Here is a 70,662-nt window from a genome sequence, read left to right as displayed (position 1 = left end):
GGGAAGAAAAGCCCTTCTCCCCCGCCAGCCTTCAGAAGAGTTCCCGCCTAGGTTGCGGATAGCAGCCTGCTGCCCCGTGCGAGGGGCGCTCTTAAGCAGAGCGCCCCACGCGCGGGGCAGACATTTGCCGCTTGGGGAGCCCTGCAGGGGAAGTCCTGCAGGGTTCCCCAAGCTGCGAATGTCTGCCCCGCGCGAGGGGCGCTCTGCTTAAGAGCGCCCCTCGCACGGGGCAGCAGGCTGCTATCCGCAGCTTGGAGAGCCCTCTGGACCTCTTCTGAAGGCGGGCGGGGGGCAAAAGTCTTTGCTCCCCCCCGCCTGCCTTCAAAAGCCGTCCGGGAGCATTTTAAAATCGCCCCGGGACAGCGGATGATTTAAAAGCCCCCGGGAAGGCAGGCAGGGGGGACAAAGGCTTCACTGCCGCCCGCCAGCATTTTAAGATCGCCCCTGGACAGCGGATAAGTCTCCGCTGTCCCGGGAAGGCAGGCGGGGGGAAGCAAAGACTTTCGCCTCCCCGCCGGCCTTCAGAAGAGGTCGGGGACAGACTGTCCCCGGACCTGGTCTGAAGGCGGTTTCCATAGGAACGCATTGATTGATTTTCAATGCATTCCTATGGGAAACCGTGCTTCGCAAGACGAAAAACTCGCAAGACGAAAAGACTTGCGGAACGAATTAATTTCGTCTTGCAAGGCACCACTATACATTGCATTCAAACAGCAGAATGTATCGTTGGATGTAATAAATCAGAAATGGTAGTTGAGGGAAGTCAATAGAGAGGGAGGGGGAATGGAAAAGGTAAGTTTAGTAATGATATTTGATATTTATTTTGAGAAAATAAATTTAATAAAAAAAAAATTCTTTGAAAATTGATCCACTCTCCCTCAGACCTTGTGTGGGGCTGGACTATATTTTGAAAAGAAAAAGAAAGAAAGAACAAATTCCTGTGCCCCACAAATAACCCAGAGATGCACTTTAAATAAAAGCACACATTCTACTCAATCCGGCCAGATTGAGAAGGCAATGGGGCCGGATCTGGCTTCTGGGCCTTACTTTGCCTACCCATGCTTTATTCCTATACTGTCTTAGATGCACTTGAAGCCAATTTAAAAAGAAGAAGTACTGTGTGACGTTGCACAATTGTTTGCAATTCTTGCTAATTTGACAGCATCTAAGCAAGAAATTCAGCAAGGTGTTGAACGGTTGATGGAAGCATACCCAGAAGATAACGACCTGAAACTTTTGCACTTTCACCTGTATGTGAGACAAAGCCATAGGCTTACAGCAGAGCCCTCTCTGTTTCATTCAGACATTTATCAAATTTATCAAATTATATACAAGGGAAAAAATAAGATGGCCCTTTCTAATGTGGAAGCAATATTGCAGCTATTTTTTAGCCTTGTGGTTACTAACTGCTCAGGAGAGAGGAGTTTTTCAAGACTCAAAATAATGAATTAAGGGCCACAATATAATTTGTAAACTCAAGGTTGTTGTTTTTTTTAAATAACATTACAGTGGTACCTCAGGTTACATTGTTGGAGACTTCAGAATGCAGACCAGAATGGAAAAAAAATCCAGGCAGCAATATTTTAAAACAAAAGTTTTATTGACTTTGGTTTATTTGTCAGACAAGCAAAGCAAAGTGGGTACATTCAGCAAAAATGAGAGAATGCCCCCGAACACCAGGGGCAGACAGTTTTTATCCCCTTAGGCAAAGCAAAGTTCAGCCCCTTCACCCACCCCCCTTAAACATTCCCCTTTATGCATATTCATTGAAGCTCAACCAATTAAAGAATTGATGGTGGCCCTTCGGTTCCAAGCTGCATTATCCACTAGGTGGCGCTGCGAGCTTATAATCCTCTTGATCTATTTGCAATTCCTTGTAAAACCACATTGACCATCCGTGTTCTCACCTTATTTTTGTGGTGGGCTACATCTTCCTGTTGTTGCTCTCTTCTCGGTCTGTTTACGGAAATTGGGTCAATAGCTAGAGCAGGTGTGAAGCGCTCTGACCACACTTGCAGCATTTACAAAAATGCTGTGTGCAGGCAGAGGAGAGAAATAGTTTTTAGCTTTTCGCTTGCTTCTTATAAAATGGCTTCAGTCTGGCTCTCCAAAGTGGACCCAGGTGGACCCTTGGTCCTCACTCCTTCATTCCCCCCTTTCCATCACGAAAATGCTGACCGGTTACGGTCTCCATTTTCGATTGATGGACCTATAGGTCATAGAGAGCCAGGATATGGGAGAAGTGGTAGTCCACTCGTGGCATCTGTTGGGGCCAAGGTGCATACCAGACATTCTGACTTATTGGCAGAATGGGCTACCATTTCAGCCATTTGTAACTACCTCTTGTAGGGGTTATGGACGCCCCACTCAGTCATTAGACGGAATAAAAAAAAGTTGACATGGGAGGCCAGGGGACTCTTTCCCGCTTTGGCCAATACACAGGTAGGTTCTCTAACCAGATACGATATTGTTCATGCCAGCAAGAATACAGGAGCATCCAAAGAAATAGGGCAGTACGTACCACTCCTACCCACCAACCCCAATATTTCCATAGTTCCTCCCACCAATACTCGGGGGCCATTCCTAATATTCTTTTACTGCTGAAGGGCCCACTGATATTCGTATTCAATTATTCGCTGGGCCTCAGGGGTGACTCTCCACCTTATTTCTGAAGCTCCTACCACTTGGATCAACTTCCCAACTATTCCCGGTGGGTGGGGACCCCTGTGGTTTCCTGGGAGAGTACTATATCCAAAAGGGGCCCCTTCTTCCACGTAAATGATGTTGCACCCACAAGAATATATCCACCCCTGCAACGGCCTGACACACGGGGTGACTATATCAAGGGGTTCTGGTCCCAATACCAAAAGTCCTAGTGGTGCCTCTAAATTTGCTGGAGAGCAGGTTTCTACATTGGGGACGCTGCCAGCTGGCGCCCCTCCCATCCAATTCTTCCGGAACTAGGTGCCCTGTCTGTCTACTGGGTGGCAACTCTTATGCAGCCACAGGAATACCCTGCCACATTCAAGGGTATTAGGTGTGGAGTTACCAGGCCCAGCAGTTCAGGTAGTATTCTGGGATTTTGGGAGGCTCGAGCCACCACGACAACCACAGGTGGGGCTGCAAAATTTACTGGCACTTGTTCAGCAATTTCAATGCACACCTGGTTCAGGCTCCCTCCCCTGCAACACTTGCATTAAGATAGGTTCCGTCTCATTTAACGCCTGGATTAAGATTAGAACCTGAAGGTTGGTACAGTGCTCTACCCTGCAACCAGCAGGCTATTCTCCCACAACCACAAGAGCGGTCTAGAACTTGATAGATTTCGACCGATCCTGCAGCTCCCCGGAGGAGCCACATCCAAGTGCGCTGGGCAATGCAGTGAATAAAGAGCCACAGTGGGAGAGTGGGATGCTGTACTGCGGCCGCCCTATTGAACCCTCGTTCCCAAGAGCCAACGAGTATGCCGTCTCTTACCACCGGCAAGACAAACCAGTCATAGCAGAGGTCAGCAGGCCAATAGGGTTGGTATGGCTCGGTAGGGTCAGGGCAATAAGACATAGAGCAAGTCAATAAAGAAAATAAGAGAGAAAGGAGAAAGTCTTTGTGACTGTCCTTGTGATGATTAGTCGCAGGATCTCGTTGCCCGTGGCCCAACGCTTTTCCCTGGTAGTGTCAGACACAAGGTGATGATCAGCTTCAGAGGGTCAGCAGGATTTCTTTTGCAAGTCCAGACACCCTCCGACTTCTTGATGTACCCAGGGGATCACCTCGGCTACTTTCACCACAGTTGGGGATGAGGGGGTCGCCAGACGTGCCGCGGGACTGCACGGTGTACGCTCGAGGGAATACCTGGAAGGGAAGCAAACACACACGACAAACACAGGGATTGCACTTGTCTCGGACGAAAGGCGGTGGCCTGCCATACAAAAGTTCAAAGGGTGATAGTCTCAGTCTCTTGGTTGGCGCACAGGACACAGTTTTGGGATGTAGCAGCAGTTAATTATAGCAGCAGTTAGTTAAGATAGGTTGGGGATGTAAAGTATTCTCCCAAGGTGTGCTTTAGCAGTTGGGCCTCCCAAATGGGTGGATTCGTGGTAATTCTTCACAATGACACTGGCCAGATGCTGGGGCACCAAAAACACGGCTGTCTGTTCCTTCTTGGAGCGTTGCTCCTTCTTGGCTGGCCCACTGCTGTTCATCAAGGGTGTAACGCGGTTCCACCCGGAGTGAGTTCTGGGATTATTCTTTTGGCATAGCAGGCATTTCCTGGAAATCTGGGCTGCCAGTTTATAAAGGTTGGCTATATAGACATACTTCTCCAGCTGCTTGGTTGTGGCATCTGGCCTCATGTGGGTGGACTCATAGTATCTGGTTTGTTAGCAGTGCTTAAAATCCCTTCTGGGACCACTGCTCCAATAACTGAGGCGGGGGCCGGTTCCCGGGCTGCTTCCTTGGCCACTCTGTCTGCCAATCGATTTCCTCTGGCCACTTCTCCTGGTCCAGTCTTGTGTCCATAACCTCAATGCAATCGTGCGTCTGCTCCTCACCTTCTCCTACCGGCAACAGGGTAGCTGGGTTGAGGGCGGTGGTGCCCACTGGTGGAGGTTTCAGAGCTGCCTCACAAGCTGCATTATCTGCTTTCTGGTTGCCTCTAGTGACCATGTCCCGACCTCTGCCATGGCCTTTGCAGTGCATTACAGCAATTTCTTCGGGGGCCCATACAGCTTCCAGTAACGTCTCAACTTCTGGACCGTATTTCAGAGCTTTCCCGGCTCTTTCCATAGGGCGCCATGCGCATGCAGGGTTAAGAAGGCATATTTAGAATCAATATAGATGTTAGCCTTGCATCCAGCTGCCAATTGCAGGGCAATGCCTTTCGCTGTTGGACTTCACCTCAGAGGACAAATAACTCTTGGAGACTTTGGCCTTCTCAGAACTCTTGGAACGGCTTGCCTGGCCTCAGCCTTTCTCCAACACACAGTCCATCATACAGATGCGGTGAACCGTAGAAACAACTTCCCAAAGCAGCCTCAGCCCCCTCTGGGCTTGGTACTCAGCCCCCTCTGGGCTTGGTACTCTTTCTGGGCATCCTCTAGGTCCCTCTGGGCTTTCTGGGCTTCCAAGTCCCTCTGGTCTGGCTTCTACTGCGGCCTGACATGCCGTCTCTTCAGTGCCTGCCACGCAACCCAGGGCTTTCTCTAGAGCACCAACCACGTCTGCTTCACAAGCCTCCACTGCGCCTGCAGACTTCTCAATGGGCTGGGCAAAGCCTGTTTCAGCCTGTGTACTTTCCCATAGCTGCTTTTCTGCCAGCCAATAGTACATGCGTTTTGACCAGGCTTCCCAATTGGCTCCATGCAGCCTTTCACAGGGGTAACTCTCATGGCCTTACTGTTGCTGAGCAGGCATCTTCCTCCCCCTTGGCCGCGGGTCTCTGAATGGCTACGGCGGACCCCTCGGATCCCTGGGCTGTGAGCCATTGCCGTGGCTATCACTGCTGCCTTTTCTTTCCTCCACTGCTTTTTCTCCCTCTTCTCAGCCTCTCCTCTTTGTTCAAACACCTTCTGGGCGATGGCCATGATCTGAGATCTAGACATGCCCTGGAACCCAGGCTGTTTCTGGATTTTGGTTCTAATGTCCTTTGCACACTGTCCTATGAAGGAGGCATTTACCATTAACTCATATGCAGGGAGTTCAGGGTCAAAGGGGGTCCAAATTCTGTATGCCTCCATCAGGCGTTCCAAGAAATCGCCCGGAGATTCATCAGACCTCTGCATGATGGCAATCACCCTAGACAGGTCAGTGGGCTTCCTAGCTGCCCTGCGAACTCCATGCAAAAGGATTTCGCGATAGGTACTTAGAGCATTGCGATTGTCCACATTATTTGGGTCCCACTGTGGGTTGGTTAAGGGATACCGCTGAGGCCACTCTGCCTCCTGCACCTGCTGGTCTCTTAGGTGTTCTAAAGCCTGTGTATTAATTCTCCTCCTTTCCTCTGAGGTAAAGAGAGTGTTCAGCAATTGCTGACAGTCTGACCAGGTGGGCTCATGTGCTGCAAATATAGAGGACAGCAAGTCTACCATCGCCTGGGGCTTCTCAGCAAACGCAGGGGTGTGGGTCTTCCAATTCATCAAATCGGTGGTGATGAAAGGGACATATTGAAGGGTGAATGTCCTAGGCTGCGGTGGCGGGGCAGGTGGGGCAGGGACATTTTGAGCACCGTCTTGCCCTGCCGGAGGTGCAGGGGGTGGAGGTGGTGGATTGTCAAAACCCACGCGAAGGGGGGTCAGGACTGCTGTTTCTGCCTCTGCGCTGGATGGGGCTTGATTGGATCTGTACTGTTTTATATATTTTCCAATGGCTTTTTCTCGACCCCTACGATAGGCATCTACAGCGTCTTGATACATCGTGGTCGTGCTCCTATATTTGCTCACCCTTTCCCTCAATTCTTTAAGACTGGGGTATATTTCCTCCAGGACTTGGTCACTGGGTTCTGCCTTGTGCCCTCCTGGGCTGTCTGGGAACTCCCCTCCTACTGCTCCGGTTCCTGGAGCCTCATTCTGGGGCAGCGGTGGAGCGTTGGGGCCAGGGGCTGCTTGGGGTTGTTCCTGTCCTCCCAAGGGGGCCACCACGGCCTGTGGAACATATGGGGGTGGTGGAATCAGGACTTCTGCCTCAGGTCCCTGGTAGATGGGCTTTTTGAGGCGATTTTGTGCTTGTGCTCCTTTAATCTCAGACCTATGGGTCATAATTTTGCATTGCTCAGTTTTGCACTTCTTCAGCCAGGGGGGATTTTCTTGTACCACGTTCAGCCAACTGTCTATATAAGGAATCTGGTCAGGATGGACTTTGACAATGTTGGACCACAATCTTCCAACCAGGGACGTATCATAACTGCCCTCGGAGGGCCAGCCAGTTCCTTGCTGTGTCCAGTCCAATTCACACAGAGTGCGCAAGCGTTCTGGCGTCATCACAACGCCATAGTCTCCGCTGAATCCCTTCTTGAAATTGTTCAGCATGCACTGTAGGGGAGTTACTGGACTTTTTGAGCCACTCCCTCCCATATTTAATATGGCCCTTGTGCAGCGCCCCCAAACACCAAACACACGCACATACAGTTCCCAATTTTCCTCGCCCAGTCGAGCTCGCGCTGCTGGGAAACGGAGTACTTATTGGTTCTACTCCAGGGGAATACCCTGGGGTTGCACACACACACGCACCAAGTGCCTCTTTCACTGGACGCTGTACCACACACTAGCCTCCCGGTACCCCCCCCTTTTTCCTTCTGCCTTCCTTTAAAATCCTTAAGCGTGGGTGGCTATCAGGGGCCAATCCTTCCCTTAATGCCACCAAGCACGCTTGGACATGTGATCAAGATGTCCCGTCCCCTTTTAATTACAAGGGGGTCTTGCCTTCCTCTGTCCCCAGGGCCCTTTTCCCATGTACTCACCAGCCGGCTGGACTCTGTCCTGTCCTGTCAACCTCGGTCCTTCAATCCGTTGTCTCCTCTTGAGGGTACAGCAGAGGGTCAAATTGGCCTCGCCCTCCTCCGAAGAAAGGTTTCGGCGAGCGCTCTGGAGCAGCAGCGGCCTTGGCCCTCGGCTGCCCCCTGTCCAGAGAAGGACAAGGGAGCTGCCTTCTGGTCCTTTGAGGACTTAAGGTCCTCGATCCGAGTCACCTGTGGCACCAGAAATGTTGGAGACTTCAGAATGCAGACCAGAATGGAAAAAAATCCAGGCAGCAATATTTTAAAACAAAAGTTTTATTGACTTTGGTTTATTTGTCAGACAAGCAAAGCAAAGTGGGTACATTCAGCAAAAATGAGAGAATGCCCCCGAACACCAGGGGCAGACAGTTTTTATCCCCTTAGGCAAAGCAAAGTTCAGCCCCTTCACCCACCCCCCTTAAACATTCCCCTTTATGCATATTCATTGAAGCTCAACCAATTAAAGAATTGATGGTGGCCCTTCGGTTCCAAGCTGCATTATCCACTAGGTGGCGCTGCGAGCTTATAATCCTCTTGATCTATTTGCAATTCCTTGTAAAACCACATTGACCATCCGTGTTCTCACCTTATTTTTGTGGTGGGCTACATCTTCCTGTTGTTGCTCTCTTCTCGGTCTGTTTACGGGAATTGGGTCAATAGCTAGAGCAGGTGTGAAGCGCTCTGACCACACTTGCAGCATTTACAAAAATGCTGTGTGCAGGCAGAGGAGAGAAATAGTTTTTAGCTTTTAGCTTGCTTCTTATAAAATGGCTTCAGTCTGGCTCTCCAAAGTGGACCCAGGTGGACCCTTGGTCCTCACTCCTTCAACATACGCTTCAAGTTACAGACTCCGCTAACTCTGCTTCAGGTTAAGAACTTTGCTTCAGGATGAGAACAGAAATCAGACGGTTTTCTGCGTCATGTCCAGCAGGACTAAATTGCGTCAGGCACAACGGGAGACTGTGATAGAAACCAGAGCAGCGCACGAAAACGCCATTTACCCTCCTGCCGGAGCGGTTCCTATTTATCTACTTGCACTTTGACGTGCTTTCGAGCTGCTAGGTTGGCGGGAGCAGGGACCGAGCAACGGGAGCTCACCCCATCGTGGGGATTCGAACCACCAACCTTCTGATCAGCAAGCCCAAGAGCAGGCTTCCTCAACCTTGTCCCTCCAGATATTTTGAGACTACAGTTCCCATCATTCCTGACCACTGGTCCTGCTAGCTATGGATTGTGGGAGTTGTAGGCCAAAACATCTGGAGGGCCGAGGTTGAGAAAGCCTGCCCAAGAGGCTCAGGGGTTGAGACAATGTCACCACCCGAATCCTTCTGCTGTAGCTTATGCATGGGTAGGCAAACTAAAGCCTGAGAAACCTTAGAACTGGTTTCTTAAGGGCTTTACTTGTTATGTACTGAAGTTTTCCCCCTGGCCACCAGGAGTATTGTGTATATGGTTTTCACTCAGGTCCACGTCAGTTAATTTAGGCGGGAAACCCTGGGCTGTTGTTGTTACAGTGTTGACAGCCGGCTGCCTATAAAAGCAGGCCAGCTGAGCTGTTTGCAGTTCAGTTGTGTTCTGGCCTGTGAATAAACAAGAGCTGCTTTGGATAAATTGCTGTGTCATCTGCTATGTCCACCCACAACTTAATACTGCTGAATGTGTGAAAATGACCTAGTGCATGGGTAGGCAAACTAAGGCCCTGGGGCTGGATGTGGCCCCATCACCTTCTCAATCTGGCCTGTGGACGGTTTTGACGTGAGTAGAATGTGTGCTTCTATTGAAAATGCATCTCTGGGTGATTTGTGGGACACAGAAATTTGTTCATTTTTATTTTTATTTTTCAAAATCTGGCCCCCCATAAGGTCTGAGGGCCCCACAGTAAAGATGGCTGGTGGAGGAGCGGCCCCGCCAGCGGAAAACACTGGCGGAGGGCGCGGGTCTCTTCCTCAGCTGCTGCCTCCTCCACTCAGATGGGTCAATGGTGTGCGTGCCATAGGTTTGCCACTCACTGGTGGAGGAAGAGGTATGCCGGGGTGCGCACCATCCTTGGCAGCGCGATCCCGGTGGGGTGCCACACTCCCACAGGTGCCGCACCATACCCCTGGGACGTGCACCAGCCCCACCCCGCATGCTCTCTGCACCCCGGTGCTGGAGCCTGAAGCTCCGCTACTATCGCCCCCACTGCCTTAAGGCCAAATTGGGCCCCGTGGGCTGCTCCGAAGGAGGCCCCCCCACCAGGGCAATCTAGATGGATTTTATTTGTATCTCGTAAGATTCCACCTTGGGCCTCAGAGCTTCAAATTGGGCCCCACTGGCTAGCCCTGAGTCCCATAGTGGCTGGGCCCAAGTCGCCCTTGCCCTTGCCTGAAGTCTTGGGTTTGCAATTTGGGGAGAGGGGAGACTGCGGTGTTGGGGAGCAGGCAGACTGGCAAGGCCCCCTAGATTTAGTGGCCCTAGGCTTCAGCCTAATTAGCCTATACATCAATCTGGCCCTGGGAGCGTGCCTGGCCTGGCCTGGCAGCGGCGGACACCAAAGAACAGCTGGACCGGCAGCAGTGGCGGCGGCAGCAGCAGCTCAGACATGGGCATTGCCTGATCCTTATGGGCAGATTGATAGATATTTAGATAGACAGATAGATAGATAGACAGATAGATAGATAGATAGATAGATAGATAGATGATAGATAGATAGATTAGATAGATATAGATAGATAGATAGATAGATAGATAGATAGATAGATATAGATAGATATAGATAGATAGATAGATATAGATAGATAGATAGATAGATGATAGATAGATAAATAGATAGATGATAGATTAGATAGATATAGATGATAGATATAGATAGATAGATAGATAGATAGATGATAGATAGATGATAGATAGATATAGATAGATAGATGATAGATAGATAGATAGATAGATATAGATAGATGATAGATAGATAGAGGATAGATAGATGACAGATGATTGATTGAGAGATAGATTAGATAGATGGATGATAGATTAGATAAATAGACAGATGATTGATAGATCAGGCATGTCCGATGTCTGTTTCGGGGGCCTAATCTAATAGGGAGGGAGATGTCTTCGCGCTATTCCTTGGTGTGTGGAGTGCCGCAGGGCGCAATCCTCTCCCCAATCCTTTTTAACATCTTTATGTGCCCCCTTGCCCAGATTATCCGGAGCTTTGGGCTGGGTTGTCACTAATATACTGATGACACTCAGCTCTATCTGCTGATGGATGGCCACACTGACTCGGCCCCGAACACATTGACCAGATGCTTGGAAGCTGTGGCTGGATGGTTTCGTGGGAGCCGATTGAAACTAAATCCTTCGAAGACAGAGGTCCTCTGGCTGGGTCGGGATGGCATGGGGATGAGGGACCAACTCCCTTCTCTTGCGGGGGCCCAATTAGTGCCATTGCCTTCCGTTAAGAGTTTGGGTGTAATCCTTGATGCCTCCCTTTCCATGGAGGCGCAAGTTACAGCAACAGCCAAGGCGACATTTTTCCACCTTTGCCGCATCAAGCAGTAGGTCCCTTACCTTTCCCGCCCCGACCTGGCCACAGTGATCCATGCGACGGTCACCTCCAGGCTTGACTACTGTAATTCGCTCTACGCGGGGCTGCCCTTGAAGCTGTCTCAGAAACTCCAGCGGGTGCAGAATGCTGCAGCGAGGCTCCTCACGGGGTCCCTGCCATGGGATCATATTCACCCAGTGCTTTTCCAGCTGCACTGGCTCCCGGTGGAGTACAGGGTCCGGTTCAAGGTGCTGCTTTTGACCTTTAAAGCCCTTCACGGCCTAGGACCCTCGAACCTACGGGACCGCCTCTCCTGGTATGCCCCACGGAGGACCCTAATGTCCATAAATAGCAACACCCTAGAGGTCCCAGGCCCTAAGGAAGTCAGATTAGCCTCAACCAGAGCCAACACTGGCCCCGGCTGGTGGAACGCTCTTCCTCATGAGACCAGGGCCCTGCAGGATCTGATTTCTTTCCACAGGGCCTGTAAGACAGAGTTGTTCCACTTGGCCTTAGAATCAGTTTTATTCCCTCTCCGTCTTTCTTTTTCCTTTCTCCTCCTGTGAAGAGGCTGCATCCTAATGTTTTAATGTTGTATTTTAATCTTGTTTTTAAGTTGTATTCAATCAACTTGTTTTTATTATTGGTTGTTAGCTGCCCTGAGCCTGAGTTTAATCCAACCCCTGTGGCAGTTTAATCCTAAAAAAAGATTAACAACTTTGGTGGGCCCTCACGGCCTTTCACTTCATCAAATATGGCCCTCTTTGAAAAAAAGTTTGGATTAGATAGATGATGATAGATAGATAATAGATTTAAGATAGATAGACAGAGGCCTGGATTTAGGTTTGAAGAGGCCCTCAGCAACCAATTGTTGCTATTTCTTTGTGTTGAGTATATGCTATATGGTCATTGATGGACCAAATAGGTATCTAAAGCCATTTGCACATAACAAAATAGGAGCCTACACAACACAAAACATGGTTGATGTATGTCAGTTTTATTTTATTTGTTTTTTTATCTTATATTTTGGAAATGTACATCCAGGGCATTGGCACCTTCTAGGTCTGGGATCCCATGTCCTGCTCTTACCTGGAAACCCAACGCCCTACCAGAGTTGTGAGGCAAACTCGGCCCTCCAGCTGTTTTGGGACTACAGCTCCCATCATCCCTGACCACTGGTCCTGTTAGCTAGGGATGATGGGCGTTATGGTCCCAAAAGAGCTGGGGGGTCGAGTTGGACCATGTTGGCCCTAATGCTGCCGTCTCCTCCGCCTTCGCCCATCAATCATCCCTCCCAGCTCCGCCCCCTGATGCCTGCCCGCAACGCATAAGCCAATCGCATCCCGAGAGAAGTGGCGAGGGTGGAGAGAGGGGAGCGAGGGCCGAGGCGGTCGCAGTCCCCGCCCCTCATGCATATGCAGACAACGGCCTCGTCGGCGGCCAATGGCGCTCCGGCGTTCGGGTCACGAGCCGCCCCCGAGCGGCGGCTCGGCCGGGAGGAGCCGAGAGCCTGTCAGTCCGTCCGCGCGGCTTGAGGGAGGCGGTCGTACATTCAGCGGCAGCAGCAGTAGCAGCAGCAGCGCCCCGGCGCGGGCGAGTGGGCTGCGGCCTCCCTTCGTCGTCTTGCCCCCCGGCCGGGCCTCCCTCGGAGGACCATGCCGATCCTGCTCTTCCTCATCGACACGTCCGCCTCCATGAACCAGCGGGCCTACCTGGGCACCAGCTACCTGGACGTGGCCAAGGGCGCCGTCGAGCTCTTCATGAAGGTGCGCGCGCGCCCTCCCCCGCCCCGCCGCCTGACGTGGCCGTCCGAGTCCGCGCGCGCGCGCGCGCGCACACACACACACACACACACACACACTCAGAGACCGCGCTCCCTAGCGCGAGCGCCCGCTCGCACGTTCGGAAGACGCGTGTCGAGAGTCCCCCCCGCCTCGCTCCCCCTCAGACGCGCCTTTAACGCGCTCCTTTCTTCCGTTTTCTCCCCTTCAGCTGCGCGCCCGAGACCCGGCCAGCCGCGGCGACAGGTACATGCTGGTCACCTTCGACGAGGCGCCCTATTGCATCAAGGTAAGCCGCCCGCCTCCCCTCGCCGGGCGCGCCGCGGGCGAAGATGGCGGACATTTTGCTTTTGTATGGAGGCTGAGGGCGCTGATTAGATGGAGGAGGAGGAGGGAGCGAGGGAGGAGGAAGAAGAGGAAGGCGGAGGAGAAGAAGAAGGCCCCGCCGACACCACGCGGCACCTCCCGCCCCGAGGAAGGCAGCGGGAAGGCGGTGCGCCTGGCGGGCGAGCCGTTTGGGGACTACAACTCCCAGCATCCTTAGCTCGCGGGACCGGGTTTGCCAGCCCGTGATGGACTATGCCATGCTTCCTCAAACTCCTATGGTCCCTAGCTTAAGCAGTGTTTCCCAACCTTGTGCCTCCAGCTGTTTTTGGACTACAATTCCCATCATCCCTTGCCACTGGTCTTGCTAGTCAGGGATGATGGGAGTTGTAGTTCAAAAACAGCTGGAGGCACAAGGTTGGGAAACACTGGCTTAAAGGACCAGTGGTCAGGGATGGTGGGAATTGTAGTGCCAAAGCACCTGGAGGGCCGAGTTTGCCTTTGCCTGGAAGGAGTGGGGGAGTTCGGGGACAGGTGAATGGGCTTCCCTCCCACAAGCCCCCCCCCCCCGTCTCCCAAGAGCAGGAAACTCAGCCAGATGGGTGGGGTGTAAATAAATTGTTGTTGATATAGCTCAGCTTCTGGAATGCAGGTAGGAGGATTCCAATTAGCAATGGCCAAAGGTTAAATCAGACATAGGCAAACGGGGCCCTCCAGCTGTTTCGGGACTACAACTCCCATCATCCCTAGCTCGCAGGACCAGTGGTCAGGGATGATGGGAATCGTAGTCCGAAAATAGCTGGAGGGCCAAGTTTGGCCATGCCTGCCCAAGAGGCCGAAAGATGGTGGTGGCGAGGAGTTGGGGGGGTCCAGGAAGCGGCCTCCTTTTCGTGTGTGTGGGGGGGTTGTTTGAACTTAAGATAAAACGAATCACCGTTTGCAGGGACATTCAAAGATGAAGGTGCACCCTCCCCCCGCGTGTGAATGCTTGTCTGTCACCACTGTGTCTTTGTGTGTGTGTAAATATGTGTGTTGCATGCATGCCATGCATTTATATCATTCCGGCAGGCCTTTGGTTGGGGCCCAGTCTGACCCCTCTCCTCCTACAAGATCCTATGTATAAGAGGCCTCTCTAACTCCTCTCACCAGCTCATATATATATATATATATATATATATATATATATATACACATATACACACACACACACACACACACACACACACATATATGTAAGCCTGGTGAGTACCTAAGGTTCCCAAACCCTATAATCATAATTTGCCAGTTGCCTTCTGATCTTATTGGATTTTAATCCCATTTTAAGATGTATTTGTATTTTGATGTCAGCCACCCTGAGCCTGGTTATGGCTGGGGAGGGCAGAATATAAATTTATTTTTATTATTCTTATTATTATCTGTAAAGCATCCCCACCTTGCACCCACGTGCCTCCAGGCAGGCATGGCCAAACTTGGCCCTCCACCTGTTTTGGGACTACAATTCCCGTCATCTCTGACCACTGGTCCTGTGAGCTAGGGATGGAGTCCCAAAACAGCTGGAGGGGCCAAGTTGGGTCATGCTGAAATCTGCAGTGAGAGAGAACTGCAGCGGTGTCCTACTGTCCTAGACTACAATTCCCATCATCCCTGACCACTGGTCCTGTTAGCTAGGGATGATGGGCATTGTAATTCCAAAACAGCTGGAGGGGCAAGTTGGGCCATGCCTGAGCTAGGTGCTCCTTTGTCAAAAGAAGTTCAGCAAATGTTCATTCTGATGCAATGCCTCATTTCTTGGGATACCAGCTGAACTAGAGCAGGCATGACCCAACTTGGCCCTCCAGCTGTTTGGGAAATACAGTTCCCATAATCCCTGACCCACTGGTCCTGTGAGCTAGGGATGATGGGTGCTGTAGTCCCAAAATAGCTGGAGGGCCGAATTTAAATGTTCTGGATTAGATGGTAGAGCAGGCATGTCAACTGTGTCATGGAAATCTGGTTTATTCCAACAAGGAGTTAATAGTAGCTTTAAAGCAGGCTTCCTCAACCTTGGCCCTCCAGATGTTTTTGGCCTACAACTCCGATGATCCCTATCTAGTAGGACCAGTGGTCAGGGATTATGAGAATTGTAGTCTCAGGGGTTAAAAAAAATCCCCCCTTTTTTTTTTGTTTCTGTTGTACTGTTCTAGCAATTACTAGAATAGGCATCGGAAAAATCGGCCCTCCAGATGTTTTCGGACTACAACTTCCACCATCCCTGACCACTGGTCCTGCTAGCTAGGGATCATGGGAGTTGTAGGCCAAAAACATTGTGAGGGCTGAGGGTGAGGAAACCTGTACCAGAACAAACTTAGTTGGTCTATGCAGGGGTAGCCAGGGATCTAGGTCTTTTGTTGAGCTTTTTTTTAGGGAGGTGGCCCTTGGATCATCATTTGATTTGCTCAACCTCAACAGATTGGTGTCTGGAATAGACAACTATGGACAGGTAATGGATTTAATTTAATTTAATTTCCTCACTGCCTTGCCTGAAAAACCTTAGCATCTAATCTTTAGGATGTGAATATTTGCTGGCGCGTTTAAAATAAAGCAAACGGGCCACTTGGGGAACTCACTGCTACTTGCTCCTGCAACTACCAGAGCCTGAGAAAATTGCCTATTTAGTACCTTGTATTGTGTACCGAGATAGGTTTCATTTTTGGAGTCATAAATTTTCAGAGTAGTTTTTACAGTTACATCAAAAATGACCGATTTGGTTCTACTATCAGAAAGACATAGACCGTTCATTATGGAATTATCGTTTCTATTTGGACAACTTTTCTGCGGGAAGCACATTCGCAACCCCCAGTGCCGCATCTGTGCACGCGCAGGTCATGATTCGGCGCTTATGCGCAAGTGCAATTTGATGTTTCGGCGCAGTGCGCAACCCGAAAACGCATAACCTGAAGCATCTGTAACCCGAGGTACCCCTGTATTCGATTGGAAGAAGAAAAATAACTATTTCCTTCATGGCAATTTAAACAATTTATTTAACTACAGAAATAACATTATAGCATATGTATCCATGTTTGTTTACTGATGTGGTTAAACTTTTTATTTTTTAAAAAGCCCTTAGACTGAATTTTAGCACACATGAATAAATTTAAACAAATCCTTATTTCCTGAAGAATAGCCTTTAGATTAGAATGTCACTTAAATAGAAAACTATCTTTAGGAAGATTTTTTCCTCCAAAAGCATTTTATTTTAAAAATCCAATTTAGATTAAAAAAATCCATTAAAAATCATTGATTTTTATCCACCCTGGTTGTGCAGCTTAGGTCAATCACTTGGAGAACTGAGAAACCCTGCTGCTATATATGATAGCGAGCGAGAAGAAATCAGAGGGTTACTGTAGGTGAAATAACTTCAGATAACATTGTAACATAAGAGGGTACAATTTTAACTATTCTCACGAATGCATGAGTTAATTCAGGCTCAAAGAGACCTTAAACCTGTACAAAAAAGCAATTCTTATTTTTTTGTAAAAAAATCATTTAATAGCAATTTATTTTATAACCACTAGCCCATTCTACAAAAAAGGGATGATACATGTGTTAGTTGTGGTTTGTGCCCTATGGCTTATCGAACCCACCGGGAATAAAATGAGAAAAATTCACATTGAATGGTTGGTGACCCTTTTCTCTGGCGCTTCTCGCCATTTTTATACCTTATTTGGAAAGAGACCACAACTAGCTTTATCTTAATCCCAAAATAAGCCCAGTTGGTTGAACAACAACAACAATTTATTATTTATACCCCGCCCATCTGGCTGAGTTTCCCCAGCCACTCAAAATATTAAAGAACAATAGTCCAATATTAAAATACAATAAGCGAAACAGGAGGTTTTTTTCTAATTGCATGAGCCTAAATTGCGTGAAAATTCTCCTTGGATCCTGGCTGTTTTCACACACTAACACCCCACCCTGTATAATTCTCTCTGTTATATTTCATCTGAACAAATGGAATAAATTTCAGGAGCAGAGCCCAAAGGTCCTATTGAAAAATGCAACTTTTGAGCCATCTAGCCCCCAAATGGCAACTAGATTTGGCAACTGTAACCTTAATAATAATAATAATAATATTTTGTATTTCTATCCCACCCTCCCCAGCCATAACCGGGCTCAGGGTGGCTAACATCAAAATACAAATACATTATAACAGGCATAGGCAACCTCAGCCCTCCAGATGTTTTGGGCCTACAACTACCATGATCCCTAGCTAGCAGGACCAGTAGTCAGGGATGATGGGAATTGTACTCTCAAAACATCTGGAGAGCCAAGGTTGCCTATGCCTGCATTAAAACATAAAATTCAGCAATCGACTGAAATACAGTTTAAAATTGGATTAAAATCAAATAAGATCAGAAGGCAACCAGCAAATTATCACTACAGGGGTTGGGAACTGTAGTTACTCACCAGGTTCACCTATTTATATGAGCTGACGAGAGTAGTTTTAAGGAGGTATTTAGAGCCTAGCTTATATATCTGAGTTTCTAAGTGAAAATTTGTGTTTTGTTGGGTGGGGGGTGGATCCTTAAGTTGGAAATGCTTCTGGCTGGTGGTTTTGCTCAAAACCTACCTGTCTTAGGAGCTCCAGGCCGTCTTTCATACTCACCTCGAATATAATAATAATAATAATAATAATAATAATAATTTATTTATTTGTACCCCGCCCATCTGGCTGGGTTTCCATAAAAACCAGAAATACACTAAAATATCACAGATTAAAAACTTCCCTGAACAGGGCTGCCTTAAGATGTCTTCTGAATGTCAGGTAGTTATTTATCGCTTTGACATCTGATGGGAGGGCATTCCACCGGGCGGGTGCCACTACCGAGAAGGCCCTCGACTTGGTTCCCTGTAGCTTTGCTTCTCGTAATGAGGGAACCGCAAGAAGGCCCTCGGCGCTGGACCTCAGCGTCCGGGCAGAACAATGGGGGTGGAGACGCTCCTTCAGGTATACTGGGCCGAGGCCGTTCAGGGCTTTAAAGGTCAACACCAGCACTTTGAAATTGTGCTCGGAAACGTACTGGGAGCCAATGTAGGTCTTTCAAGACCGGTGTTATGTGGTCTCGGTGGCCGCTCCCAGTCACCAGTCTAGCTGCCGCATTCTGGATTAGTTGTAGTTTCCGAGTCACCTTCAAAGGTAGCCCCACGTAGAGCGTATTGCAGTAGTCCAAGCGGGAGATAACTAGAGCATGCACCACTCTGGCGAGACAGTCCGCGGGCAGGTAGGGTCTCAGCCTGCGTACCAGGTGGAGTTGGTAGACAGCTGCCCTGGATACAGAATTGACCTGCGCCTCCATGGACAGCTGTGAGTCCAAAATGACTCCCAGGCTGCGCACCTGGTCCTTCAGGGGCACAGTTACCCTATTCAGGACCAGGGAGTCCTCCACACCAGCCCGCCCCCTGTCCCACAAAAACAGTACTTCTGTCTTGTCAGGATTCAACCTCAATCCATTAGCCGCCATCCATCCTCCAACCGCCTCCAGGCACTCACACAGGACCTTCACCGCCTTCACTGGTTCTGATTTGAAAGAGAGGTAGAGCTGGGTATCATCTGCATATTGATGGACACCCAGTCCAAACCCCCTGATGATCTCTCCCATCGGCTTCATATAGATGTTAAAAAGCATGGGGGAGAGGATGGAACCCTGAGGCACCCCACAAGTGAGGGCCCAGGGGTCTGAACACTCATGCCCCACCACCACTTTCTGAACACGGTCCAGGAGGAAGGAGCGAAACCACTGTATGACAGTGCTCCCAGCCCCTCTAGACGGTCCAGAAGGATGTTATGGTCGATTGTATCAAAGGCCGCTGAGAGATCCAGCAGAACTAGGAAACAACTCTCACCTTTGTCCCTAGCTCGCCGGAGATCATCAACCAGCGCGACCAAGGCAGTTTCAGTCCCATGATGAGGCCTGAATCCCGATTGGAAGGGACCCAAATGGTCCGCATCCTCCAGGCGTGCCTGGAGTTGTTCAGCAACCATAGGCGCCGACTCCATGGGGCCTGAGGGGGCCCGAGCCCCCTCAAAAAATCGTTTGGGGGGCGGAGCCCCCCCAATAATTTAAGAAAATTATTACCATAAATTTCGTTCTATAACACACATATTTTTTCTCCTAAAAAGTAAGGGGAAATGTCTGTGCGTGTTATTGAGCGAATGTGTGGTCCCTGGAGCTGACTCGCCGGAGCGCAGGGGCAAAAATAGGCAAAAATCAGGCAAAAATAAGATCGGGCGGGCGGGCGGAGGGAAGGCGGAAGCTGCTGCTTTCCTGCATTCTGCCTCAGGGTCTTACTGCCCACCCGCTTCTGTTGCTGCGTTTGCTCAAACTCAACAAAGAGCAGGGAATCCCCTGCCCTCCTGGCAAGCAGAGGGTTAAGGAAAGGATCGAGTCCTTCCTTCTAATTCTTTCCTAGTCACACTGCGTGCAGGCTCCAGCCCACCACCTCCTCCTCTCCGTGCTCTAGGGACTCGCAGGTGGGAGAGAGAGAGAGAGAGAGGGCTGGCTTGGGGGGGGGACTTTTGCCTTCCTTTCCTCCCCCCCCCCCGTTAAACTCCTCCCCTGCATTCTTAGCCAGCTGCTTCTCCGCACACCCCTCTTGTGCTTCTTGTCCCTTCTGTGTTTTTCCTTCCCTCCCCATTTAAAACGTGGTTACAAAGCACGGATCCACATGGATCCTCAGGATCTTTGCATTGGGTCACCCCAAATTCACCATCAGATCACATAGCATGTCCATGGCTACATCTTGCACCAAAAAAATCACGCACCCACTGTTGCCTAGGGTCACAGTGGTGCAAAAACGTGGTTACAAAGCACGGATCCACATGGATCCTCAGGATCTTTGCATTGGGTCACCCCAAATTCACCATCAGATCACATAGCATGTCCATGGCTACATCTTGCACCAAAAAAATCACGCACCCACTGTTGCCTAGGGTCACAGTGGTGCAAAAACGTGGTTACAAAGCATGGATCCACATGGATCCTCAGGATTTTTGCGTTGGGCTACTCCAAATTCACTGTCAGATATTAAAAATCTTTATAAAATAGAGAATTAAATACATACAGAATGTTAAATTTTCAGTTTTGAAATATTAGTACTAGTTTAGTACTGTATTTCTATATTACTATAGTACTGTATTAGTTATTTTCAAATATTTAAATATTTTTAGGGTGTAAGACCCAATTAAAGCCCGTTATTTACATACAGTATTACAGTATTTACATACAGTATTAGGCATACTGTATTAACTTTATTAACTGTATTAAAGCATTAACTTTGAGATATTATATTTATTTAATGAACCCTCAGCCTTATTCAAAGTAAGCTTAAATTAGCTATTTCACTTATTAATCAAAGTGCTATTACTGTGCGACAGCAATATTTTATGTTTTATTCTTTTAATGATAGTTTAGGATTTATTTAAATATCATTTCAGTCTTTTCAGAGCTATATATTCACTGCTCTGTAATAGTCTATAAGCATAATTGTTACTGTAAATTAAATTAGCTTTTTACGAAAATACCGTGCGTGTTTTTGTTTTGTTTCTTTTTTCAAAGCCAAAAAGTGTTTCAGGCTTGTCGAGTTTCCCGGAGTGTGGAGTTAAAGAGATTCGAGTTTTCGGGGTTCTAATGTTGATCATATGACTCTAAAATTCTTTTTAAAAACTTTAAAACTCACTAATTTTCATCTAAAATTTAGAAAACTTCCCGGGGCAGGACCCCGGTATGGGCCCCCCCAATATTTTTTATAAGTCGGCGCCCCTGTCAGCAACCACGCGCTCAATCACCTTGCCCAAGAATGGAAGATTTGAGACTGGGCGATAGTTGGCCATACTGGCCGGGTCTAAAGATGGTTTTTTAAGAAGCGGTTTAATGACCGCCTCTTTCAGCGGATCTGGGAATGTTCCCTCACAGAGGGAAGCATTCACCACCCCGCAGAGCCCATCGCCCAGCCCTTCCCGGCTTGCTTTTATTAGCCAGGATGGGCAAGGATCAAGGAGACAGGTGGTTGGTTTCACGCGTCCAAGCAGCCTGTCAACATCCTCGGGGGTAACGGATTGAAATCGATTCCATGCAACTTGACCAGACAGAGCTCTAGCACTCTCCCGCCCCAGCCCTGCTCCCACGGTGGTGTCTAGCTCCTTCCGAATATGAGTGATTTTATCTGCAAAAAACTTTGCAAAATCGTTGCAGGAGATCTTGGGGTCTTTACAAAGCCCCGGTGGTAAAGGTGGTTCTGTTAAATTACGAACCACCTGAAAAAGTCTCCTGCTACTATTTTCTGCAGATGCAATAGAGGCGGTGAAGAAAGTCTTCTTCGCCGTCGCTATCGCCACTTGGTAGGCTCGACGTTGAGCTCTAACCTGTGTCCGGTCAGATTCGGAGTGAGTTTTTTGCCACCAACGCTCTAGCCGTCTCAGGGATTGTTTCATCGCCCTCAGCTCCGAAGAAAACCACGGAGCTGTCCGGGCTCCATGCAATCGGAGAGGGCGCTTCAGAGCCAGACAGTCGATAGCCCTGGTTAACTCCGCATTTCAGCGGGCCATCAGGGAATCAGCTGAAAGGCCATCAACATGGGATAAAGCATCCCCTACCACTCTCTGGAAACCATTTGGATCCATTAAGTGGTGGGGGCAAAAGAGTAATTGAGCAAAAGAGTAATTCTATATATTTTAAAATATTTTTTATTTTTATTGAGTTTATTTACAACATCTGAAGGCAGTCCTGTTTAGGGAAGTTATGAATGTGTGACATTTTAATGTATTTTTAATGTTTGTTGGAAGCCGCATAGATAGAAACCCAGTGAGATGGGCGGAGTACAAATAATTTATTATTATTAATATTAATACAGTGGTAAGGTAAAAGTAAAGCTACCCCTGCCTGTACGGGCCAGTCTTGACAGACTCTGGGGTTGTGCGCCCATCTCACTTAAGAGGCCTGGGGCCAGCGCTGTCCGGAGACACTTCCAGGTCACGTGGCCAGCGTGACAAAGCTGCATCTGGCGAGCCAGAACCGCACACGGAAACACCGTTTACCTTCCCGCTGGTAAGTGGTCCCTATTTATCTACTTGCACCCGGAGGTGCTTTCGAACTGCTAGGTTGGCAGGCGCTGGGACTGAGCAGCGGGAGCGCACCCCGCCGCAGGGATTCGAACCGCCGACCTTTCGATCGCAAGTCCTAGGCGCTGAGGCTTTAACCCACAGCGCCGCCTGGTACCTCGGGTTAAAGGGATGTGGGTGGCGTTGTGGGTTTACCCACAGAGCCTAGGACTTGCCGATCAGAAGATCGGCAGTTCGAATCCTCGCGACGGGGTGAGCTCCCGTTGCTTAGTCCCAGCTCCTGCCAACCTAGCAGTTCGAAAGCATGTCGAAGTGCAAGTAGATAAATAGGTACCGCTCTGGCAGGAAGGTAAACGGCGTTTTCATGTGCTGCTCTGATTCGCCAGAAGTGGCTTAGTCATGCTGGCCACATGACCCGGAAGCTATCTGCGGACAAACGCCGGCTCCCTCAGCCCATAGAGCGAGATGAGTGCCGCAACCCCAGAGTCGGTCACGACTGGACCTAATGGTCAGGGGTACCTTTTCCTTTACCTTTTACCTCGGGTTAAGTACTTAATTCGTTCTGGAGGTCCGTTCTTAACCTGAAACTGTTCTTAACCTGAAGCACTACGTTAGCTAATGGGGCCTCCCGCTGCTGCTGCGCTGCCAGAGCACAATTTCTGTTCTCATCCTGAAGCAAAGTTCTTAATCTGAAGCACTATTTCTGGGTTAGCAGAGTGTGTAACCTGAAGCGTATGTAACCCGAGGTACCACTGTATTATTAACATAAACACATAACAAAAAAAGCAACAAAAACAAACAAAAACCCCCTCAAAAAAAGAGAATAAAACGAAAGGGGAAAAAAGAACGAACAAAAGAATACTGATAGACACCCACCCACACCATATTTCCATTCTTCTTTCCTACTGTTTGACTTCCTTCATGCTTTGCATGGTTTTCTTTTTCACTTTACTAGAAGTGAAAATTCTCTTTCATACTTTGTTATAACCCCCTTTTTAACCATTTATAACCTATGTAGCACAAATCATCCTGCGGAGGTTAATTGAAACAAGTCCAAGTACAGTGGTACCTCGGGTTACAGATGATTCAGGTTATAGACACTGCTATAGAATGGACCTCCAGAACGAATTAAGTTCTTAACCCGAGGTACCACTGTATTGATTTGGGGACACTGCTTTTTGCCAAAATATGTAAAATGTATGTAAAATGACATCTGTGTTGGAGGTGTAACAAAGTGGAGGGGACACTCATACTTATGTGGTGGTTTTGCCAAAAAATCAAAAGTTTCTGGGACACGGTGTATGAAGAACTCAAGAAAACATTTACAATTTTTTTTGCAAAGAAAACAGAAGCATTTCTCTTAGGGATAATGGACACAGATATAGCCAAAGGAAACAAGAAAATCTTCCTTTATGCTGCAGGGAATGCGAGAACACTCATTTCCAAAAATTGGAAAAAAAGAAATTAACACACACCCCCTGCAAAAAAATAATAAATAAATTATTTGATTATATTGAACTGGCCAGACTTAACAGAGACAATTGGGGGTCAATCCAAGCAAAAAATGTCAAAGAATGGGGGAAATGTAGAGTAATTATATATGTCTTGGAGACATTTTTTTTTAAAAGTAGGGCTGTCACAAAGTGTGGAATAATGTTATTTTGCAGGCTGGATGGAAGGAGAACCATGCCACTTTTATGAATGAACTGAAAAATCTGCAAGCGTCAGGACTGACCACCCTTGGACAGGCCCTTCGATCCTCGTTTGATTTGCTCAACCTCAACAGATTGGTGTCTGGAATAGACAACTATGGACAGGTAATGGATTTAATTTAATTTAATTTCCTCACTGCCTTGCCTGAAAAACCTTAGCATCTAATCTTTAGGATGTGAATATTTGCTGACGCGTTTAAAATAAAGCAAATGGGCCACTTGGGGAACTCACTGCTACTTGCTCCTGCAACTACCAGAGCCTGAGAAAATTGCCTATTTAGTACCTTGTATTGTGCACCGAGATATTTTCTGCCAGGGGTCAGAGCAGACCCTGGTGCTTTTCTTTATATCTATACAGTATATCATTTGTATGGTGATGGCTGTGATCCTCTAATGTAGGGGTGGCCAACTCCCAAGAGACTCCGATCTACTCATGGAGTTAAAAACTGGCGGTGATATACCCCCTATCTTGGGGTTCAACTACCAGAGCCTGAGAAAATTGCCTATTTAGTACCTTGTATGGTGAGCCGAAATACTTTCTGCCAGGGGCCAGAGCAGATCTATGTAGATATATAGATCTCATTTGCATGTTGATGGCTGTGATCCTCTAATGTAGGTGTGGCCAACTCCCAAGGGATCTACTCAGAGTTAAAAACTTGTGGTGATCTAACCACTTTTCTGTTTCAGTGTATCTGAAGAAGTGTGCATGCACACAAAAGCTCATACCAATCACAAACTTAGCTGGTCTCGTTAAGGTGCTACTGGAAGGATTTTTTTTATTTCATTTTGACTATGGCAGACCAACACGGCTACCCTTTTGGGGGGTTCAGGTGTCAAGATTGTTGAGGGTTTTTTTAGGAACAGGAAGGCCCATTTTTTAGGGGTTCAGGGTGAAAGTGTTTAGCTTTTTTGGGGGGAAGGAAAGCCCTGTTTTTGGGAAGGAGGAAAGCCCATTTTTGGCGGGCTTCAGGTCAAAGCTGTTGAGCTTTTTTAAAGGAAGGTCTGTTTTGGGGGGCTTTTTTAGGGAGGAAATCCCCGTTTAAAAAAATGTTTTTTGGGAGGTTAAAGGCAGAAAAAAGGGTTAAATCACTCACAAAAAGGGCATGGCAGGAGTCAGTTTTAGCGACGCTAAGGAAAGGGAGCCAGAGATTGACCACGATCTACCAAAACCTCGCTAGGATCTACCAGTAGATCGCGATCGACCTTGTTAAACCTCCCTGTCTTTAATGGATCCTTTGTGTTTCAAACGTTAATACAGATATATTTTCCCTCCTCTCTGTAGGGAAGGAACCCATTCTTTTTAGAGCCCTCGATTTTAATTACTATCACGGATGGAAACAAGTTGACAAATATGGCAGGTGTGCAGGAGGAGGTAAGCTTTCAACTGGAATATGGCTGCACTGAATGTATTCTCCTGCCAGGAGTTTACAAAGCACTCCTGTCTGATATTCCCTGCAGTTTTAGAGCTGCTTGATAACCATTGCATGTGGAATTATTAGTTATGTTTCTATCCCGTTCTTCCTGTCTTCCTCAGAGGGATATCAGGCTGGAAGAAGATGCAAACATGGGAAACTCTTTTAAATAATAATAATAATAATAATAATAATAATAATAAATTTTATTTATATCCCGCCCTCCCTGGCCGAAACCGGGCTCAGGGTGGCTATTATTATTATTTATTTTTAAAAGACATCTGAAGGCATCCCTGTTTAGGGAAGTTTTTAATATTTAATGCTGTATTGTTTTTAGTACTTGATTGGGAGCCACCTGGAGTGGCTGGGGAAACTCAGCCAGATGGGCAGGGTATAAATAATAATTTATTATTATTACTATGACATCAAATATATAACATTGGTATAAAATCAAACAATAATTCAATTACCTCCTCAAAACAAGTCAGGAACAAATTATAATCGTAATTAGATGGCTTTCTGCAGGATTAGGGTTGGGAACAGAAAATGCTCATACAGAGTCAGGTTGCTGGTCCTTCTAGCTCAGGATTCCCTGCACTGACTAGCCGTGGCTGTTCAGGGTTTCAAACAGGGGGCGTGCCCAGCCTTGCCTGAAGATGTTGTCCTTGTTGAGTTGATTAGTTGTGCCCGACTCTTCATGACCCCATGGACGAGAGCACGCCAAGCACTTCATGTCTTTTCGTTTTTTTTCTAGTAAGCATGAAAAAGCCAGTTCTCTTCCTGGTAGCAATGCCGTACTTTTCCAGAATTAAAAATCAGAGTCAAGACACTTTGCTTTCCCACCTGCAATAGGGCAAGTGCTTCTCCTCCGGCGATCCCTTGTAGCCGAGTAAGATTTTCTTCCATAAATATGGATTTTAACAGTGAGTCTGTAAGTGACTGTGGAGGCCAATTCTGGATTCACACATCCTTCCACAGTGGGGACATTGGTTTCTGGGCGGGAGTTGATCCCAGCGAGGCTTCCTTCCTCTTCGCCTGTTTCTTCCTTGCGTCCCGAGTTTGAGTGTCTTCAAAGCCCACGACACCTTTGGTCAAGGCTGTTCTCCCATTGGAGCGCTCGCAGGCCAGTGCTTCCCAGTTGCCGATGTTCGTACTACATTTTTTAAAGATTTGCTTTGAGATCTTTCAACCTCTTTTGGAGACCACAAAACAGACCTCAGCGTAACACTCAAAGTGGAAGTGTGGCACTCAAATCAGAAGCAGAACCAGGGCCGTCTTGAGCACATGCGCCGCCAGGGTGCAAAGATCCGCCCAGCGACCCCAAATTTTGTTGTGTTGTTGTTGATTAGAAGGCGATTGGGGTGGATCCAGCCCCCGGGCCTTAGTTTGCCTATCCATGGACTAGATCCGGTGTAGGTAACCTAAGGCCTGGGGGCTGGATGTGGCCCAATCGCCTTCTCAGTCCGGCCCACGGACGGTCTGGGAATCAGCGTGTTTTGACATGAGTAGAATGTGTCCTTTTATTTAAAATGCATCTCTGGGTTATATGTGGGGCATAGGAATTCATTTTTCCCCCCTTCAAAATATAGTCTAGCCCACCACGTGGTCTGAGGGACGGTGGACTGGCCAATGGCTGGAAAAGGTTGCTGACCCCTGAATTAGATGTTCCCTGCGGTCCCTTCCAGCTCTGTGATTTGTGATTCTGTGGTTCCTTTTCAGAAGGAATCAAATGAGCTTACTGTTCTAGCGAAGTCTCTAGGTGTCTTGCCTTCCTTTTTAGCTTCATCTTCCTCTGAATTCTCCCCTTCCTGGAAGCGAGTTAACCAAAGAACCGTTTCGCTGGGATCAGAGGCTGTTTGCCCTCGTGCTGCGCTTACCTGGAGCCTCTTCAGTGGAGCCCGAACAGCTAGGAAGTGTCCCAACAGATGAGTCTGCCATTACACAGATGTGTGAAGTCACAGGAGGTAGCCTTTTTGCGCCTTTTTCTTGGTTTGCCAACCTCAATCCATCTACTTTGAAATCATGAAGAGCATTAGTACATTGACACATAACATCTGGCTAAGCTTCTCATTAGTGTCTTTTTGTGCCTAGATGCCTGTGTCAAACCAAAACCACCAGAAGGCCTGTATTACACAAATCCAGTTGAAAAAAACACACACGTAATAGGCCATATTGTAACAATTGCAAAGTTCTTTACTAGAAACTACTTACTTCATGACATAATACATTAAAAGGTAGCTTTTCAGTTGATCACCAGGTCCAGTATGTACAAAATACAAATCCTGTTTTGTCAGTGCCATAGTACGTTCTGATCTAATTTCTCTATTTTCTCTTGTATTTTCCTGTCTGATGTATTCCTTAGACGAGTGATATGAAATACTCTTCTAAGTGTCTAATGAAGATGATAGGGTTGGCAGGCATACTGGACTTAGTGATCAACTGAAAAGCTACTTTAAGTAGTTTAGGTTTTCTGGTTGTTTTGGTTTTGCGTTTTGTTGTGGCTGTTTATACTAAAAAAAAAATGGGTACACTGATGTAGAAAAAGACAAGTTATTAAACATGTTTACCTTCTTTCAGAGTGAAGGTGACCAGGTACTTAATGGTGACATGAACTTTGAGTCTTGTATCTAAGCAAAAAGGACATTTAGAGAGGCATGGAGCCTCACTTGCTGAGTACGTTAAGAATAATTTGATTCCTAGAGGGTTACGCATCCCAAAGGCACCTACTCAATTCAAAGAGGATAACAGATTTGTGGAAAAATGGGTGTGAACAAATTCTCAACAAATGTTCCAGTGATTTAATGTTGTTAATAATAGAACAATTCGTAGCCAGTTTAGACCAGATTAATAAGGATATAGAGGAGGCGAAAGAATGTCGTGAAGCCAAGCTAAACAAACTTGATTATGACAAACTCATACAAACGACAGAAGCATACATGAATAACTTCTCTAATGAACTCACTAATTTGAAAAGGAAGAAATTAAGTAGAGATCATAATGACTATTCAACAGGTGGAGTTTATTTATGGCTTACCCCCACTGGACTGGTTGAAAAAAGTCCAAGAGACCTACTAATCAACAAACCTTGACCACTCCTGCAGATTATGATACACTGGTACCTCGGGTTAAGAACTTAATTCGTTCTGGAGGTCCGTTCTTAACCTGAAACTGTTCTTAACCTGAAGCACCACTTTAGCTAATGGGGCCTCATGCTGCCGCTGCGCCGCCAGAGCACGATTTCTGTTCTCATCCTGAAGCAAAGTTCTTAACCCGAGGTACTATTTCTGGGTTAGCAGAGTCTGTAACCTGAAGCGTATGTAACCTGAGGTACCACTGTACTTCTAGTTTTTCTAGCTAGAGTGGAACAGGTGAAGATAGGGAACCTAGAATCAGATCATTGTCTGCCTGTGCCAGCATCTCCCAGTGCCAGGTTCTTTTTGTCTGTCAAACCTATCATTAGACACTTAGAAGATTATTTCATATCACTCGTCTGAGGAATACATTAGACAGAAAAATACATTTTACATTTATGTGTATTATGTGGCCTGCAACTCCCATGATCCCTAGCTAACAGGACCCCAGTGGTCAGGGATGATGGGAATTGTAGTCCAAAACATCTGGCGGGTCAAAGGTTGGGGATGCCTGATCTGAGGTATGATAAGACCGAAACCCGTGTACGATCGTATTCTGTTCAGTGGCGCTTCTTTACAAAGGGGATGAACAAGCTGTTGAGCTTGTGTGCAAAGTTAAATATCCTCCGCTTTAATCAGGCCAGGCATTGGTGCCATAGGGAAGACAATGGCAGGGGGCGCTTGTACCTCCCATACAACAATACTGATGTCTTCTTTTTCCCCATAAGCTGGCATGATGGATAGTCTACTTCATGGGTAGGCAAACTAAGGCCCAACCGCCTTCTCAATCTGGCCCGCGGACAGTCTGGGAATCAGTGTGTTTTGACACTAGTAGAATGTGTCCTTTTATTTAAAATGCATCTCTGAGATTTGTGGGGCATAGGAATTCGTTCACTTTTTTAAAAAAAATATATAGTCCAGCCCCCCCACAAGGTCCGAGGGACAGTGGACTGGCCCCATGCTGAAAAAGTTTGCTGACCCCTGGTCTGTTTCAATAGTAGCCTTTTGCCATATTCACAAGTCATGTTGCCTTCAGAATCTCCTTATCTCTTCGCTTTCCATTATAGGACGTTCCTATTGTGTTCGGACTCAGAGGATGCTGAACCAGTGTTTAGAATCTCTTGCTCAGAAAGTTCAGAGTGGTGTTGTCATAAACTTTGAGAAATCAGGACCCGATCCACCCTACATTGGGGAAGGTATGGTAAACGCTTTATGACCATTGCAAACTCTTAAGGTTTGTAAATGTGTAAACGTCTTTGGTAAAAAAAAAGGACGATATTGCAAAACCAGAGTAGATTCTGTACACAATATTGTATTATAACTTTGCTTCTGACATTTCTGTTGAACAATTATCTTCAGTTCTTTGAATGCTTAAACTGGTTCATTTCTTGCTCCGGAAATGATTCTCCTGCTGCATGTTTTCATTCTTGGATGCAAAACTAATCTTTATCTTAAACACAAAACCACCACGCAGACTTTTTAATCTCCCCTCCCCCAAATTATCTTAGGCACAAAACCAGTCAATAGACCTACTTTTCCCAAAACAGTCTTAGATGTGCAACCACTACACAGACTTCTTTGTTTTTCCAACTCAAAATATCAGTTTTACAGCTAATCTGTTCGCGCGTCGCTTTGAGAAAACACATCTAAGTAGTGATTGGAAAAGTAATGCTCGAGACCTAATGTGCTGTCCTAACTTATTATTGTTCTCCTTTTGGATTTTAGATGGACTTGTTGATGTCACCAGACCTATCAATTCTTTTGGTTCTCAGCCATGGCACAGCTGTCATAAGCTCATCTATGTGAGGCCTAATCCTAAAACGGGCGTTCCTGTTGGGCATTGGCCAATTCCAGAATCCTTTTGGCCCGATCAAAATTCACCAACACTGGTATGTCGCAGGGCTTTCAAGCTTCTTTGCAGATACGGTCAACGCAAATGTCTTTTGGTGACCATTGGTAATGTGGTGGAAAGTAGCTGGACAGCTTAGTCGATAGAGCATGAGACTCATAATCTCAGGATCGTGGATTTGAGCCCCACCTTTGGCAAAAAAGGTTCCTGCATTGCAGGGGGTTGCAGGGAAAGCAAATGATCCTTGCTTTCCCTTCCAGCTCTGATTCTCTGTTTTCAGATCGCATCCAATCTCAAGTAACACTGGGTAGTCCTAATACATGGGTCAGCAAACGAAGGCCCACGGATTGTGTAATGGTTCTAGGGGTTGCTCGTGCGTAAGCCGGTGCCAACACCTAGCTGGGTTGCCTGAGTGAACCTTTTCTGTCCGGACAGCCACTCACCCGTGGCTGTCTCAATCGCTGGCAGAATCCGTCAGTGGGCGTTTCTTAAACTTCTTCCAGCAAAGAAGCTCTTTGACGCCTAGTCTCCTCCTACTCTCCCTGCGCGGAAGCCTTCTGCGCAAGGAGGGCGTAGGCAGCGGAGGACCCTTACTCTCCCCGCTGGTCCCCGACAAGGAGTCATGGGACTGCCTTGCCGCTTCCCCCATCTGCCCCCCTTCTCCACTGGTGCTACGCTGATTCTCTTCCCCAGAAGCTGGGCTGCCTCTCCCCATCCCGGGACGCTCTCTGGAATCCCTTTGGAGCTTGCTCTCTCACTCCGGCCCTGATGGCAGTTCCCTGACAGGTTGGATCAGGCCCAATTGCCCACGGACAGTCCTGGAATCGCCGCTTGGATCGGCGTGATTGTTCGGGTTGCACCATTTTTTTGCCAATCCAAAGCCTCGTCGCCCACACGCCAAGGTGTGGCCCAGGCTCACCATCTGCCCTCTGGCCTCTCCACCCATGGCCATGCTGTGGGCATTGTGACGGCCGCGTCGTGGGGCTTTGGCTGGAGCTGGGTGCGTCTGTGGGCCCTGTGCCTGGCGCCCTGGAAAGCTCGCCCAGAAAACAGAGGCGGCGGCGGCTCCCAACCGCAGGCAGAGCGGTGGAGGAGGTAGGAAAGCAGGGGGGGAGGGGCTGGGGGAGAGAGAGAAGCCCCCTTCTGCCTCACGTGCGCAGTCCGGCCCGCCACAAGGTCTGAGGGGCAATGAACCATTCTCCTAAAAATGTTTGCTGACCCCTACCCTAATATCCCCCCTTGCAACCTCTTAATTCTCCCACTGTGGGGATCATGTAGGCCAGAGGTCAGCAAACTTTTTCAGCAGGGGGCTGGTCCACTGTCCCTCAGACCTTGTGGGGGGCCAGACTATACTTTGAAAAAAATATATGAACGAATTCCTATGGCCTATAAATCACCCAGAGATGCATTTTAAATAAAAGCACACATTCTACTCATGTAAAAACACACTGATTCCTGGACCATCTGCGGGCCAGATTTAGAAGGCGATTGGGCCAGATCCGGCCCAATCGCATTCTTAATCCGGCCCCTGGGTGGTCTGGGAATCAGTGTGTTTTGACACAAGTAGAATGTGCCCTTTCATTTAAAATGCATCTCTGGGTAATTTATAGGTCATAGGAATTCGTTCATTCCCCCCAAAAATCTAGTCCAGCCCCCCACAAGGTCTGAGGGACAGTGGATCGACCCCTTGCTGAAAAAGTTCGACGACCCCTGTTACAGACCAACCTTCTGGAACATTGTGACTAATGTATTCTACATTTTGAACACTTGGTGCTGGATAGCTATTGAGCTAGCCATTCTTTGTGATGTTTTGTGGAGGATTATGAAAAAAGGAATAAATTAATGTTCTTGCCTAGCTGGCCAATTGGCTCTTGGGATGACGCCCTGTAAGCTCGGTAGTGGCACCTTGTGGAGCGCCCTCCCACCAGATGTCAAAGAGAAAAACAACTACCAGACTTTTAGAAGACATCTGAAGGAAGCCCTATTTAGGGAAGCTTTTAATGTTTGATGCATTATTGTATTTTAATGTTCTGTTGGAGACCGCCCAGAGTGGCTGGGGAAACACGGCCAGATGGGTAGGGTATAAATAATGAATTATTATTGTTGTTGTTGTTGTTATTTCCCTTTTCCTCCAAATGGTTCTTATTCCCTTTCTTCCTTCCCCCCCACTTCCTAGCCTCCCCGCACAGCCCACCCAGTGGTGAGGTTCTCCTGCACGGATTGTGAGCCCATGGTGATCGACAAGCTTCCCTTTGACAAGTACGAGCTCGAACCATCACCTCTAACTCAGTTCATCTTGGAGCGGAAGTTGCCTATTGTGTGCTGGCAGGTATTTGCGATATACCCATTGCAGGGTTCCCAAGCCAGTCCGGGATAAACTTTGCAGGTGAAAGTAGAGAGAATGCCCTGTATTAGTCTCTCTCTCCCCCCCCCCCCCATTAGCAGCCAGGTCGTCACATGTTGAAGACCCTAGCTTGGGACCTCAGCATTTGCAATCCAGCTTAGCAGAGCTGGAGAACAACTTTCTCTTCCTGAGGACTGTTCCCAGTTGAAACATTGGTTTTCGACATCTGCCCATGCGCCATCACAGAATTTGCAGAATTGCTATCCCTTACATCCCTTTAGTGCCGCTACGTGCCACGCTTTTTAGATAAAAGTTCAGAGAAGTTGCAACTTTTTTTTAAAAAAAAAAAAAAGGTAAAGGGACCCGGGATGGTTAAGTCCAGTCGCGGACGACGGGTTGCGGCTCTCATCTCACTTTACTGGCCAAGGGAGCCAGTGTTGTCCGCAGACAGTTTTTCCGGGTCATGTGGCCAGCATGACTAAGCCGCTTATGGCGAAACCAGAGCAGCGCACGGAAACACCGTTTACCTTCCTGCCAGAGCGGTACCTATTTATCTACTTGCACTTTGACATGCTTTTGAACTGCTAGGTTGGCAGGAGCAGGGACAGAGCAACGGGAGCTCACCCTGTCACGGAGATTTGAAGTGCCGACCTTCCGATCGGAAAGGCCTAGGCTCAGTTGTTTAGACCACAGCGCCATCCGTGTCCCTTTCTGCAGTGTTTTGAGAAGCTCATATTTATAATAACAGTACAAGAATTATCAAAATGGATCGCATTTTATTCAAGCCTAGCCTTATTTTCATTTAAGGAGCCCAAGCAAAAGCATTTCTCCCAGGCCATTGGCTAACAAAACCATCTACCGTGCCATGTACCTGTGCAGAAACTCCGGTTGCGGAAACCTTGGGATCTGGCAACCGGAGGTACAGTGGCACCTCGGGTTAAGTACTTAATTCATTGCGGAGTTCCGTTCTTAACCTGAAACTGTTCTTAACCTGAAGCACCACTTTGGCTAATGGGGCCTCCCGCTGCTGCTGCGCCGCTGGAGCACAATTTCTGTTCTCATCTTGAAGCAAAGTTCTTAACCTGAAGCACTATTTCTGGCTTAGCAGAATCTGTAACCTGAGGTACCACTGTACCACTATATCTTGATTTGATAAGGGGGAGGGGGAAAAGGAATCTTTGCTTTGCAGAAGCAATGCCTCCCCATAAACCAGGTATGTCCAAAGTGTGTTCCAGGGGCCTCATCTGGAAGTCAGGGAGGGGGACGGGAGGAAGTCAAAGCTCAATTTGCGCCAAGATCTATGTGATGAAGAAATTTCATTTGGTTGTTCTAAAGCAGGCATGTCCAAGGTCCGTTTTGGGGTAAATCCTAAAAAAAGCTCAACAGCTTCAATCCCAAAAGAATCTCAACAACTTTGGTCGGCCCTCACGCATTTTCACTTCATCAAATCTGGCCCTCTTTGGAAAAAGTTTGGGCACCCCGATCTCTGGTCTAAACTGTGAGTGTGGGGAGTTATTGTTTTGGTTTGCTACTATACTATTCATTTTTGTGTCTTTACACTGTAGACTGCGTTTTGATCCTCAGGTGAAAGGGGGGTATAGATATTTAATAAATAAAAGACATTGCCTTCTGATACTTTTAATTTAAAAGGTGTTTTTTTTTAAAAAAAAATGGACTCTGCAGCCCTTGAACAATTATTTACCCAATCATTTGCAACTGACTTGAGCGGGACGTTGATCAGATCCAGAGCATTTTCCTAATTGCTTAAACAATTGTCAATCAAGTGGGCAACACTATCTCTATTATTCTTAGTCCCGTGAACCAATTTTAAGTGGATTAGTTGAGTGATCTGTTTGAGTAGCCAAAAAAGCTCCACTTACCCTGTGGAGGAATGGAGATTTTGTTTTAAAAGATAAGTCTGCTGGGTGTTGACAGTGTGAGACCGCCTTTTGAGCAAGGGCTGGTGATGGGTTTTCTTGCATTTGGGTTCTAAGAACATGGTTGGGTTTCCTTTTTCCTCTACCCCCCCCCCCTGTACACTAATCCGTTACAAATGAAAAATACAAAACAATAACCACACATAGAAAACAAATAATATACCCATGTGACATTTCTCCTCCAATACCCGTCATCTCTTAACCTTTAAGTCAGGCATCCCCAACCTTTGGCCCTCCAGGTGTTTTGGACTACAATTGCCATCATCCCTGACCACTGGGGTCCTGTTAGTTAGGGATCATGGGAGTTGTAGGCCAAAACATCTGGAGGGCTGCAAGTTGGGGATTCCTTCTTTAAGTTCTTAATTAACATTGCATCTTTGGTATCTCACCCCCAATACTCCCAATATATAACTTTTTTCTAGTTTCACTTTGCAAACTTAATCTATACATATCAACATATTACCCTTAGAACAGTGTTTTTTCATGTAAATGCAAAACTTTGCTATTCTGTCCTTAATTTCTGGCATGTCTGATACCTTATGGCTGCTGTTAAATTTACTAATTCTGTAAATTCATTTAATTTACATCTCTAATCTTCCTTTGTGGGGATATTTCCGTTCCAATTCTTTGCAAGTAATCTTGCTGCGGCTGTGGTTGGGCTTCAAACCCACAATGGCCTTCCTAGAAGTGTAGCTCTGCAGAGCTGGTTCTAGCCATGTATGTTTCTTCGGTCTGTGATTTGGTGGTGCTGTTTTATTTCACCCCACATTTGAACCTGGAAAGATCTCCAGAGCCCCATAAGATCTAAAAAAAAATCCAAATGCAATGAAATTGGGGCTGCTTCTACAGCGTCCAACACCTGGGGTTGTTCTCGAATATAGTGTGTCTTCTCCTCTTCCTCCCAAACTCACCAGTTCTTAGCAAGAACCTGTGGCTGTTTGGTTTGACCTCCCAAGGGCTGGCAGTGGAGTGGTCTGTTATTATTAATAATTATTAATTTATTATTTATTCCCCAGCCACTCTGGGTGGCTTCCAACAGAACACTAAAAACAATAAAACTTCAAACATTCAAAACTTCTCTAAACAGGGCTGCCTTCAGATGTCTTCTAAAAGTCCGATAGTTGTTTATTTCTTTGACATCTGATGGGAGGGTGTTCCACAGGGTGGGCACCACCACTGAAAAGGCCTTTGGCCTGGATCCCTGTAACCTTCTCGCAGGGAGGCAACTGCCAGAAGGCCCTTGGGAAAGGAACCCCGGCATCTGGGATGGAGACACTTCTTCAGGTCTACTGGGCCAAGGCTGTTAAGGGCCTTTGAATTGTGCTTGGAAACGTCCCGGGAGCCAGTGCAGGTCTTTCAAGACTGGTGTTATGTGGTCTCGGCGGTTGCTCCCAGTCCCCAGTCCGGCTGCCGCATTCTGGATTAATTGCAGTTTCTAAGTCACCTTCAATGGGAGCCCCACGTAGAGCCCATTGCAGTAGTCCAAGCGGGAGATAACTAGAGCATGCACCACTCTGGTGAGACAGTCTGCAGGCAGGTAGGGTCTCATCCTGCATACCAGATGGAGCTGGTAGACAGCTGTCTTGGACACAGAATTGATCTGCACCTCCATGGACAGAGGTGAGCCCAAAATGACCCCCAGGCTGCGCAGCTGGTCCTTCAGGGACACAGTTGCCCCATTCAGGACCAGGGAGTTCCCCCCCCCCCCAAGCTGCTCACGCACAACAGTACTTCTGTATTGTCAGGATTCAGCCTCAATCTGTTAGCCGCCATCCATCCTCCAACCGCCTCCAGATACTCACACAGGGCAGTGAAGGTCCCTGTGTGAAGGTCTGATTTAAAAGAGAGGTAGAGCTGGGTGTCATTCACATATGGATGAACCCCCTAGCCCAAACCCCATGATGATCTCTCCCAGCGGCTTCATGTCAATGTTAAAAAGCCGGGGGGGTTGGAGCCCTGAGGCACCCTGTTGTCTCCCATCCGGAACAACGCACCCTTTCACTCTCCGAGGGCCGAGAGAGGGGAGGCAGGGGCTGCAGTTGTTCTTCAGGCAGTGAAGATCTGATTTTAACAATAGCCCACCATCTGGACAAGTGGGGCCAATACCACTGAAAAGTGCAGTAGTTCCTTAATAGCTGTACCCCAACATCAAGGAATAATACAGTGGACCCCAAAGGTAACGTAACTTTCCAGTTGCGAATGCAGCAAACCCGGAAGTGTAGAAGCGCCCTATCTGGAGGACCCACTGTAAAAGGGCCTATCTAAGCACTTTAAATTTTAGGTGATTAGAAGCTTTGATACACTCTCTAGTCCAGGGGTGGTGAACCTTCCAGCCGTTCAGCAACATCCGAAGGGTTCCCCTACATATTGTTCTGTGGACTGGAATTGGGTTTGTAGTGAGACTGATGTCAATTAATGTGGAGCCGCCTCAGAGCCATCATACGCTCGCCTGCTGATTCATAAATGTGTTACAAAAACAATAGGAATATTACTGCTTGAATATATTCAGCAATTCACTTATAACAGGCACGTCCAACTGGTAGATCGTGATCTACCGGTAGATCACTGAATGTCTGTGGTAGATCACTGGCTCCCTCCAAAGAAGCTCAACAACTGGTTCCCCTATAAAAGCTCAAAATTTTTGCCCTTCAACCCCGAAAAACGGGGCTTTCCTCCTCCCTAAAAGAAGTTCAACAGCTTTGACCTGAACCCCAAAATAGGGGGTAGATCACCATTACTGCCAGTTTTTAACTCTATGAGTAGATTGCAGTCTCTCAGGAGTTGGCCACATAACATTCATAACATTTTCTTTCTTCCAATCATAATTACAGGGCAGATCACAGCATAGTATAGCAAATACATAAAACCCACCGATCAAACAAGGTGAATTTACAAGACGTTCAGTCAGCTTTTGTGGGTTTTTCCCCGTCAGCTTGAATCAGAATGTCATGCAGACCAGCTGCTTTTCTCATGATCATATTAACTGGTGGTACTGTCTTGAGGTAACAGCTGTCCATAAAGGAATAAGAGTGATTTTATTATAGATAGTGTAATTATTGGACGCTTGGTTTGACTCTTGGTAGAAAGCTTTGTGCGTTGGTAGCTCTGTTCAGCCAGGAAACTTCCTTTTCTGTGTCTTGCAGGACCGTAAATGGGCAAAAAACAAGTAAACTGCCCAGGATTCCTCCCCTGAGCCTCTGAGAGAAGGGGGAAAACAATTGCGCTGTGACTATTGCAAAAAACACATGCCATAGCATATCTGTGAAAATGCCAGGATGTTTTGAATTCCTCCGAAGGCCAGCAGCCCCTTGCATGTGCTAAACTTTTGCCTCTTCCTTTGTCGTTCTCCAGGTGTTTGTGAGCACCAGCGGCAAGTACAGTGAACTGGGCCACCCCTTTGGATACCTGAAAGCCAGCACCACTCTGACGTGCGTCAATCTCTTTGTCATGCCGTACAACTACCCTGTCCTTCTCCCTCTGCTAGGTGAGTGTGGTGCAGAGTGTCTTGGCGCAGCCGAGCAGGAAAGGGAGCCTGTCCGCCCGCGGTGTTTACTTGCCAGCCGTTTTCTTAGGTGGGACGGGAGGCCGGAGCGCCTCGAGGGTTGCAGGCGGCTCCATTGGAAGGAGAGGGATTTTTACACCCGCCCTCTCCCTTTTTCTCTCTGCAGCAGAGGAGGAGAGCCGCCTGCTTCGTGGGCATGTTTGACGCTGCTCACCTGCTCACCTCCTCGACTCGTAGCTCCTTCCTTAATTGGAGTAAGGTTCAACCTCCGTTCTTTTCCCCTCTTTCAGGACATTGGTGCCTGCATAGTCTTTTGCAGCAGCGTTGTGTCGCCCGTTTTTCATTGGGCTTTGTGAGCTGGGGGCGCACATTTCCAAAGGGGGCACACGGGGAAGAAGGCATCCTAGAGAGGACTAGAATATGGTTACCAGATGTTCCTGGGACCACAAATATATGCCTCCAAGAAGCAAATGGGATTAGAACCTTTCAAGAAGTGGTCCAGGAAACAAGAACAACTCCGTATGGGGCTGTGTGTTCTTCCAGAGAGGCAAGAAATATGGTTACCAGGCGGCCCCGTTTCCCAGGGAAAGTCGCCGGATTTACAAACCTGTCCCTGGACAACATCCATCCCTGGATTTCATTTCATGTCCCTGGATTTATATTATAAGCTACAGATAGGTAGCCATGTTGGTCTGCCATAGTCAAAACAAAATAAAAAAATTCCTTCCAGTAGCACCTTAAAGACCAACTAAGTTAGTTCTTGGTATGAGCTTTCGTGTGCATGCACACTTCTGTGTATCTGAAGAAGTGTGCATGCACACGAAAGCTCATACCAAGAACTAACTTAGTTGGTCTTTAAGGTGCTACTGGAAGGAATTTTTTTATTTTGTTTTGTTATATTTTAAGCGTTGTAGATTTATTCGTAGGAAATGAACATTGTGTGATTGGTTCAGTGGCAGAAGACACATCACACAGGGACTTAAGGTGAGGCAAAATGGCAGGTGCCACAGCAGTGAGCAGCTCCAGAAGCCACTGGAGCCAATTGCACTACCAGGCACTGCCGCCGCCACTGCCAAGGAGCAAATGATGCCCAGCGCATCAACTGGGGGAACCACTGACCTGCCCCCTGCAACCCAAATCGAGCCGGGGGTGAGAGCATCCAGCTGACTGCCAGGTGGTGCTCCAGGGCCAGGAAAACCCCAGAGCCAACGCAGGGAGAAGGAGGAGAGGAGGAGGAAGGAGAAAAAAGAGGCAAGCCCCGACCTTGACGCGCCACTGCTGGATATCGAAGTGCATGCGCCTTGAGCTATTTCTTGCCTCTCTGGAAGAACACACTCGCGCACCCGTTGTTCTTGTTTCCCGAACCACTTCTTGAAAGGTTCTAATCCCATTTGCTTCTTGGAGGCATATATTTATGGTGGCTGCATTTTAAAAACACAAGCTCTGCTGAACCTGCTCTTCCGTGCCCCCTTCCCCACAACTTTTTAATAGAAGGTTTTGGGGAAATGCTCAGGCAGGCTTCATGAATCGCCTGGGGCTTTCCAGAGGCTTTGAATTGTTTTGTTGCAGCTCATGGTGTCCTGAAGCGATCTCCTTGTTTCTCTGCCCCCAAAAAAGCACAACTGTGAGGTTCCTCCTGACTGCAACCCGTTAAAAAATTCTTTCCCCAACATTCATGTAGAAAGAATTGTACATCAGAGGACTCTATTTTTGTCTGCATCAGCCTTCCTTGTTCAGTAGGTGCTATTTGTTGGATGTGTGGCCACTCTTCTGAGTGGTACCCCTTCTGTCACATAACCCTTGGATTCTTCCAGGAATTAAGCTACAAGGAATTTTGCCAGTCTCAATAATGGCACATGTAGGGTACCTTGTTTTGGGTCAAGCTTCTGCTGGGAATAGTTTCTCAGATACTTAGTATCATAACTTACCATACTTTTTTGTGGAAAAGACTAGGTTATTTTTTTACTCTAAAACAGGCTTCTCCAAAAATCCGTTCCGGGGGCCTAATCTGGCCCCCCGGTCAGTTTAATCTGGCCCCTGTGGCAGTTTATTTCCTGGGGTAAAATACTAAAGAAACCTTAACTTCAACCCTAAAAGAAGCTCAACAACTTCAGTTGGCCCTCATGCATGTTCACATCATCAAATCTGGCCCTCTTTGAAAAAAGTTTGGGCACCCCAATCTAAGGCCTTTAAATTGTGAGTGTGGGGAGGGGAGGTTATTGATTTTGGGGTAAAACCCTAAAGAAAGCTCAACATCTTCAAAAGGTCGACAACTTTGGTTGGCCCTTTGGTCGGCCTCCACAGCCCTTCACTTCATAAAATCTGGCCCTCTTTGAAAAAAGTTTGGAAACCACTGCCTAAAAGAATGTTAAAAAACCGGGGGTCATCATCTCTCCCCGTTTCCATAAATTTGTGCCCCCCAAATAGGGGTCATATGATACAAGGAAAAATATGGTAAATACACACTTAAAACATTTCACTTTCAAAAGTACCACAGAATTAATAGTTCAAAGTGTGGGCTCTCCCCTTTGCATGGGATTGTAAGGGGAATATACGGAATGTGCTGGCATCTAAAACGAGGAGAATCTTAAGTTGTTTAGGACTTCAGAGGTCTTCAGACTGAGCACTGCTGGTTCCCTTCATTCAAAGCTGTGATTGTTACTCTGCTAAGATACAGCTTAATTTTTGGCTCTGTGGATCCCTTCCACTGCCTGTGTCAAAACTGGATATATAAGGAGGAGAGAGGCTAAAGAGAGAGAAAAGCCCATGGAAGCATAAAAACTCTCCAGATTGTTGTTCTCAAGGGACGTTCCCGCGGAGCATGACTCTGCTCGGATACTATGACTGGAACATGGGGCATGCGGGTGACTGGTCTTGTTTCTCCTCCGTGCAGATGACTTTTTTAAGGTTCACAAGCTGAAGCCCAATCCAAAGTGGCGGCAATCTTTGGACAACTACTTAAAAACCATGCCTCCCTACTACTTGCTGGTACGTACCTCTTGCGAACTCAGTGGCCCTAAATAAATGAATTGGTGGCTGGCTGTCCTTAGCAGAGCGGTTTTTACGTGTCTTCTGCTGGAAACCAAACAGCCTACAGGCCAGGGTTCAAAAACCAAAAATGCTTTGCAGCTTAGCACGACTTGCTGGCCCCTCGTCCTTGGATTGCTATCCAGCGCAAGTCCAGCATTTATTCTTTCGGCTCTCCCTCCTCCCCTTGGGAATACTTCTTTGCTGCGACTGGCAGTGTGGAAAAGCTCCTAGTGAAGCCCTCCTCTGCCCCCAGATAAATCTCATTTAACAAAGGGCTGGGGAGGAAGCTGGGGGGCGCGGTGGAAGCGGCAGAAACCTCCCTCATCGCTTGGGCAAGATGCCGCTGTGTGGACTTGCCATATCCCAGCAATCAGGAACTCTCGCCTCTGTGTGGAATCAGCTGGTGGCGCTGCACTGCAAAGCACCACGCTCGCAGTGTAGCCCAATGCCCGCCGGCGAGCCAGCTGAAACCCACCTCGCTTCCCAAAGCATCAATGCCAAGCTTCCTCAACCTCGGCCCTCCAGATGTTTTTTGTCCTACAACTCCCATGATCCCTAGCTAGCAGGACCAGTGGTCAGGGATGATGGGAATTGTAGTCTTAAAGCATCTGGAGGGCCGAGGTCGCCTATGCCTGCCTTAGCTTGACGGAACACTGATCTGCGAGGAACTTTAAAAAAACAACCGAAAAACTTTTTTTTAAAAGAAAAAAGAATATTTTTGACCCTCTTCTTACTCTTTTTTGTTTTGTTTTCCTTATAGCCGTTAAAGAAAGCCCTAAGGATGATGGGAGCTCCAAATCTGATATCAGATAATTTAGATTGTGGACTTAGTTACAGTGTTATCTCTTACCTTAAAAAACTCAGCCAACAGGTAGTATCGCCAAAACCTTTGCAATCAGAAGTACATTGATGATGATGACTATGATGATGATTTGTTTTATTTTTAGTGTGTTTTGCTCTGGTTGTATAAATGCATTGCTTAAGGAATCCCCCCCCCCCCCCCCGTTTTTTTAGATGGGTAAAGACTGGCCTGCGTTTCCGTTTTCATGTAAGTCAGGCTTCATCAACCTTGGCCCTCCAGATGTTTTTGACCTCCCACGATCCTGAGCTAGCAGGACCAGTGATCAGGGATGATGGGAATTGTAATCTCAAAACAGCAGGAGGGCCGAGGTTGAGGAAGGCTGATGTAAGTGGTGGTGGGGGCTGCTGGAAGAAGGTACTGAAGAAGAGGAAGACAACAATTCAGCTTACTTGTCGCGTGTTCTTAGTTGTTTGCTGCTAATGAGCATTGCAGTCAACATTGCGGATGATTTTGAAAGAGTGGCAGCTGTCCAATCTTATGTGGCTGGTGGCCAAAGGCCTCCTGTCTTCCTGAACCCAGTTTTCATAAGGGCTACCTAAATCTGTAACATCAAAGAAGTGCTATTCCAGGTGTCAGCAGACTTTTTCAACAGGGGGCCGGTTCCCTGTCCCTCAGAACTTGTGGGGGCCTGGACTAGATTTTTTTTTTGGGGGGGGATGAATGAATTCCTATGCCCCACAAATAGCCCAGAGGTGGATTTAAAACAAAAGGGCACGTTCTACTCATGTCAAAACACACTGATTCCCAGACTGTCCAGATCCAGCCCCCAGGCCTTAGTTTGCCTACCCATAGGCAATTCCAGGCTTCCTCAACCTCAGTCCTCCAGCTGTTTGGGGCCTATAACTCCCATGATCCCTAGCTAGCAGGACCAGTGGTCAGGTGCGATGGGAATTGTAGTCTCAAAACATCTGGAGGGCTGAGGTTGAAGAAGCCTGTGCTATTCTTTCCCTTGCTCAAATTTGCCCTTTCCCTGTGGTATTTAAGAAACGTGACCAGTGCTTCTTCCTGTTCTGGTTTTGCCTAACATTAAATAGAGTAACCAGTTGTTACTGAATTTTTCCATGTATAAGATGAGGGTTTTTTGACCCAAAAATTGGGTTCAAAATTTAGGGTCGTCTTATACATGAGTAGTGCTGAGCAGGTGAATGGTTTTTTGGCGCGAGCTTGTAAGCGGCAATTGGCTGCTTGGTCATTTGTGGGGGGCGGATACTGAAAATGGCTCACCCGCCAGAACGCAGTGCACGACCACATGTGTCGCTCGCAATTTTCGGCATCCACTCCCCCCCACAAACAATGAAGAGGCAAATCGCCGCTGAAAAGCTCAGGCTTCTGCTTCGTTCCGGTGGGTGGACGATTTTGGCATTTGCTGCTTGATTGTTGGGGGAGGGGACGCCGGAAACTGCTCACCTGCCGGAATGTGGCACACAGCCACTTGCGTCGCAGCTGCCCGATTGCCGCTGTTAGCCCTCCCAATCCTGTTGCTGTAGCCAATAGACAGCTGCCCTTGTCACCACAAGCAGGAGCATGATTGGCAGCAAGCCGGACAGCTGATAGGTGGTTTCTGTCACGTGAGCGGTTGTGCACTGCCTTCTGGTAGGTGAGTGATTTTCGGCATTCCCCCCACATAGTCCTCGCCCCAAAGCTCAATCCCCCCTATTTTCTAAATTTTGAGGCCCCCAAAAGTCTTATACATGGGGGCGTCCTATAGATGGAAAAGTGTGGTAAATGCCGGCTAAAGCTTTCTACCTTCCTACGGACAAGGAGGATGGAAGGTTTCAGCTCACACACAACAAGGGTGGATTTTGCTGATTTTGGAGAGCTTGGAAACATCACTTGAGTATCATGCCTGCAGTTCTAGAAAATCGGCCTTCCCCTCCAGGCGAAACATCTTGAAATACTCACGCAAGGGCCTTATTGTCCAGTGAAAATCAAGTCCACTGGTGGCCTATTTGGCCCTCCAGCTGTTTGGGGACTACAATTCCCATCACCCCTGACTTGTTTTGACATGGGTAGTATGTGTCCTTTTATTTAAAATGCACCTCTGGGTGATTTGTGCGGCCTGCCTGGTGTTTTTACATGAGTAGAATGTCTGCTTTTATTAAAAATAATCTCTGGGTTATTTGTGGGGCATAGGAATCCGTTCATTCCCCCCCCCCAAATCTAGTCTGGCCCCCCGCAAGGTCCAAGGGACAGTGGACCAACCCCCTGCTGAAAAAGCTTGCTGACCCCTGCAACTCTTTCAGCGTGTAGACAGCAGGCTTGGGTGCCTTTTGACACGGCCAGAATTTGCTTTACGCTAGAGTCGTCTGCACTGCTGTTTGCTTAACGTGCCGTGTGCTTTTGTCATAGACGAAAATCGAGTCGGAGCGGATCATAGGGTCGGTGGGCAAGAAAGCCCCGCAGGAGACTGGCATTAAAGTGAAGAACCACTCCAGCGGCCTCTCCCCGATCCAGAACCGGGATTTCAAACAGCTTCTTCGAGGGATTTCGGGGGAATCTCCGCTCAGGCTGTCCGAAACAAGCGCGAAGGAATTTGCCGGCTTCCACATAGGGCTCTTCAACAAGGTGGGTGTGCGGCAACATTCGCTCAAGCATATAAAACGGAGTCATCGTCAGGATTGGAAAGAAAAGAAAAAAAAGGGGGAATGGAGGGGAAGAAAAAATGGAAAGGACGGTGATTTTAACCAGTTGTGTCCAAGCTTTTTCCAAAGAGGGCCAGATTGGATGGAGTGAAGGGCCGTGGGGGCCGACCAAAGTTTTTGAGCATTGTTTAGGATTGAAGTAGTTTAGGTTTTTTTAAGATTGAGGTTGTTGAGCTTTTTCTAGGATTGAAGTTGTTGAGCTTTTTGAAGGGCTGGAGTTGTTGAGCTTCTTTGATTCAAGCTGTTGAGCTGCTTTTAGGATTTTACCCCAAAGTTGAGCTTTTTTTAGGATTGAAGTTCTTGTGGTTTTTTTTAGGGTTGGAGTTGTTGAGTTGCTTTTAGGATTGAAGTTGAGCTTTTTTTTGGATTTTATCTCAGGAAATAAACTGCCACAGGGGCCAGGTTAAACCAGCCAGTGGGCTGGATTGGGTCCCCACAACGGACTTTGGACATGCTTTTTTTTAACTTTATGTAGTGGGTCTGTAAGGAGGTGAAGGCTTTATGGGAAATGATTTATTATAAACTTTAAAAAATGTTGAAAATAAACATTTGTTTTAAATACACACCAGAAGCCTTCTTATTAAGCACTGTAGGTAATGAAATTCATAAGCAAGATAAAAGCCTTTTTATCTGCAAGAACTGCAGCAAGGATATTATTAGCCCAGTGGTGGTAGGGTTGCAAGAAGTTTTGTAAGGTGGACTATCAATTACAGTGGTACCTTGGTTTACAACCACAATCCGTTCCGGAGTTCTGTTTGTAAACCAAAACAGGTTGTAACCCAAGGCGTGCTTTCGCCGATGGGGCTCCCCCCCCCAATTTGTTTGTAATCCAAAAAAAAGGGTTGTCATCCAAAAAACGGTTGCAAACCGGGAACCGCATTTCAGGGTTTGACGTGTTTGTAATCTAAAACTTGTGCAAACCAGGACACCACTTTTTATAATTTAAAAATGGTTGATTGACAGTTAGGATTTAATAGTAATAATTATAATTCCAAAATGCAGTATTAGATAGTAAGTGGGGAAACCATGAGTCGAGGAGGAGGGAAGTCTCAGGCTGTGGCTGCCAAAGGTTTTCTATATTATATAGCAATTGAATGTTACTTTGAAAATATTTGCAAAAACTATTAAAAAATATTATATATATTAAAAAATAAACAAGGTGGGTGTGACATGGTGCCAAGGGGGAACAAACTGCTTGCTTTGCAGCTTCCATCTTTGCAAATGATCTGTTTTGTTTTGACGACAAACAGGATCTGAAGCCACAGGCTTACAGGAACGCTTACGATATTCCTCGCCGCAGCCTTTTAGACCAGCTGACCCGCATGCGGACGAACCTGCTGAAAACACACAAGCTCATTCTTGGCCAAGACGAAGGTGGGTGCCATGTTGGTGTGGCACTGAATTGAGGTTGAAGTTTGGTTCCTTTAGGTCGGGGCTGTTAAACCACAGTCCGCGGGCCAGATCCAGCCCAATCGCCCTCTGGATCTGGCCCATGTATGGTTCTGCAATCACCGCTTGGATCGGCGTGATCACCATTCCCACCCCCACCCCCATTTTGTTTTCGGGTGCTTTTTTTGCAATTCACCCCCTGGACTACATCTCCCAGCATGCTCCAAGGTTTTTCCCTTCATAACCAATGATCAGATCTCTTTGAAATTTTACACAGAGGTCAATAAGAGGATGAGGATTTCAGGAAAAAATACACCAGTACTCAAAAGATTTTATAAATGCCTTTTTATGGAGAAAAATAAAATAAAATGTACATGTGCTGAGGTTCTCAAGGTTTTTGAAATTTTGAAGTAGTATAATTATTTTTTTGAAATTTTGAAGTGCTATAAAATTTAAACCGTTTGAGATAGAGGGGGAAAATTTAAGGCGATTTCTTTCAACTATAAGGGAAGGGTGTGTACAACAAGTTTCATCCAAATCCCAAGATGGTGGGTGACATGACCGCATTGACATGACGTGAAATGAGCCTTTAGGGAAGTTTCAGTCTTCTGGAAATGAAGTGTGGTGTCCTTTCTGTTTCTGCTGCAGACTGCCTTCATAGTGTTCCTGTGGCTCAGATGGGGAACTACCAGGAATATCTCAAGATGATGCCCGCTCCTCTACGAGAAATTGACCCAGACCAGCCCAAAAGACTCCATACTTTTGGGAACCCTTTTAAGCAGGATAAGAAGGTAGGCCGATTTCACGGGGTCCCCTTCCCCCCGGCAATTTCTCACGGCCCGTGAGTGAGTGGAGTTGCCCCTTTCTTACAAAAGAAGAAGAAGAAGAAGAACACTGCGGATTGTTCTTAACGGGTAATAATGTGTCTTCCAGGGCATGATGATTGATGAAGCAGACGAGTTCGTCGCTGGTCCTCAGAACAAAATCAAGCGCCCAGGAGAGCCCAACACGCCAGCTTCTCTGAAAAGGAGGCGCAGCATGTCCCCGCTGCTGAGGCGGCCCCAGTCTCCACCAGCGATAGCCAACCATGTCAGTGGGAAGGGCCCCCCTTCTGCTTCAGGGGCACCAGCCAACACCACTCTCAAAGCCATGCCAGCTTTCAATGGTAATTTGTGCTTAGCCTCCTAAAGGCTCCCTGAGCGATTGCCGTGTGCCTCTTCATGTGCTTTTGACAATGTGTGTACTTCGGTGAAACATGCATTTTTTATAATTTTTTAATTTTGGTCTTGTGTGCACTGAGGTTTTGTCTTCTGGAATCATTTTTATAAGCAGAGGAATTGAACTGTTTGATGCTATTGTAATAAAACATACCCAGAAGCACTATAATAAGTAAGCAAGCTAACTTACTGAAACAAAACTCCTCCCCCAAGCATGCTCCGGGCAGCTTCCAACAAAAGATTAAAAGTACATTAAAAGATCAGTCATTAACAACTTGCCCAAACAGGGCTGCCTTCAGATGTCTTCTAAATATCAGGTGGTTGTTTATTTCCTTGACATCTGACGGGAGGGTGCCATCACCAAGAAGGCCCTCTGCCTGGTTCCTTGTAACCTCGCTTCTTGCAGGAAGGGAACTGCTAGAAGGCCCTCAGCGCTGGACCTCAGTGTCCAGGCCAAATGATGAGGGTGGAGACGCTCCTTCAGGTCTACTGGGCCGAGACCGTTTAGGGCTTTCAAGGTCAGCACCAGCTCTTTTAATTGGGCCCAGAAAGGTACTGGGAGCCAATGTAGGTCTTTCAAGACTGGTATTATGTGGTTTTGGAAGCCGCTCCCAGTCTCCAGTCTGGCTGCCGCTTTCTGGATTAATTGCAGTTTCCAAGTCACCTTCAAAGGGAGCCCCACGTAGAGTGCATGGCAGTAGTCCAAGCAGGAGATAACTAGAGCATGCACCACTCTGGCAAGACAGTCTGTGGGCAGGGAGGGTTTCATCCTGCGTACTAGATGGAGCTGCCCTGGACACAGATTTGACCTGCACCTCCATGGACAGCTGTGAGTCCAAAATGACTCCCATGCTGCGCACCTGGTCCTTCAGGGACACAGTTACCCCATTCAGGACCAGGAAGTCCTCCATACCAGCCTCTTCCCTGCCCCCGAAGAACAGGACTTCTGTCTTGTCAGGATTCAACCTCAATCCGTTTGCCACCATCCAACCGCCTCCAGGACCTTAACCATCTTTACTAGTTCCAATTTGAAAGAGAGGCAGACCTGGGTATCATCCACATACTGTTGAATGCCCAGCCCATACCCCCTGATAATCTCTCCCAGAGGCTTCATGTAGATGTTAAAAAGCAGAGGGGCACAGGCACCCCACAAGTGAGAGCCCAGGGGTCTGAACACTCATCCCCCAACACCACTTTCTGGACATGGCCCAGGAGAATGGAGCAGAACCACTGTATAACAGTGCTCCCAGCCCCTCTAGACGGTCCAGAAGGATGTTATGGTCGATGGTATCAAAAGCCGCTGAGAGATCCAGCAGAACTAGGAAACAGCTCTCACCTTTGTCCCTAGCCCACTGGAGATCCTCGACAGGCGCGACCAAGGCAGTTTCAGTCCCATGGTGAGGCCTGGACCCTGATTGGAAGGAATCCAAATGGTCTACATCCTCCAGGCGTCACTGGAGTTGTTCTGCAACCACCCACTCAATCACCTTGCCCAAGAATAGAAGATTCGAGACTGGGCGATATAAGAAGCAATTTAATGACTGCCTCTTTCAGTGGTCCTCAGAGGGAAGCATTCGCCACCCAGTGGATCCCATTGCCCAGCCCTTCCCGCGAGCCAGGATGGGCAAGGATCAAGGAGACAGGTGGTTGGTTTCACTCGTCCAAGCGAGTGGAACAGATTGGAATTGATTCCATACAACTCGACTAGACAGGACTCTTAGCTCTCTCCCACCCCATCCCTGATCCCACAGTGGAGTCTATCCCTTTCTGAATCTGAGCGATTTTATCTGCAAAAAACTTTCCAAAATCATTGCAGGAGATCTTGGGGTCTTTCCCAGGCCCCGGTGGCAAAGGTGGTTCCGTGAAATTGTGAACCACCTGAAAGAAACCACCTGCTGCTGTTTTCTGCAGATGCAATAGAGGCGGCGAAGAAAGTCCTCTTTGCTGTCACTATCGCCACTACCTGTGTCTGGTCCAATTCAGAATGAGTTTCTGCCACCGGCGCTCTAGCCGTCTCAGCGATTGTTTCATCACACTCAGCTCTGTGGGAGACCACGGGGCTGTCATGCAATCGGAGAGGGCGCTTTGGAGCCAGGCGGTTGATAACCCTGGTTAACTCCGCATTTCAGTGGCCCCCCAGGGAATCAGCTGAAAGGCCATCATCATGGCATAAAGCACACCCTACCACTCTCTGGAAACCATTTGGATCCATTAAGTGGCGGGGGTGGCCCATCCGAATCAGTCGTGCCTCCTTGCAGAGGGGAAGGGTCGCAGAGAAGTCCAAGTGATCTGGCCACGGCACTTCTTTTGTTTCACTTTTACTTAGTGTCAGATCACCCACTTCACTAGAGGTGAACACCAGGTCCAAGGCATGTCCATGACTATGAGTTGGGCCAAACTTGTTCAGGGACAGCCCCATGGAGGCCATGCTTTCCACGAAGTCCCGAGCAGCCCCTTGTAAGGTCGTGTTGGCGTGGATGTTAAAATCCCCTAGGACAACCAAACTAGGTGTCTCCAGGAGAACATCCGCCACGACCTGAAGCAGCTCAGACAGGGAATCCTTGGTGCAGCGGGGAGGAAAGGCATCCTGCATTGCCCCATTGCCTAGCTTCTGGAACACACAGAGAACTAGGTCTTCCCAATACGGCGCCCAGTGCAAACCAGTGACTCCCTAAAAACCACTGGCGACTCCCGCCCGCCCACATGACCCAGGTTGCTGTGTGTACAAGGAGGACAGGTCTGTCTGCTTCATCAAACCAAGTGTCCATCACACATGGCCAGGTCAAGTCCTTCAGCCACGCTCAAGTTGTGGGTGGCAGCAGTCTTGTGAATCATTGACCTGGCATTGCACAGGTCGTGTGAGTCTCCCTTGCTGATTCCACTATCCATCCAGTCATGATGGGGTCTGGTCTTAGTGTAACTCCTCCTCCTGTCCGTGAGCACTGAGATTGGGCGTCCCAGAGACACCCCCCCCCTGTGGAACGTGCCCCAGCCATTCTGTCGGCTGGGCACAATCCCTGGCAACCCTGACCCTCTCCCCTTAAGAACCAAATACAAACTATATAAAAAAATAGAAACTATTTTTTTTAAGAGAAGGGTTGCCACTGATGAGCCCACAAAAGGGGAGCCTGTTCCCACCTTGATGGAATCCCAGAGCTGAGCTTGTAAAGCAGTGGTGGCCCAACTTAGCCCTCCAGCTCTTTTGGGAGTACAACTCCCATCATCCCTAGCTAACAGGACCAGTAGCTAAGGATGATGGGAATTGTCCCAAAACAGCTGGAGGGCCAAGTTTGGCCACCACTGTAAGGAAACAGGCCTGGTTTCCCTGGGAGCAAAGAGACCTGGGGTGGGTCCTTTAGATACCTTGATCTTAGGGCCATTAGGGCTCAAAAGGTTAGTTGTTGTTTTTTAAATCACAGGTGCCATTCCTGTTGGTTGCCATCAAAATTAATTCATGCTACACCTTACCATTGACGAAAGAGTTGTTTAAATGCAGCCTAGCTAGTTTTGTTTCTTGACTGATTAACTGTGTAATTAACTATCAAATTACTTTCCCCACATCCTTTCAAGGTCATATTTTTTGCTTTCTGCTGTGGTGCTCCCATTGCTAGACGTTGGATCTTGAGCTGCCTAGGAGGTGCCTTCTGCTGTGTGTTTAGCTACTACTAATACTAATAATTTATTATTTCTACCCCAGCCCATCCTGCTGGGTTTTCCCTGCCACTGCAGGCGGCCCTCTTTACCCGTTGTTGTCTTTTTAATTATATATATTGTTTGTTTTATGTTGCTATGGCCATTGGCTAATGCGAATAAAGTTTTATCTATCTTTCTTTCTAGGCGGCTCCCAACCAAATATTAAAAACACAATCAGGGGTGGCCAACTCCCAAGAGACTGCCATCTACTCACGGAGTTGATGACTGGCAGTGATCTACCACCTTTTTGGGGGGTCTAAGTTGTTGAGCTTTTTTTAGGGAGAAGGAGATCCCTAAGGGGTTTGGGGAGGCCCTTTTTGGGGCATTCAGGTCAAAGTTCCTGAGCTTTTCTTAAGGAACAGGAAGTCCCTTTTGGGGGGTTCAGGTCGAAGCTGTTGACTTTTGGGGGGGAACCAGTGATCTACCACAGACGTCCACTGATCTGCTGGTTGGGCGTGCCTGTGAGCATTAGGAAACTTCCCTAAGAGAGCTCTTTCTTCTGGCAGATGCAAATAGCAATATGGTCCCGGATGGCAACGGTGAGAAGAAAGCTGAACACTTCCAGTCCCTGGACAAGCAGGGAGACGGGCTGCCTGTGCCCATGATGGCCTTGATCCCCCCGCCCCCAGCAGCCCTGATGGATGACGACCTGCCCAACGAGGTGGACTCCCTCTCCAGTGAACTGAATTGCCTCGGGGAAGACGGATTGGACCTCAGGCCTGTCGCCAGCTCCCTGCTTCGCAGACCTGTCAGCTACAGTGTGTCTTCAGGGGACCCAAAACTCCTGCCAGGATCCGCACCCGGGACCACACCCCATTCGGTGAAAATCACGCCCAGCATGTTCGAAGGGAGCAACGAAGTGATCAAAATCAAAGTGATGAAGGAGGTCCGGAAGCCCGGGAGAAGTGAGTGTTGGAGAGGGGGCTGGGTTGTCCGAAGGGAGGTCTTGCGTTGCTCCCATCAACCTAGAAAGAGCACCAGGGCAGCCAAAAGCAGTCTCTCGACTTTTCACAGTTGTGAAATGGGAGGCGGCTCTGATGAAGCTCGTGGTATTTCAGTCTCCGCCGCTATCATTTATTGCAGGGACACTTCAGTTCCCGGGAGGGCGGGGGGCATTTGCTATGGTGCCAGTCTTGCTTGGCACCTTTTGGAATTTGTGAGGATCCCCCTTTTTTTAGAGTTGGCAGAAATGTAATTGTTGAGTTCATCTGTAAATGGCAGCAGCTGCCTATCATAGTGGAATTCACATTTAGAAACCTGTGGAACGTGACCACGAGAGAAAGTGATTTGTCAGTTTGGTGTGGGGTGCTGTTACAAAGAGAAGAGGAGGAAATCGGTGCTAGCAGGAGAAAGTGTCTTTTCTCCAATGAGGAGGGTCAAGTCGAGGCAGCAGACTGACTCATTTATCTCCAGGCTTGTCCCATGTGATCCTGCACAAACAGCTATGCCCCAGGAGAGAAGAGGAGTGGCCTTTAGGAGGACACTGAGGGTCTGAAAAGGGCAAAGATTCCACCATGGGAGAGTTTGAGATAGCAGCCACTGCTTGGAAGCACAGGGCAGGGTTGAGGGCAGGATTCTGATGGACTTACCAATGCTACCATGATCTCACGTTTTGTTTTGTTTTATAATTGTAGATTTCGAAAAGATTTTCTCTCTCCTTGAAGAAGTTCAAGGCCCTGTTGAAATTCAAAAATATTTCATTGAATTTGCTATCAAGGAAGCAGCAAGGTTTGTATCCAGATGACATGTTCAAAGCTTGAGCAGATATGTGCATGTGTTCTGATAGTGGCCTGTTTGCTTCTTGCCTGTTGTGCTGCATGATGTTCTTTGAAACCACCGCTTTTGATGGTGGGAGAAACCTCTTTTGCTTCTGGGTTGATGGGAGGACGTAACATTACAAGCACAGGAGTGTGTGAGCCTAGGCCCTGCATATGTTCTGCAGAGTAATGCAGAGGCAGTTGTTTGTTTCAGAGGGGGAACTTGGAACAGAAGTGCAAAACCCACATTAAATTGCTCCCCTTCCCCCCCCCTCTTTCTCTTAGGTTTAAAAAACGGGTGTTAATTCAGCACTTAGAGAGAATACTAGAGGAAATAGAGTTCAACAGCCTGCACAACAGAGTTAATCATGTCAACAGTAGATAATAATGCCCCAGCAAGACGAGTGCATGGGCCAGGGAGAACAAGTTTGCTGTGTTGCAGAGGAGCGGAAGAGGACGTGGCGGCAGCTGCCCCTGGCACTCAGGCGGCTTTTCTGTTGGAGTCTGAGAAGAAGGGTTGAGTTTTTATGCTTGCAAGCCTCTCTCAATGGAAACTGAGCTGTGACCTTGATGGATTTGCTGCAGGGGGTCTGGCGTCCTCCCTCCCCACCTCACATTGAAGGGCCTGATCTGCTCAATGGGCTGAAGAAAAACACTCAGTGCTGCCCTCTGCCGCAGGTGATGAGAATTTACTCATTTGAACCTTTGTTCTAAGACACTTTTTAAAGAGCTGCTTTAGGCAGCAGGTCGAATCTGGTAAAACAAAAATGCATACGTTTTATCTGCGCTTGTGTTGGAGAGAGCCTATGTTGAAAAAGGAAAAAAAAGAGGAGAGAGAGAAATCCCTTCGTGATGGTAGTGCATGTTGCTGCTACAGACACGAAGGCAAAAGTTCCTGAGAACTGGCAGCCGACCCAGGCATGAGTTTTCAGAGTAACATTGAATTTGAGAGTAAAGCAGCTGCTGAAACTGGGTTGAGGAAAAGTGGTCAAGAGGCCTGTGACTGCTGCTCCTGGTAGCCGCTAAGCAACCTACCTCAGCCTCTCTTCTCTTTTGTCTGCAGACTTTATGAAAGCGCGTGCCTGAGGCTCCCCAGGTCCTGACTTCAGTTCTCTTTCATCTTGTGAGGAGGACGGAGACTCTTCACGTGGACTTGGCCTTGGAAGCGCTTAGAAGGAAACTTTGGGGTTTTTAAAAAACAAACAAAAACAATCCCTGTCCCCCAAATATTGTGTGTGTGTTTTACTTTTTAAATGTTCATATGAAAAGAGATTATTTTGGACAGTGTTGTTTACCAGATCCTTAATTTGATATATCAAACAGAGTGTGTGTATGTGTGTGTGTATGAGAGATGAATTTTTTTAGCACTTGTAAATAATAAAAATCATTTTATGGTTTCCTAAGAAATGCCTAATCTGAATGAGGTGCTGATGAGGAATCTCTGGTAATCCCAGTTGCCTGCAAGCACAAGAAACAAAAGACCCCAAACACAGAAGACCCCTGCTGTTGTCTTCCCTCCTTCCTCCAAAAGACCACTTTAACTCTTGGAATGCACATTTCTTCTTTGCAGGAGGAGCTGGTTCACATGGTTTGCTTTGACTATAGTTGCCACCTGACTTTCCACATTATGTTCTTCAGTTACTGGCAGATTGTCCCTTTGCATTCCATGGTGGTGCCAGGAGTGGGGTGACTCCTTCTTCTCCTTGCCTTGAATGCTAATGGCTTTTTGTTTGGGCCCTTCAATGGGATACGAAGCTCCTTACATTAGGCCCAGTCTTCCCTGCTTTGAAGCAACAGAGCTTCAGTTTTGAATTTGAGCAGCTGCTGCCACAGCACTAGTTTGGCTCACATTTTATCTAACCCTTGATGAGGGAAGCTTCTACTGTATGCCCCCATCAAGAAGACTTGCAACTCCCAGGTGGAAGCATCCCAGATCCGAAGAATAGGGGCTGCCTCTCCTACATAGAGGAGAAAAGGCAAACGAGCAGAAGGAGCTCTGACCTAGTTCTGGCAAGGGTGGCCCAAGCACGTTTCCCTTCCAGCTGCCATTATAGCATGGGGTGCAGACAATGACCTGGGTTTTGGGCCTGCACAACTTGCATTTCAGCAGGAATGGTGTCTGATAACTGACCTTTCTGCCATTCTTAACACTTAGTGTCGGTACTTGGATGCACTATGGCCTGACTCTGGTGCTGTCATAAACCCCCTACTGTCCCAACCTGCCAGCTCTCTGTTGGAAAGACTTAATGCAGAGAGTGTTTGAAGCCATGCTTTGAGTAATCTTTTAAGCTGAACTCCGTGGCACTGACTGACTTGCTGCTTTGTAATTGCTGGCTGAGCCAAAATTGGATAAAGGAAAAATCCAAAGGCAAAAGATAAGCCACTGCGATGACAAAAGACTTGACATTACTCATCTGGTGTGCTGATTCCAGGACAGCTACACAGCAGTCTTCTTAAGTCACTTCTCAGATTTGTTCTTCTGACAGAGCAAGGCCTTGGATTCTTCATGATTCCCCCCCCCCCGCCTTTTTGCAGTGGGAGAGCGCAGCCTTTTACAACTGATGACCCCCATCAACTCCAGCCAGCACAACCATATTGTGCATGGACAGATGGGAGTTGTAGTCTTAAACAAACATTCCTTGTCCTTGTAGGGCAAGGAATGGTGAGGAGATAAAGGGAAAGCAAATGAAGATCGGGGCCCCTGTTGTAGTGATTTGAGGCAACATACTGAAGTACATTTTCATACTTACTTGATTTATCTTCCAGAACCCCATGTGTGAACAAGCTGGTGTGTGTTTCTCTAGCAGAAGCCCATTCCCAATTTGGTCTAATCATGAGCAGAACCTTCTAAAGACTTGAGCTGCTCTCCCATTTCATGGCCATTGGCCATGTGTGCTTTTGGCTAAGGATAACCTTGGCTGACAGATACTGGTTGTGGACATAATTTCTCTGAAGCTAGGTCCTTTTGGTGGCTCATCTTGTGTGAACACAATTTGCCAGTTCTTCAGGCTGGTATTGGCAAAACAAGGCAGGGCTCTCCCTGGAATCATGGTAGAAGACACATGCACAAAACACATACCTATGTGAGTGCTAAAAATAAAACCCTAATTGTGTAGTTTGTCTCATTTTCCTGCACTGAAGTAATCTTCAGCTGCTCTGCTTTGCCCTAAACATCTCTAGGGAGGGAAGGGGAGATTCAGTAGGCGGTAGACAATGGGAGTTGAGACAAGTAATTAAGATGTCACTTCTGTAGATGACCAGTTGCAGGGGTTCTTTTATTTTGAAGTAGACTGTCTAATGCACATCTGCATTTTGATGTTGCCTCATGCACAGGTGCGTCTGCCTGCTCTGTTTAGCTTTAAAAATTCCTAACTTCTAAAACTTTGGAGAGGCATCCTATTAACCATGCTGGCATGTGAAAGCTGACAGCCTCCGTGCTAAAGGCCTCAGACCAGAAGAAATTGGGACCTCACTTCTACCAAGTGTGAGGGGAGCAAGGAGGTCCTGTGGCAAAACACAAATTTGGGTACTGCAGAGTACACCTCTGCTTAAGTAAACTGGTGACAAAATATTTCAAGATTTGCAGTATATACCCAACTAGCTGCGAGTCCAAATTTGAATCATTCATGTGTGCAGGTCTTATTTTTACAGCCGCCACCACCATGCATTATCTTTGAGAAAATGTTTACATGAGGGAATACTTGATTGCCCATTTTTTACCTGTAGACAAACTTGTTTAAAGCAACTTTGGAACAAATAAGAAGTCTGGTTTAGATTGAAAAACTGCAGCTTACACCTGTCTTCAAAAGGCTTCCATGAAAACTTTCTACTGAGCAGCAGCATATGGCTGTCCCCGTGCTCCTGGACAAGAGTTCCCTCCTCCCTGACCACTGGCCAAGCTGGGTGGGGCGGATGGAAATTGCAGTCTCAAGAGAAAAGCAGGTACCACATCCCTGATTTATCAGATTGCTAGTTCTCAGTGTGGAGTACGGAGTAACTACTTGCATGCTGGCTGTTATTGCTCCTTAGCTAATGGTGCTAACTAATGAGTTGGAACAGATTTTAAATTTAGTAAGCAGAGTTCATCGGAATTACTGGCTAGGCAGGCAATTTCAACTATGTTAAAATTTACTTGCTAGGCAAATTAGGTGTATTCTGCATGGCTGTTTGCCATAATACAGTGGTACCAATACAAGGGAGAGGCATGTCGCAGAGAAAGGGTTGGTGTTGCTATCAAAACTCAACCACTACTTTTATCCCAAGAGACGGGAAAATGCATTTTGTGTATTGCAATCGCTTTAGAATAGCAGCTCCTTAGAACTTCCTCTCACCTGTGTGGGTGTAAACCAGGGGTCAGCAACCTTTTCCAGCCATAGGCCGGTCCACCGTCCCTCAGACCATGTGGTGGGCCAGACTATATTGGGGGGGGGGGAGTGAACAAATTCCTATGCCCCACAAATAACCCAGAGGGGCACACATTCTACTCATGTAAAAACATGCTGATTCCCAGATCGTCCACGGGCCAGATTGAGAAGGCAATTGGGCCACATCTGGCCCCCGGGCCTTAAGTTGCCTACCCCTGGCGTAAACAGACACGGCCACAGCTATCTAATTTAGCTGCTATTTATAAAATTCTAGTGGGGGTGTCTGAAATAGAGGAGCTGCTCCTATGCTGCTACTTCAGGCTAAAGCTGGAGCTCTGCCTGCCTCAATAATCTTATACTGAAAAAATCTTACATATTCAAAAGAAGTTGCCAACTCAGATGGTGGGAAGTAATGCTAGCTTTTCAAAAAACAGGTAAGCTTTTTGTGCAGAGAATTCAAGTCATGGGCTTCTAACAGTAGCACTAGGATTCAGCTGCTTGCATGCTTTCCTGGCAATGTCTTCCTCCTGAAATAAGGCCTGGGAAAAGTGTTCTATAGTAGCCCGTAAGTTTCTACTGTGCCTGTAGAAGGGACGCGGGTGGCGCTGTGGTCTAAACCACTGAGCCTCTTGGGCTTGCTAATTGGAAGGTTGGCGGTTTGAATCCCCATGACAGGGTGAGCTCCCGTTGCTCTGTCCCAGCCTCTGCCAAACTAGGAGTTTGAAAGCACACCAGTGCAGGTAGATAAATAGGTATCACTGTGGCGGGAAGGTAAACGGTGTTTCCGTCATGGTGTTCCGTTGTGCCAGAAGCGGTTTAGTCCTGCTGGCCACAGGACGCAGAAAGCTGTCTGTGGACAAACACCAGCTCCCTTGGCCTGAAAGCGAGATGAGCGACGCAACCCCAGTGTCACCTTTGACTGGACTTAACCATCCAGGAGTCTTTTACCTTTGTTGTGCCTGTGGGCTTAAAAAGGTTGCCAACCACCACTGCTCTATGCAAACCAGAAGGCAAATTCAATCCAGTACAGCAGCAAGTGCAGTAAAACACAAGCCTTTTTCGAATAAAAGGGAAAATAATGGGTGTATTTAAAACCACCCTTCAGCTTTATAAAAGTGGCATTTTTCTTTGTTCAATCCTTGAAGAAAGAATTCATACCCCATGTGCTTTTTAAGGATGTTGGTTCTTTATTAGGCAATGCAAGATCAAAAATGAAAGAACAAGTTTTGCACACGTGATAGTTAATGTCAATGCTGGAGGTTCAAGCTGCTACTCCTTGCAAGTTTAAATTCCCAAAGGGCATTCAATAGGTTGCAAACTTAAAACATAAACATGGGGAGGACTCCGTTCATGCAGCGATGCCCTGCTGTGGAGCCTTTTTGGCAACCCAAAGCAGGTTCTTGCCAGGTTTGTAGGCACCTGGTTAATAAGGAGAGTTTAGGTGAAAATGATTTTCATACATGGTACTAAGACGGGGGAGGGGAGTTCAAACTGAAGGACACCTGTGACACCACCCATTCTCTTATGCACAGCCACTAGCCCACAAGCTCCACTGCACTGTGCAACCTTTTCCTAGCAAACATTCAGGACTGTGCTGCAAGATTGGATTGGGTACTTTTCTCACCCCACCTCAATTTTATGCAATGAGATCCACAGGGAGCCGGGTTACCACAAGGGACAAGATCCTTTTATGCAGCCCAGATCACCAATACAGGGTCAAGAAAAACTTGGCTCTTAACTCCCAACAATAGCAGCTGTAATTCTGAAAATGTGCTGGGAGACCCTCAACTGGAAGTTGTTTTAGTTCCGAAGCACTGTTTCAGGTTTTACAAAGCAGGAGTTTTCACTCCAGGACAAGGGATGGTAGGGAACAGTAAGGCCATGACATAACAACAGACTTTATGTTCAGTTTGCCACTGCGTGTACTTGGGGGGGACTGTAACACTAAAACAACTTCCATGGACAAGCAGCAATCTGAGTTTAAACAAGGCCATGTCTTCTTTACATTCACAGCTCAACCATCCTGACCCCTGTGGTTAGGGTGCCTTTTGTGGAACCAGGAACCCCCATGCAGAGAAAAGAGCAAACCATACTGGGTGGAATGCATTGTTTTATTCTATCACAAGTGCACCAGCAGTTGATGCCCATGCGTCTATACTGTGCTGCCACAAGTGGATGGGGCCCCTTTCTTTCACTGCAGAAAAAGTAAAATGTAAACACGCCATTGCAGCCAAGGAGAGACTGACAGCTTTCCTGCAGCCCACTCCAACCAGTTTAAATCTATGGCAAACAAACATGGAGACAAACTAAATTTAGTGAATTGACAGGAATCTATTCCCTCTGCTTAAACACCCCACATGCTCCAAGGCAGGTGACTCGGAGATGCCATTAGCAAAAGAGCAATGCAGCAAAGTGGAAAAACAAGACAAACGGGGTAAATTGTTTAAACAAAAGCAAAGCAGCTCTCCCACCTCTGGACAAACTTCGTCCTACGTTTTCAGTGAGAGTGCACACTTCTAAATGGAGGGAGCTGGATTAAAATGCACCCTTCTGAGCAGAAAGTCAGGAAACAACTTGTCCATGTTACAAGAACAAACTGAACAGCCTTGTGGCATCTCAAGACAGACATCCTAAGCAGTCCCTGAGATCCTTGTACGTTATAAGCCACTTGCTCATGTAGCAGTCCCATCCTCACCCAGACTTGCAGCCCTTCCTCAGGTACAGCCCTCCTGCTTTGCAGCAGTAATCCTGTTGCGATCCACCTTGCTCCCAGCTTAGGCAACAGCCTGCACTTGCTACAATTAGCAGGAGCTTGGTGTAAAGTGGATGAGACTACAGATGGTGTAGTAAGGATGTAAGCATCCTTCCTGCCTAACCCCCAGTGAGATCTCCAATGGCTCTCAAAAATGATCCATTTCCCTTCAAAACCTGTGAGCATTTCAAGGTAGCTCAAGGACACTGAGCAATAAACGAAGGGAGCTTTTGTGTCCCTGGCAACAGTTTGGGTAAAGCTCCCACTTCAGAACCGCCTGTCTGAATGTCTCTGATGCTGGTCATAACAGCAACCACATTACTTCAGCCAAAGTGCTGAAGACAGGAAAGAAACACAATCACCATTGTCTTCTGTGTTAAGGATGGGAGGGAAGGGGTGGACACAAAGCAGCCCCTTCCTCAGCATCCAACAGAACAGCAGCATCAGCCAATACCCCTTTCTTCTGTGCTCATCTGTGGCATTAAAACAATCACCTACTTTTGGGAAATAAAGAATTTGTTTTCACTAAATTCGAATCAACCATGATGGTGGGCTAATAGACAAAAAGTAAAGTGATGTTTCACAGCATAATTCTAGCAACAATTTACACTGTTTTGCCAATTCAAAATTCAGTCATTGTCATTAACAGTGTTTGAAGAAGGTCCTTTTTAATAATTATATATATATTTATAAAGTCTGGATGATCAATATAAATACTGCTCCAGAAATAAAATAAAAGTGTTTACACCCCCAACTCCAATGTTACAGCTCAGTGTCCTGTTCTATTTTTATAATAATCTGTAAAAATCTTTAACGGCGAAGAGGTTCGAATTTTCGCAACTTCAGCGATGCGCTAGACGACAAAGCATCCCTGCTGGAGGAAGAATGGACCGTGTCTGGGGACTGGAATAATACTCTGCCCCGGTGATTAAAAACGTAGAAGGATGGATGGTTCCTTAATGTGTCAAATGTCCTGAAACAAAAAGCAGAACAAAAAGGAGAGAAGTGCAATTGGCAACAAATCATAAGTGTTAATTCACAGTCCTATTCTGGTTAAAATGCCATAATCAAGGTTACCTTCAGATCTTCCTTCGACATATTAAAAAGTTCAAACTTGGCCTCCTGCCCCAATACTAGTAAGAATTTCTATTCCACCCTTCAAACGAATATGCAATGCTCAGGGTAGCTTATCAAAATTAAAATCACATGAAAAAAACCAGCAACAGCAAACACACACAGTGCAATGGAGGCAAGCAAAGAGATAAGAATCAAACTCCAAGATAAAAATATGATCTGTTCTTAGCTAGAAGTAGCAGTAGCAGCAGCAGCAGGGGTGACAAACCACAGGAACCACACTGGGGCATCAAGACAGAGAAGGATGCTGGGGCCAGGCCAAAGATGGCTACCAAAAATGTGGCAATAAGATGGAGTTAAGGCCAGAGCCTGGTAGGATAATGGGAGGCAGAAAAAGCAGCAGAAGTCCAGGATGCGTTAACTGAAGAGCCTGTTCTACCATTTTCTCAATGATCTCCACCGCTTCCTGAGCAATCTCCCTTTGGCTCCCATCACCCCATGAAGAGTCTTGCTGGATCAAGCGGCCATCTGTTCCTTCCTCCTGCTTCCCACAAGAGTCCAACAAGAATTGGGCATGAAGGTTACAGCCTTCCTATTTTTCTGCTGATATTCAGATGGTGGATACCTGCTAATCATGTAGGTTTCATAGTCAACATGGCAAAAACTTTCCTTTTTAACCAGGCATCTGGCTCTTAACTATCTGGTCTTTTAGAGTGGGTGGGGATACACACCCCCACACCCCTGGTTTTAATGTGTGTAAGTTGCTTTGAGTTGCAGTAGCAAAGAAAAAGTAAGTAATAAATCCAGTAATAACAATTACTAATAGATATGCAGCATAGAACAGGTTTCTTTTAACTTTGCCATGTGTGAGAGGGAAGTACAGCAAGCTGTAGTTTCTCAATCTTACAGCATTGTGCAAATTATGAAATAACAACTGCTAAACGTCTTCTAATTGATCAGGAGAGAGAAACCCTCCTCTTTAAACAGAACTGGAAGACTGCCTGATGTAAAGGGTTGTGTAAAGGGTGGGGGGAAGAATAAAAAGCAAAGCACTGAGCAAAGTAATAATGTCAGCAGAAAGAAATGGGTAAAAACATACTTATTCTTCAGCTCTGAAGTAGCATCCATGTCTTTAAATTCCCCTGCAATATGTACTATGCCGTAACAGGTAACCGCAAAGGCCAACAGTGTTTGAAGCACTATCTGTAACAAATTAAAAAGTAAACAGCACTTGAGTGACTTAGGTAAAATACTACTAATAGAATTCCCCCTCATGTTTGGTCTTAAATATCCAACCACTGTGCTTTTCAAGATGGGAAATCTCACGGCTTCAGAAATGTGCAATGCAGCAGGATTAATTTTGGACTTGAGACACCTCAAGTTATTTACATGGCTGAATAGGCATGAGCCTGGCAACTACTTCTCAACCTTATCTAGTCCTCTAGTGTGGAAAGGAGGAGGGGCAGAGGTGGGTGGGAATGGGTAGGATGCCTCACACTGATACGTAATAATTTTTGAAGGATGATTACATTAGGCTGGAAAGTGGATAGCAGATACCACACAACAGCTCCATGCAAAGAAATACCTGCCAAATGCTAGAGGGAGAGGCTATTTCTTCTGCAGAGTATGGGGAGTAAAGCAGAGGCTTTCAAAGAACTGACTGGAGAGAGTGGCAATTCCTAAAGGAATGCTGCTAAGGGAGAAGAGGAAGATGCCAAATTTCAGATGAATCTCAGTCACACTGCAATGCAGGCTGCAGATTAGGGGAAGAAGCATGGTGACACAAGAGCTCAGATTCAGTTTGTAGAAACAGGGCAAAGTAAAAAACAAAAGCCAGAATTAAGTTACACAGTACACTATCCATACAAGTCCACAAGCCAGTGAAAACGTTTAATTTGTTCCTGAATGTTTCATCCCCCCACCTTATTCCATTGCAACCATACTAGTTTAAATGGAAATGTGTCATCTTATGGATCACAGTCAAGTCAACACTTGCATCACTGAAAGAAAAAGAACATTTAACTTACATCTATTGGCAAAGTTTCATCTTCCTTTTCTGTTAATCTCATGTAGGAGCGATCTGCAAAATGAAGACATGCTGGTAAATTAATCTGATTTCCTTTCTATGTTCGCGGAGCAAAAAAGGGGCCACACAGCTGGGTTTTCTATCAACTCCACTACAGGTAAAAAGCCACCTCCACCTCAGTTTCTCTTTCTGATTATTAATCAGATCTTCAAATCTTGCCTTGGTGGATTAACTAATCTCCATAGTGCACACAAGAGAAATGTGTCCAACAGCTATAACTGAGTAATGCAAGAGAATCACTGGTAGCTCTCTGCTGCCTTATTCCAAGTCAGTTCTTTAGTGCACTTGTCCACAAGGATTGGCAACAGTTCTGCAGGGCTTCAGTCAGGTCTTGCCCATACATACCTGGAGATGTCTGGGACTGAACCACAGACTTTCTGCATGCCATGACCCTTCTCCTCATGTATCTTACAGAAAGGCCTCAAGCTCATTTAGACAACCACTAATCACTATTTCAACTAAAGGCAACCAGTCTGTTGCTTCAGTATGCATATTAAACTGTTCTCCCAAACTTGTCATAACAGGGAATCACTGCCAGCAACAGAAACAAATCACTCCACCATCTAGCTTCTCCTGTTCAACTGACTGCCCTGATCCAGAAATATGGGAGTTTGTGCAAATTCACAATGCAATTTCACAACTAAGCTGAAAATGTTACAACTGGTACTATGTCAGCAGTCACTCATGTTTGTTGGCCAGGGTGTCAGTACACATATATAGAGTTGGGGTGACAAGCCGATACCGTACAATTTTAACTGGTTACTTGAACAGTGTCCAAGTGCCCATATCAGAGAGAATCTGTCCCTACCCCACAGATTACAATCTATGTTAGAGCAAAAAGATACAAATGGGGAATTCACATTGGCTGCCTTCAATCCAAGTATTTTATGGACTAGGCCAAGGTCTGGCAGTATGCCACCAGTCCAGTCACCAAAACCCATTGTTTGACAGTTCCAGGAGAGGCCCATGAAATTACTAGCCCAGCTACTCATCCATTTTTGGTATTTCTATACTACTCTTCTTAATATTTATCCTAGAGTGGTATGCAATGCAATTTTTAAATAAAATAATATATAATGAAAAGTAGTCAACACAGCAGAATGCACATGTGAAATAGCAATTAAAGCAGCAAAACATGAAGTATCTTCTAAAATACAGCATTCCCCAATACTACTTTAAATTATACTCTACAACTGGCCTGCCACATATGAGAAAACCCTCTCCTTCATTATTGCCCACATTACTTTTAATGGTGGTGGCTCTCAGAGGGGCCTCAGTAGGAGATCTTACTGAAGGCTGATGTGGGAGAAGGCAAACCTTAGGGACCAGAGTCTCAAGCATTTATGAGTTTCCAAGGTTAAAACCAACAACTTGAACAGAGTTTCGAAGCAAACCAGTAACCAATATAGATACAATGGTACCTCAGGTTAAGTACTTAATTCATTCCGGAGGTCCGTTCTTAACATGAAACTGTTCTTAACCAGAGATACCACTTTAGCTAATGGGGCCTCCCGCTGGCGCCGCACGATTTCTGTTCTCATCCTGAAGCAAAGTTCTTAATCCGAGGTACTATTTCTGGGTGGGCGGAGTTTATAACCTAAAGCGTAACCCGAGGTACCACTGTATTACAAAACTGGTTAGATATGTTCCCACCAAGCTGTTCCCATTAAAATCTTGACTGCTGTATCTGGGGGATTCATACTGACGCACATAACCCTGAAGGGATTTGCATGGTTACTGTTAGCTCATCTGGCGTACAAATTACAGATGTAGAGACCAGATCAAGCAACACATTGCATCAGGAGTTGCATGATTAATCCAGCACTTCTGCTGAGATGACCACCACCTGATGAGCTTAAGACTCCCTTCATTCACACAACTGACAAAAACACTGTCTCCACATCATACTTGATACATCTATTCCCTATTGCCTTAGTCAAGCACCTGCTACTCACCAGCTGCCTTTATCCTAACACCAGCCTAGTTCTCCCAACCTCTCTCCCACAGTGTACGCTGGTGTCACACCAATCCAACTGATCCCCTTGACTTCTAATGGCACTCCTATTCCACCCACTACACCCCATAGTCTTTCCACATCAAGTTCCATTTCCACCCATTTAAAGTCTTTGTTCTATTCACTGCCAGGCTTAGAATTCTATGAGACGAACATAAAGGCAAAATTTCACCAGGTGCCATTCACCATCATAGTGCTACAGAGAAACCTTTTGTGGACTGTTCTTTTTAAGGTCTTGGGATCCAACAACTACACAGCCTAAGATAAGGTCTGACATTTTCCCACCACAGTCGAGCATGGACAAAAACCAGAAATCAGGATGGTACCGGGAATGCGTACAATGCTCAGTATCTGGGAATGTGAGGAGGCAACAATCCAACCCTCCCAGGTTCCAATGGCTGCCATACGTAATAATGGGTATTTCACTAGCTAGCGTCTCATAAAATTCAATCTCCTGATGTCTCACACACCTGAAAAAAGTTGCGGGCTCCAATCAGCGTAAGCTTCACCCACAGCAAGGCTACAGCCCTATGCACCCTTACTTGAGAGCAAGCCCTACTGAACGCAGTCAACCAGAGCAGGATTGTGCCTACAAACTGCTCCTGCATTTGCCCTGGATGTCCCACGGGATCCCCTTCTAACTCTTCCACAATTCCCATGCTGCACAGCCACGTTCTTCTCCGTGGTGGTCAGGGCCAGATTTAGGCTTGATGAGGCCCTAAGCTATAAGCTCCTGAAGGTAATGGGGCCCTTGATATGTCCAGCTGTCCTTTGTCCACAACAAATTGTTGCTGTTTTTTGTGTTGAGTATATGCTATATGGTAATTTATGGACCTCACAGGTATCTAAAGCCATTTGCATATAACAAAATATGTATTTTATCAAAGTAATTGTTGAACTTATATTTTGGAAATGTACATCCAGGTTTTTCCCCCCTTAATTTTTTTGGGCCCCCCAAAAGAGTGGGGCCCTATGCTAGAGCTTGAGCTTATACGTAAATCCGGCACTGGTTAATTCTACCCTCGCAATTTACGACACGGACCTCCTCCCTTTCCTCTAAACGCGGCAGGCGGAATTCCCTCCCTCCCTGTAGGTGAGGCGGGGAAACGCTGGCGGCCCTGGGCCAGCCAGGAACCCGAGCGGCCCTTGGGACCCCCCCCTGGGAGGCGGCACATTCCAGAAGACACGTCCTGCTCGCGCCCCCGCCCCGCCTCGGAACCCTCGGCGCCCCCCGCCCCTTCCCAGGAGGGGGGGCTGGGCCGGGCGGCGAGGGGGGCGCCGAAGCCCACCAGGACACCCCCTCCGCCAGGGTGCGCATGCGCGTAGGGCGAGGGGACGGGGCGCTGCCGCCGCAGGCGGAGGCCGGAGCCACTCACGCTGCGCGGCGGAGAAGGCCGCGTGCGCCAGGGCGAAGAGTCCGACGCCGACCAGCCCTTTCCACAGAGAGGCGGCCGCCATCGTCTGCCTCGTTCCCTCACAGGCACTGCCGGAGCCGCGCACGCGCACGAAAGGCCAGCGGGAAGCTTCCGGCGAGAGCTGAGACGCGAACGCGATGCGACGCGAGGAGTCGGGCCTTCGCCGATCGGCGCGCAGGAATGACGTAATGCACAGCGGAGGCTGGTGGGAGCCTCTCAAGCAAGCAAGCAAGCGCTCGCCTAAGAGAGGAAGGAGGAAGGCGGGGCCGCTGCTGGTGGCGGCGGCGGCGCGAATCGGCGGAAGTGGGCGGGGCCGAGTTCAGGTGGGCCTGCCAATGGCTGCGCCACGCGCCCTTCTTCGCGGCCTGAGTCTCTCTTGGCTCGGTCGCACCCGAGTTTCTGAGGGGATGAGTCATGGCGCCTCTTTTCTTCGCCCTCAGCGCCTCTTCCTGTTCTCCTCTTGTCACCAAGCGCCTTTCCCATAACCGATAAATATCCATATACAAAGCAAGGGGAACTTTTAAATTGAAAAAGACAACAGCATCAAGCAGGCCATGAAGAAACATAATAAAACAGTTATTACTAATCCGGGTCCTATTCCTGCCGAAGGAGCACAAGATGGCAGACACAGCAAGAGCAAACATTTAAACCAACTTAAAGTGGCCGTTAAAAATAATTCACAAGCATTTTAAAAACAGCCAAAACATTCACACCAGTTTTTTTAGATATAAAACCCCCACAACTTGAAGCTATTCACAACTAGGGATCTCAGAGTTGCCAGAAGCAGTATATCTTCCAGCCACCAAACGCCTGAGCAATTAGAGGTGTTCCTAAATTTCTTCTGAGATTCAGTAATGAAGGAAGGTGTCCAACAAAGGGGGAGCCACCATTGATGGAGCACACCTGGTGGAGCCACAACCAAGAGGGCCTCACCTTCCAGCCATAGGGTGGGTCTGGAAGTCACTGGTTCAAATGTTGCTTTAAGTGAGACGCTTGCATATTCTTTGAATAATATATTTTAAAAATAATTTTAAAAGAAAAGGCCTTCTAGGTAGTTAAAGAATAGTATAGGATAGTGTCAGGGGCTCAGGAGCAGAGGCAAAGGGAAGAGAGGAAATGGAAATTGAAGCCTTGGCTTGTCAAAACAATAATAACATGCTCAGTAGCAAGAAAGGTGGAAACATAAGCCCTTCCAATGATTTATTTGTATTATATTTAAAGCATTTTTATCCTGCTCTTGGGTTTAAAAAGGACTGCCAGAGTGACTTACAAATGTCACTGATGAGAGAGTCTCTGCCCTCAGGTTTAATATCTGAAAGATGCTACCTTTTGTGTTGTGTCTTAGATTATAAAACGGAGGGGAAAGGCTGTCTTTGTAAGAGATATTTGTAAGCGCCAAGGCAGCCTTTTGAGGAGGGTAAAAGGAAAAGGGAAACTTGGGCTCTGCAGAGTTTTTATTGGGAGCCACTAGAATGGAATAATTTAAAAATGGTAGCTCCTCTTTCCTGCAAAACTGACACAGTATTAATGACGTCCAGAAATTTTATCAAGCAAAGGTATAATGTATTTATCATTAGTCATTTAATATTATGGATGGTCTGGGAGCATCATTATAATTTAGCTTTTCATTATCAAGGTTAAAATTCCCATTGAACTCAATGGATCCTTACATCTGAGTAGACATGCAGAGAATTGCACTGCAGCACTCTTTTATTGTTTTTTTCCTTCTTGCTTTATTAACTAATTTATTTCTTGTTTGCTTTATTAATCTATGATTAATATACTTTTTTAAAAAAATCTAGTGATGGGGTGTTAGACAATCTTCATTTAATCATTTTCAGATCATGGGTGTCAATACTTATCAATGTTTGCATTAGGCTTCCATCATAAGGTATATAATTTTTAATATTTTAATATTTTGAGATGTTTGTATTCATGAATTATGTTGTACACTGCCCTGGGCTCCCTTGTGGGAAGGGCAGAATAATAATAATAATAATAATAATAATAATAATAATAATAATATGCACTTACCTGTGGAACTTCTTAGTGTATTGCAGCTGTGAGAAGGAATTTTCCATGCTAAGGATGAGGAACTGAAAACTGGCAGTATCATAATGCCTTATTATAAATGTATGACAGTCTTGTATTTTGAATGCATTCTGGTCACCACACCTAAAAAGGAGTTTCAGCACTGAAAAAGAGGCAGAAAGGCACAATTGAAATAACCAAGGGGTTTTGAATTTTTTTATTTCCGGAGAGGCAATACAAGGGGGAACAGAGAGATGGTATAGGTTTATAAAGTAATGACATATGGGAAGATGAATTGTTCTTTGCTTCCCATGATATTTGAATTTGGATTGTCCAATGAAACTTTTATTCATATCACGCTGGAATACAAACTTCATGAATGGAGTCAGTTCTGTGCCTTGTTTTCAGTTCTGAAATGTAATTCTTCTACTTTTTACCTTTGAATAACATTGGCTGTTAGTCATGGTAGCTAAATGGACTAAATGCTGAAGCAGAACAAGGTTGTAAAGCCCTCCCTTGGGAATACTCAAGGTGAAGTGAGTATGAATGAATGTGCCATGGTCAGATCACTTCCTGGTGCAACTGGACTTCTCTGCGACCCATCCCCTCTGCAGGGAGGTGGGACCAATTCGGATGGTCCGCCCCCGCCACTTAATGGATCCAAATGGTTTCCAGAGAGTGGTAGGGGATGCTTTATCCCATGTTGATGGCCTTTCAGCTGATTCCCTGGTGGCCCGCTGGAATGCGGAGTTAACCAGGGCTATTATTGACTGTTTGGCTCCGAAGCGCCCTCTCCGATTGCATGGAGCCCGGAGAGCTCCGTGGTTTTCCACGGATCTGAGGGCAATGAAACAATCGTTGAGACGGCTAGAGCGCCGGTGGCGGATAACTCATTCCGAATCTGATCGGACACAGGTTAGAGCTCAACGTCGAGCCTACCAAGTGGCGATAGCGATGGTGAAGAAGAATTTCTTCACCGCCTCTATTGCATCTGCAGAAAACAGCAGCAGGAGACTTTTTCAGGTGGTTCACAATTTAGCGGAACCACCTGTAACATCGGGGCCCAGTACGGGCCACATATTCTCCTGCAATGATTTTGCAAAGTTTTTTGCAGATAAAATCGCTCAGATTCGGGAAGAAGTAGACTCCACCGTGGGAGCAGGGCCAGGGCGGGAGAGTGCTAGAGTTCTGTCTAGTCAAGTTGAGTGGGATCAATTCCAATCTGTTACCTCCGAGGATGTGGACAGGCTGCTTGGACGAGTGAAACCGACCACCTGTCTCCTGGATCCTTGCCCATCCTGGCTTATAAAAGCTAGCCGGGAAGGACTGGGCGATGGGCTTCGTGGGGTGGTGAATGCTTCCCTCCGTGAGGGAGCCTTCCCAGACCCACTGAAAGAGGCGGTTATTAAACCGCTTCTTAAAAAGCCATCTTTAGATGCGGCCACAATGGCCAACTATCGCCCAGTCTCAAATCTTCCATTCTTGGGCAAGGTGATAGAGCGAGCGGTTGCCGAACAACTCCAGGCACGCCTGGAAGAAGCGGACCATTTGGATCCCTTCCAGTCGGGATTCAGGCCTCATCATGGGACTGAAACTGCCTTGGTCGCGCTGGTTGATGATCTCCAGCGGGCTAGGGACAAAGGTGAGAGCTGTTTCCTAGTTCTGCTGGATCTCTCAGCGGCGTTTGATACCATCGACCATAACATCCTTCTGGACCGTCTTGAGGGGCTGGGAGCTGGGGGCACTGTCATACAGTGGTTCCGCTCCTTCCTCCTGGGCCGTGTTCAGAAAGTGGTGGTGGGGGATGAGTGTTCAGACCCCTGGGCTCTCACTTGTGGGGTGCCTCAGGGTTCTGTCCTCTCCCCCATGCTTTTCAACATCTACATGCAGCCGCTGGGAGAGATCATCAGGTTTGGGCTGGGTGTTCATCAGTATGCAGATGATACCCAGCTCTACCTCTCTTTTAAATCAGAACCAGTGAGGGCAGTGAAGGTCCTGTGTGAGTGTCTGGAGGCGGTTGGAGGATGGATGGCGGCTAACAGATTGAGGTTGAATCCTGACAAGACAGAAGTACTGTTTCTGGGGGACAAGAGGCGGGCAGGTGTGGAGGATTCCCTGGTCCTGAATGGGGTAACTGTGCCCCTGAAGGACCAGGTGCGCAGCCTGGGAGTCATTTTGGACTCACAGCTGTCCATGGAGGCACAGGTCAAATCTGTGTCCAGGGCAGCTGTT

At 47.1% G+C, this 70,662-nt stretch overlaps 2 protein-coding genes across 4 annotated transcripts; one reads left to right on the top strand and one right to left on the bottom strand.

The window, feature by feature from the left end:
- Positions 1-12,432: 12,432 nt before the first annotated feature.
- LOC310836905 (integrator complex subunit 6-like) lies at positions 12,433-54,101 on the top strand. Of its 3 annotated transcripts, XR_014560307.1 has the most exons (19): positions 12,433-12,781; positions 13,008-13,085; positions 23,885-24,034; positions 25,212-25,301; positions 27,122-27,305; positions 29,540-29,668; positions 30,198-30,361; positions 32,498-32,650; positions 37,954-38,086; positions 40,998-41,092; positions 41,895-42,005; positions 44,346-44,561; positions 45,889-46,012; positions 46,676-46,818; positions 46,961-47,192; positions 51,444-51,842; positions 52,572-52,665; positions 52,980-53,372; positions 53,758-54,101. XR_014560307.1 is itself a non-coding variant. In XM_083722793.1 (18 exons), the coding sequence occupies exons 1-18, from the start codon at positions 12,671-12,673 to the stop codon at positions 53,077-53,079; spliced, it is 2,706 nt and encodes a 901-aa protein (XP_083578919.1). In that variant the 5' UTR covers positions 12,483-12,670; the 3' UTR covers positions 53,080-54,101. The 3 variants fall into 3 exon arrangements, 1 of the variants encoding a protein (XP_083578919.1); XM_083722793.1 differs by having other exon boundaries at positions 12,483-12,781; positions 52,980-54,101; XR_014560308.1 differs by lacking the exons at positions 41,895-42,005; positions 44,346-44,561; positions 45,889-46,012; ... (4 more) ...; positions 52,980-53,372; positions 53,758-54,101 and adding an exon at positions 38,271-38,358 and having other exon boundaries at positions 12,531-12,781.
- A 4,121-nt stretch (positions 54,102-58,222) lies between these two features.
- On the bottom strand, positions 58,223-66,630 carry MMGT1 (membrane magnesium transporter 1). Its single transcript, XM_083723155.1, has 4 exons — positions 66,361-66,630; positions 62,912-62,964; positions 61,984-62,087; positions 58,223-60,783 (listed from the first exon to the last, which is right to left on the bottom strand). The coding sequence occupies exons 1-4, from the start codon at positions 66,440-66,442 to the stop codon at positions 60,621-60,623; spliced, it is 402 nt and encodes a 133-aa protein (XP_083579281.1). The 5' UTR covers positions 66,443-66,630; the 3' UTR covers positions 58,223-60,620.
- Positions 66,631-70,662: the final 4,032 nt, after the last annotated feature.

This window comes from Podarcis gaigeae (assembly GCF_964106915.1).
Source record: "Podarcis gaigeae genome assembly, chromosome: Z".
In the NCBI taxonomy this organism is placed as follows: domain Eukaryota; kingdom Metazoa; phylum Chordata; class Lepidosauria; order Squamata; family Lacertidae; genus Podarcis; species Podarcis gaigeae.
Note: the sequence above shows the minus strand (reverse complement) of the source record. Positions and strands in the feature narration are given on the sequence as shown.

Coding starts and splice junctions, on each gene's coding strand:
- LOC310836905 (XM_083722793.1), top strand. CDS start 12,671: ATGCCGATCCTGCTCTTCCTCATCGACACGTCCGCCTCCATGAACCAG. Junction 24,035..25,211: donor GAATAGACAACTATGGACAG/GTAATGGATTTA, acceptor TCCTCTCTGTAG/GGAAGGAACCCATTCTTTTT. Junction 41,093..41,894: donor TGCCTCCCTACTACTTGCTG/GTACGTACCTCT, acceptor TTTTCCTTATAG/CCGTTAAAGAAAGCCCTAAG.
- MMGT1 (XM_083723155.1), bottom strand. CDS start 66,442: ATGGCGGCCGCCTCTCTGTGGAAAGGGCTGGTCGGCGTCGGACTCTTC. Junction 62,965..66,360: donor GGCCTTCTCCGCCGCGCAGC/GTGAGTGGCTCC, acceptor TTCATTTTGCAG/ATCGCTCCTACATGAGATTA. Junction 62,088..62,911: donor ATGAAACTTTGCCAATAGAT/GTAAGTTAAATG, acceptor AATTTGTTACAG/ATAGTGCTTCAAACACTGTT.